Source organism: Gopherus flavomarginatus, chromosome 3 (genome assembly GCF_025201925.1).
Source record: "Gopherus flavomarginatus isolate rGopFla2 chromosome 3, rGopFla2.mat.asm, whole genome shotgun sequence".
Lineage (NCBI taxonomy): Eukaryota > Metazoa > Chordata > Testudines > Testudinidae > Gopherus > Gopherus flavomarginatus.
In genome coordinates this window covers 88,716,262-88,785,567 of record NC_066619.1, presented here as the reverse complement: position 1 = coordinate 88,785,567, position 69,306 = coordinate 88,716,262, and the positions used below count along the sequence as shown (strand labels likewise).

Sequence of the window (69,306 nt, the reverse complement as noted above, 5' to 3'; positions counted from 1 at the left end):
CATTAAGAGTAAGCAATTCAATTCCATGTAATAATATTTTATTGGCACGAGAACCAATACAAGTGTTGCCAAAGCATAAGGAAGAGACAAATCCCCAGGTAGCTGTCAGAGGAAGGTATACTTTTCCCAGGATAAGGCTTCACACTGTATGTATGATATATTTTCCTGTCTCCGTTTGTCATTTCTGTCCACTCTCAATCCAGAGACAGGCTGCTATGTACTGTGATGCCATCTCTGCTGTCTCTCTCCATTCTCCTAAGTTTAGACAGTTTTCTCTCATTGCTTTTACATAAAAACCTTTAATCATTTTTAGTGTTTTGAAGAAATATCTTTTTTGCATCTTATTGTATTTTGGACATTGAAGTAGAGTGTCCCTCCATCTCAGTTTCCTCTTCATCAGACTAGTTGTGCTGCATCTCTCTGGGTTTGAAGTCTGTTTTGTGTCTCCCTATTTCCACCTCTAGTTTATGATTAATGATTTTGTATTTAATAAAGCCTGCCTAAAGTTTGCACATTTTAGTATGCTGAGATAGTCAGCTGGTGTGATAGTTCTGTGCAGTGACCCCAGTCTACCATAAAAGAAACCCCTACATAGCTGTGGTCCAGGCAAACAGATGGTTGACCAAGAAGATAGGACAGGAAGCCAAGCCTAAAAGTAGGGTGACCAGATGTCCCAATTTTATAGGGACAGTCCTGATATTTGGGGCTTTTTCTTATATGGGCACCTATTACCTCCCACACTTTGTCCTGATTTTTCATATTTGCTGTCTGGTCACCCTACCTAAAAGCAAAAATACTCAGGATCTCACAGACTGCCAGAGAGAGCGAACTAGAAATGCAACACACACTTTGCCTCCAGTTCCTAAGGCCCTATCTATACTGGGTATTAATATAAGCATACTTGGTAGGCAATCAACACAGGTGTAGCTCAGCTGTAATGGTATTAACATTTTAAGATGTAGTATAGAGAGCATAGGCATTTTTAGTACTTTCAGCTGACTCAGAAGATCAGAACAATGACCAATAAAACAACTCTCTCAGGTAGCAGTTTTCCAGGGAATGTTTGCTTATTATCTTCCCTTGTCTTCAACAGCATTTTCTGTTTGCTCTCCATATCTTGCTGCTGTGGGTTTAGGCAGGGACACTCACTATATTATATACATCGTATATTTTCTAATTCCCTTCAGGCAATAATTCTTATAACAACTGGTAGAAGGAGTTAGTTCACTATCAGAACTTTTATAAAAAGAATACTGGATCTTCCAGTCTAACTGCAGTCCCTGATGAGTTTGGTCCATTATGTGTAATGGCATGTCTACCTTAAAAGATTATGGTAATATCATGGGAGGGTTGAACTAGCAGGTTTATGAGCTCATTTAAAGTTGCTAGCAAAGCCATAGCCAGATCCTGATTTATGGGCCTGATCGTACAAACACTTACACACATGATTTGACTGCAGTGGGATGACTCAGGTATAGGGGCCTTATTCTGCTGTTCTTATTCTTTGAATAATACCACTAGTTTTAATGAGCCTACCTTCAGCATAAGGTACTACTCAGTGTAAGCAAGGGAGTCAGAGGTGAGCTTGACAAGGGTTGAGGATACTCAGCATCAAGTGAAGTAAGCTTCCTGTGTGATTCTTGCAGCATGCAGCTGAGAGTAAAGGCCACACTTTGTTCATCAGGAGTTGTAGCTATCTTCTGCCTACTACCTCATCATTAAGTGACCCTCTTTCTAAAAAGAGAGACTTTCAAATAGGTCTCTGTTTTCAAAAAAAATTGTTTAAAAATTATGGTTTTAAAATAAAAATTTTGAAAACCAGGACTCCACATAGTTGAAAATAGTTATTTTCCTATGCATGCTTCTTGCCCTCTGTGGTACTTTGAAATAAATCTGTCACTTAAAATGGCTAAAAAAATAAAACAGAAGTGCAGTGTAACACAGTAGTTGCCAAATAAGCACTCTCTGGTGGCCAGAGGTGTCTCTGCAGTGTCCAGACTCTTTTTTCCCCTTTCTTCAGGGCTCCTTAAACAAACTCCACACTGTCTTTGTAATCCAATCACAACCCATCTTGGGGTCTGGTTTTTATTAACAAAAAGTTCCAGAAAAGCAAACACAAAAACCAAAATCTTATACCCATCCTTAAACTGGGCTCCATCCAGCCTTAAGATGGGCACAACCCCTCCTCCCTGAGGTACTGTCCCTTCCTACTGTTTGAACCCCAGCAGAGAACACAGGGCCTGAGTGCCTTCTTTGCCTTTTCTCAAAGGAAAAGCAAAACTTACAGCTGGATCTTCTTACCTAGTCCCAACTCCCTCCTTTAGGGAGCATGGGAGGAGACCCTCTCTCCCTACAACCTCAATGCAATCCTTCCTCCTTACAGAGCCATGATTAGACCCTTTATAGCACAGGTGTTGCCTCACCCCCTTAATTGGCTCAACTAGGAGCACCTCCTCTGGCACAGGGGCAATGGACTGCTTTAATCACAGGTGCTTGCCACCCTGTAACATATGGTTAGACAATTTAAGTGCAGTTTTTGAAAAGCAGAGCCTTTTCCCCCCTCCTATCTGATGGACTATGGAACCTTTTTCTGAGTGTATTCTGCCATCTGCTGAGTATAAGGTGACTGTCTCCTGCTGGTTTTTTTCACTATTCACTCACTGTGTGAGTTTTTTAAATTAATGTTGAACTAGTACAAGACATAAAATTATGATCAGATTTTGTACATTTCACATTACTTTTAACATGGGCCCCAGTCTTGCCATTCATTGGTCACTACAATAAGAGAATTTTGCTTTGAGTGTTCTGAAATACCTTGCAGCTTCTTAATAGAGGCTTACAGAAAAGCCTCGAAAGGGAGGTGAAAATGCCGTAAAATTTACTTCTCCCAATTGATACAATTAAGGTGGTGATAGTATTAGGACACTTTGGTTTGCATAAAACAGTAATTAATTTTAAGATTAAGGCTCTAATTAAGTAGAAATTGGTAGTTAAATTTAGAAAATACAACATGGCTGGCCAAAATGGCGGAGACAAGGATAATAGTTTAAATCTAGTTAGTGGAAAGTTCTAGCAAACAAGATAGCATCAGAGGGAGGTGCTTAAAAACATCTACAATCCAAGATGGCATCAGAGGGAGGAGCTTTCCTACCTAAGAATAGGTATGACATCATGCAGAGGAGCTGGAAAAAGCTAGCAGCTGATTGGCTGAGAGGAGCTGACCTTGAGAGAGCAACCAGTATATAAGACTGACAGCACGCAGGCTGAGTTTATAGTGGATTAGGTGTAGCAGACTTTCAACTAACAAGTTGAAAAGAAGTTGGTTTGAGGCTTTGCATAAGAATGGAAGCTGCCTGAAGAGAAGGACTGAACATCCTTTAAGGCAGCTACTTGAAAAAGCATCAGCAGAATTCTAAGGTTGCCGTGGCAATGAACAACTGCCTGCTAGTAGCTACCTTGCCAGCAGCAACAGAAGAGCAGCAACTGTCACTGCATTTGTGGCCTGACAGAGCGACAGCACAGCTGTGGAGCACATACTTCAGGAAATCAGACACAGCAGAAGGACCAATTAGATGAGTCAGAGGGAAACTTTTGAGTAAGAAGTGTAACAAGAGTGTATGGCTGTGTCTGTAAATAAAGCTGGACACCTGCATCTTTAGTGAGATTTCCCCTACCCATCTTGTAACCACTTGGCCAGCATTTACAGAATGTTAAGAATCAATGTTGATGTTAAATGTTTTATTTTTAATTTGTGAATATGGTAATAGTTTTTCTTATGGGTATACAGAATTTGTGTATACCACATTGTATTAAATATGGGGCTAAATTGTATCACTACAACTAAAAGCCTTTGTGTATACGGGAATATCTATGTGCATGTTACATTGAAGCTACTTTATTCTTTGTGTGGGGTGACAAATATTGTAAGCAGTCTGTGTCTTTACTTCCCTGTGCTGCTTTAATTATAAGATGTTTTAAATGTAATTTTATTGCATTTTTACTAAGTTCTATAGAATCTGCTTTGCTTCATTCAATACATTGTAACCACATATTTCCTTTAAATAAATAATTATTTTGTTTTTGAAGAATTACTGCTTGTGTGTTCATCCTTGAGCGGAAGACTGTCTCTTTTCAGAGGTTAGCAAGACTAGCTTGCTCTAGGGAGCCCTCTGTGGGCTGGAAACAAGCCCATTGGTAATACTCAGGCATTTCCTTTAGGGCAGGCCACAATCTTGTTACCCTATGGTTAAATTAAAAGTGCCATTGTAGGCTAACACCATTGGCATCTAAAATTTTAGGAGAACAGCATAGGCAGATTGCTGTGCCTGTACAGAGCTCCAGTGAAGTCAATGAGACTCTGTGTGGATGCAACTGGTAACTCACACATACACACACAAAAAATGCAGAATTGAAGCTTTAATTAGTTCTTTCAGTCGTACTCTTATTGTCCTTTTTTCATACTATTTTAGAATTTCTGTACTATTTAGTTTTTAAATATCACATGTTTGAATTAATAAGTCTTTTGGTTATGCTTTGCTCTACCATGTAAGGGTTTGATTTCTGACTCAAGTTCCTTACCCTCCAGGCCAGCAAGAGGTAGAAGTACTTTGCATCCCTCTGTAAGGGTGAAACTAGCTGGTTTAAGAGCAAGGATTATGGGTTCCAAACGTAAAATTGTCACCTTTTCAAACTAAATTTTAGCCCCACTATTGCATGTCCCACCAACTCACAGCTGGTAGCTCTCTGGCTTCTCATGTCAGTTCCAACTTCTCACATCATTTCTTCCGTCTGCAATCTCTTTCCTTCATTCTCATCCCATCACTCCTGCATTCCTCCAAGCAAGCAGGATATCAATCAAAAGACACAGAGGCACAGCTGAAACAGACTAGCAATGGGAGGGAAGTGTGGTAGCACTCCTGTACTTTTGGGAGAATTGGAAGGTGGTGTCTAGTGGATGAAGTTTATAATTTGGGGAAATGGGACAGAGACTGGGAGACCAGGTAACCCATTTAAAAACCAGGGAGGTGACAACCTTATTCAAAGGCAGTCTCATTCAGCTTTCTGCACTCGTATGAAATAATGTTTAAGCACAAATGAAGAATTTAGACTTGGTGGGTGAGGTAATTTATGGGATTAATTTCTGTCGGTGAGAAAGACAAGCTTTTGTGCTGCACAGAGCTCTTCTACAGGTCTGGGAAAGGACTAAGACCATGTCTTCACTAGCACTTATGTTGGCAAAACTTTTGCTGCTCAGGGGTGTGACATAAGTTTTGTCAGCATAAGCACTCGTGTGCACAGTGCTATGTGGGCGGGAGATGCTCTTCTGCTGACATAGCCACTGCCACTCACTGAGCTGGTTTTATTATGTTGATGGAGCTCTCTCTCCCATCAGCCTAATGCGGCTACATGAGCACTCTTATAGTGATACAGCTGTGCAACTGTAAGGTTGTAAGTGTAGGCAGAGTGTCACAGCTAAATACAAGATAGAACTGATACTGTAGTTTAGCATAAGCAGTTAGCACATATAGTAATGTACCATTCAAGGTAAAATGGCCTGTCAACACCCCTGTAGTCACAGAACTACAGCTCAGTGAGTGGCAGTGGCTATGCCAGCAGGAGAGCATCTCCTGCCCACGTAGCACTGTGCACACGAGTGCTTATGCTGACAAAACTTATGTCACACCCCTGAGCAGTTGGGACTGGACCACAGGGGATGGATCACTAGATAATTGTTCTGTTCTGTTAATTCCCATTGAAGCATCTGGCATTGGCCACTGTTGGAAGACTGGATACTGGGCTAGATGGACCACTGGCATAACCCAGTATAGCCATTCTTATGTTCTTTTGACAAAAAGGGGCTTAGTGGGTTACAGAGTGTTGTAATAAGCCATAAATCCAGTGTCTTTATTAAGCCATGACTTTTAGTATCTAGCAAAATTATGAATTTAAGCTCTCAGGCTCATCCTTTTAAAGTGTTGTGCAGATTTCCTGTGAGGATGAGGACTGAGAGGTCAGATAGAGTGATCACATTGTTAAAAGTGTTCACCCACAGGTGACATGGTGCTTTGTCTTTTATCATTTTCCTGTGTGAGTTCATTATAGAGTGTACTGATTGTCTGGTTTCACCCACACAGTTGTTGTTGGGACATTTAGTGCACTGGATGAGGTACACCACATGTTGTGATAGGTACATGTAGGACCCATGGATCTTGAAAGGTGTGTTGTGGGGGATGTTGATCATAGTAACAGTGGAAAAATATTTGCAGGTTTTGCATCTGTTGTTCTGGCAGGGTCTGGTGCTGCTTTGAGTTGTTGTGTCCTGGTCTGTTGGGAGCTTGCTTCTGATGATGAGCTTGGAGAGGTTTGGGGGTTGTTAACAGAGGTGTTAAAGGGCCACTTCACCTTAAATGATCCCTTAAAATATGCACTATTTATCCTAAACTATCTGTTCAATCTTGTATTTAGCTTTGACACTCTTCATACCTTTCCCAGACCTGAAGAAGAGCTCTGTTTAGCTCGAAAGTTTCTCTCTCTGACCGACAGAAGATACCATGATCATGAGGTGGTTTTCCCAGGGTGAGGCTCATCCATTGCAGTCCAGATGTGCTGACCTCTGAGATTTCCCCAATTGTAGGAAACTCAACTGCATAACTTGTAGAAGCAGGAGACTGCATTTGCGCTTTCCCCTGAGAAAATAATAAACAGAACTTGGTTCAATAAGAGATACAGAACTCCTCACTTAAAGTTGTCCTGGTTAAAGCTGTTTTGTTGTTACGCCGCTGCTGATCAATTAGGGAACATGCTCATTTAAAGTTGTGCAATGCTCCCTGTGGACGAGGGGGTGCCGGGGCTCAACCTTCCCTGGGGAGGAGGGGAGCCACACCAGCCTCGTCTCGTCGTCCGAGGGCCTCTATCTTCGGGACCTCAGTCCTCTCCGGTGGTTCGGGCCCTGTACGCGGGGCCGAACAGCGACACAGTTCAATAAAAGGGGGGCCAGCCCTTGGGTCGGGCGGGCCCCAACAAACCTAGTAGTCGATTATCGGCTCTGGCCCTTTGGGGCAAGGCAGAGCAGAGGCAAAGTCAACATGGGCCCAGCCCTTGGTTAGGGCTGGGCACCAAACACAGCTATCAGCTCTGGCCCTTTGGAGCAGGGCAGAGCAGTGGCCAGGAGGGAGTCTGCCACCCAGTTATGAGTGGCAGGGGGAACGCAGGCCCACCCACTCCTCTGTGTTCCAGCCCGGGGCCCTGATAGCGGCTGACACCGCTAGTGGTGGTCAGTGGGGAAGGGGGTCCTGACCGAAACACACTGACATAGGTGCAGGGCCTTCTGCAGCCTGACTACAGTCAGCTGCCCCCAGGCTACTTCCAGCCTCCCCCCTGGTCCGCTGGGGTGTCCAGTACCATGGGCTCCTCCCAGTCCGGGCAGGGCGGTAGGTCGGGGAATACCTCTGGGACGGCGGACCAGGTCTGGTCTGGCGGCTCCTCGGGGCCGTAGTGGGGATGGGGTAGCTCTGGCAGCTCCTCGTCGTAGCAACTGCGGGGCAGCTCTGGCAGCTCTTCGTTGTAGCGACTGTAGGGCTCTGCGGCTTCCCGGTGAGGAGAGTCAGTGGGCACGTCTGCTCCTGCTGGTGACCAAGCCCTGACTGAGGGCTGAGGCCCAGCTTTTATCCTTCCGGGTCGCTGCCTGACCCTTTGAGGGGCAGGACTTCCTCCCAGTGGTTCCGCCCTGGGGGGTGATTGACGGGGCTCAACCCTCCCTGAGGGGGGGGGGGAGCCACACCGCCTCGCTACACTCCCTTATAATGTTGTTGGCAGCCGCCTGCTTTGTCTACTGCTTGCAGGAAGAGCAGCCTGTTGGAGTTAGCTGGTGGGGGCTTGGAACCAGGGTGGACTGCCAGCCCCCCTATCAGCTCCCCACTCTCCTAAGTTCACTGTGCGGCAGCCATCCAACAGGCTATCAATTGCCGGCAGTTCAGCTGTCCCTCCCCACACTGCCATGTGCTGCTCCTGCCCTCTGCCTTGGAGCTGCTTTCTGGAGCGTCCTGCCTGAGGGCTCAGCTGACTGCTAGTTCATCGTCTAGCAGTAAGGCATTCCCTGGGAAATATCCCACTCTCTGACTTCACCGCCTCAACCAAGCTTCACAATCATCATCACTGTGTACCAGAATAAAATTGTTTGTTTAACACTTATAATGTGTATGTGTACATATATGAGTGATGATGCCAAAAGAAAAGAGAAGGCATAAATGGTGACAAGGAAATTGGATATTTAACATTCCTTCTCTTTTAATAATCTAAAGTATCATTCAAAGATAGGCAGAAGTGTGTTTGATTAGCAAATACGGGATCTAATTCCTGTGTCTGCAACAGATACTTTTTGCTGTTCTGGGACTGTGAAGCAACTGGAAACCCAGTAGTAGAATCCCTGGGTGGCACATAACCAAAGAAACACCGTCTCCTGGCTGAGTGTAGGGAACATTGCCAGGGACAAGGGAGTTTGAGTGTAGCATTCTTACTGTCTGGTGATCCCCTTGTTGCCAGGATGGCTCCTGGGACTGTGGGGACATTTTACACTGAGTGCCCAGTAGGGCCCTGGAGAGCTCTAGGATCAAAGGAGCTCAAAGTTATTGCATAACCACCCTTGCTTCTCCTGTAGCAAATTCAGCTTGGCTAGCAGAGTGATTCAAGGACAAGATTTTCAACTTGACAGTATCTCTTTAAACATTTGAACCAGTTACTATAAACAATGGTAATTGAAAACGAACAAACAAAAACCCTCACATCCTAGGAGATGAAATCCTATTGTGGCTATTGGGTTGCTCATTAATCATTAATTTTTTAATGTAAACTTTGCATTTTCAGTCACTGAACATTTTGTTTAATTTCAAACATATTTTAATGGGCAGAACTCTGAAGAGTTTATTCTGTGACTGATAACAACCTTAATGGATGCAGGAGCAGGCCATGCTTTGTACAATTGCATTTTGTTTTGGAGTCTTAAACCTACAGAGAGATTTTGCATGTGACATGTAAGATATGCACGAACAGGAGCAATTTACAGCAAAGAACAAGGTTCAGAAATTGCAGGGGAGAATGAGCACATGCTCGTCAATAAATAATTTACAGTTTCATTAACAAATAGGTAAATTGTGGTTCATAGATGAAAAAGTATACGATCTATATGAATGAAAGTAATGGATTCTGAAAATAAGCAGACATTGTAGGAAGATTCTAAATAGCCATCTGATAAATGCTATTTTGCTATTACCTCTGCTGCTTTGATTAAAATAACCAGCAATATTTTTGCAAGGACCTCCTGCTGCACGTACTAATGGAGATTTTGCCCTCTTAAAGGGAATGGTGTCATACAGTACAAATTGTGTACGTTTTTACATTACTCAGTTTAGACCGTAAATTTAACCCATTTTAAAACTGACAATCTGGTTAGGTATACATTTAAAACTCATCACTGCCTTATTTTTAAAAAGCTACCATTTAGATGTGGCAAACCAGAAAAAAAAGTAATTGCAAACAATGGATCTTGTAATTCAAACATTTATTTAGAACTATAGAAACATGTTTTGGTGTGCCTCTTTAAAGCCAGACACAGGAAAAGGCATAATCTTGTGTCAGCTTCCTGTTGTTCACACTTGCTTTTTTGATAGTTTATTTTATGAAGTTCACATAATGCTGAAAGTTTCAAGCCACCAGTGAAGAAAATATATGACCTACTGAATGGCAAAAACTCCAAGCTTTTCCTTCTGAACAAAGTGATATATTAGAGTTTTGTTTTCAAGTAGCTTAATGCTTCACATTGAATCAAGATTTTTAAATTGCATTAGTAAGAATTTTTTGAGACAGAAAAGAGCAAATAGGAATTATTTTTGGAAAGGCAGGTCATATCTTAATTATTGCTTTCTTCTATATGTTGCAAGTGTGAATTCATCTGCATCTTCAGCATAATGCAATTTACTTGGTGCTCTGAGATCCAGTATGTATTATCAGCTGTTATATAAGAACATAAAACATGACATCCAGGGCAATTCCCTGGAGAATTTTTTGTCTTCTTGTATCAAGTTAAATGTGTAATCTGTTTTTTCTGGCAAGTCAAATGTCAATAATTTGATGTTTGTTTGTGAAATTTACCATTTTAACTCCTGCAAGCAGCAAAACTGTGCTAATGGGAGCATGATCCAACCTATTTTTATCAAGGTGCACAAAATGGACTTTGCTACCTGGAACAGAATGAGAATAAAAATGGTAATAGTTGAATAAAATACTGCTTTATTATAACAGTTAATTGGATTAAGGAAGCATCCTGATTTTCCAGCAATTTGTCTAATACTGTGCACTAACTACATGAATTTATATAAACATTCTGTTTTTTAATCACAGCATGTATATTTTTATCATTTTAAAAAAATATTAAAGCAACAAGGAATGACAAGGTAAGTGGTCGAATTAGACCTGTACTTTTCTGCTTCCTAGTACCTCAAGAGAATGATTTTATCATGATAACCACCGTTCATGTTTTGTTGCTTTCTTAAAAACACATCAAATAAAATACCTAGAATCCAATGTAATGGCAGAGTATAGACTGGTGCCAAGATGTCAACAAGCAAAACTTAGGCCCAATCCTTTTCCTACTGAAGTCAAAGGCAAAACTCTGATTGGCTTCAACAGGAACAATTCAGGTCTTTGTAGAAGGGGGAACTATGCAATGACAGGCACAGACTTTGTTTACATAGCAGAACCATAAACAAGCACAGACTATATTTCTCTTTGGGAATCCTCAGGGCTCTACCAGAGATGAAGAGGACTCTCAGAAGTGTAATAAGAAACAGCTGGGGGAGGGGAAGATTATTTTAAAATAAAACAAATATGCTCACCTGGGCCTAAAATCAAAGTCCCCCCCTGCTGAGCTGGATCTCCCTGAAAATCAAAAGCAGGGCCAGTCATTGCTCTCCACATACTTCTGATACTTCCTGACAGCAAATTTGATTTCACATGTGGGCTCTGCACTAAAACATTAGAGGATATCTTACAACAAAATACATTTTATCTAAAATAGATTAAAATACTACTAGATAATTTCATCAGTGTCATAACAGAAATATAGATAACAAAATATTATTACACAGATATATACATTACTTTACAGCTGTTAAAACAGACACACATACAAAGAGCAGAAGATGGCCATACTGGGTCAGACCAGTGGTTCATCTAGCCCAGTATTCTGTCTTCTGGTAATGGCTAATGCCAGATGCTTCAAAGGGAATGAAAAAAACAGGGCAATTATCAAGCGATCCATCCCCTATCATCCAGTCCCAGCAACTGGCAGTCAGAGACTAGTCTATTGTATAAAGGAAGTCAACTTCATTATAATAAAGTCCTGATTCAGATCTTCTTTGCACCTATGTAAACCAGGCGTAACCACCAAAGTCAATGAAGTTACACCCGTGCAAAAATAGGATGAGATCAAAATCAGGCAGTAAGAGTCTGTATTTCCCCATTATTGGATATATTACTAAGAATAGACATATTAATGGATTTAACAGGCTCATTTCTCTTCAGTCTTAAAACTAATAATATATAGCAGGGATCAGCAACCTTTGGCACGTGGCCCATCAGGGAAATCCACTGGCAGGCCGGGCCGGTTTTTTTACTGCAGCATCCGCAGGTTTGGCTGATCGCAGCTCCCACTGGCCACGGTTCGCCGTTCCAGGCCAACGGGGACTGCGGGAAGTGGCGGCCAGCACATCCCTCGGCCCATGCCACTTCCTGCAGCCCCCATTGGCCTGGAACAGCCAACCACAGCCAGTGGGAGCTGCAATCAGCTGAACCTGCAGACGCTGCAGTAAACAAACCATCCCGGCCCGCCACCAGATTTCCTTGATAGGCAACATGCCAAAGGTTGCCGATCCCTGATCTATAGACTGCTCTATTGATGTTGGACCTCGTGTTTCTTGCAGGCTTCCAGCCTTCTCTGTTTTATGTGAACTCCTGGCATTTTAAATGTAATGCACTAGATTAATGAGATCTTAAACTAGGGCTGCATCCTGCACCACTGAACTCAATGAGAGCAGGATCAAGCCCATAGTGAGCCTCTCCCAAAGACTAGAAAGCTCCTTTAGAATAATGCAGTAAAACGTTCAGCATTGTTGTTGCAGAGTAGCACACTAGCATGTACATTAATTTATTATTGTTATGCCAACATTATTGTTATGTTAAATGATGTTTTCTGTGAAAGAAATCAAGGGAAGAACATGGTTCCTACCTGATGTTGTGGCTGCTTCACCTTTTTTCATGCCAAGTATTTTATAAATCTCCCTCTCTGGATCGACATAGATTTCATGGGGATACCCCGTCAAACTACAAAACGGCTACAAGATACGTACGTATATAAAATAATTATATTAAATTTGAATGTTTAGTAAACAAATATGAAAAATACTGATTTTGAAACCCTCTGAATTCTTCATATTAAGCCCAACCAACACTAAGGGCCAAATCGTGAAGTTCTGACTCAGACAAAACTTCCACTGAAATCAGTGGAAGTTTTGCCTGAATAAAATTTGCAGGATTTGAATGTAAGATTTCCCCCACTACACTCCAGTTAGAATTGCTTCATGAAGAGTAATAAGGGCCTGGTTTTAAAGGCTGGTAAACAACCACAGCTCCACTTGAGGTCAATTAAAATCACTGACTTGGAAATCCAACCCCTAATTAACTAGATGAACTTGTTATTAGCATAATACAATATATCATTTACCTCACTGAGTATTTTATTTACCTTAATGTGATGGTGAGATGACTGTCCAATAACTATCAGTCTCACTTTTGCCTCCTAGAAAAAAATACAGAATATAGATATAAAAACTATTAATAAGGACTGAATTTTTATGCATATCAGCAAAACAATAATAGAAATATCTGTATTTTAGCTTAATGATCTCAAGGCACAGGATACAAAAGGTATTAGTTATTCTAGATGTAAAATTTGACTATTGCTCAATATCAAAAACCTATATTAATCAACAGACCTACATTTCCATTAATTTTTTTAAAAGTAATGTTGGTAGGCAGCTTTTTTTTAACCTGCAGATGAATATCTGTTTTATTTTCTGTTGCCTCTATAGGATTAAATTTTCATCTGGCTTCAAAACTGCTTACAATTTTTTACTTGCAAAACTTCACACTCACGTGTCTGCATCTGAAAAATTGTATTTGCACCTGTATTATTTGCATATTAGAGCGTTTAACCGATTTGCATGCACAAATACACATTTCTGTATGCAAAATACATTCACATTCACTGTTAGGTACTTTTTTTTCAAGGTGCAGCATCAGGAATTGTGTCTAAAACCTTGGTTCATAATGTTAATTAATTTAGACTCCTTTCACTCAGTAATGCATTTAAACAAATCGTTCATGGAACTAAGAGTTATTAATATCCTCTAGCACTGTACTCCTTCCATAAACAATTTGAATAATTTAACTGGTTGACAAAACAAGTCATCCCATAGATGATGACGTGATTATTCCTGAAAATACAGAAGAATATAATTCTATTATTCTTATCTGAGCAGCTAGTTTTTTTAAAATTTCCTATTAAATATGATTAATTCAGGGCTTTATCAAAAACCTGCTTATGTCGAAAGGGAAAGTGCACCCCCTCTCACTTTAAAAGTCCTCAAGGTCCTGCTCCATCTGGATTTCGTTTTCCTGAGGATCTCAGCCTTTCTCACCAGCCATATGCTGATGCTGGGAGCAAAATGTGGCATAGCTTCAATCAGCAGAATAGAAAGAGGCAGACTGAGCTTTTTAATTTAGCAGGCGAATCGCCAACGTATGCCCTAATCACCAACAGGAGCTGGGTACTTAGTTCTTTAGAAAAGCAGAAAAACTCCAAACAACAAGATGTAATGCTGTATGGTACAACAACAAATTCATTCTAAATTCTCACAGGCAGGTATAACAGAGCAATTGTTGCAGCAATGTGTGAAGACTCCAACTCCCTTCCCCATGGGCTTCCGGTCATCAAACGTCATGTAAGGAACCCTACTACTCCTGTCTCCCCAAACACACGCGAACACAGACAGGTTAAGGGCATCTGACTTACCTGCAACAAATTCTTAGGAATTTTTGCCAGATCTTCTACATATTCTTTGCAGGTGTAACATAAGAAATGCTGAAAAGGTAACATAGCCAGGAGGAGATATCAGAAACCAACACAATCGCGCGGCAACGAAGCAACAAGGGACTTCAGACAGAACCCAGAGACCTCAGTTGGGACGGTGGGAGGCAGAAAGGAGTAGCGCTAGCTGCCGAATTCGGATGGCAATCCAAGTTTTATCAACGTTTGAGGGCGCTGGGATCTTGGTGTGGGCTTTCGCTAATAGGCTTGGGGTCACTAGGGCAATCAGAGAGGGCCAGCGCTTCTCAGCTGGGGAATGGGAGAACTACGGTCTTATTTCAACAAGCACTTGAAATCAAAGTTCTCTCCCCCTCCCTCAACCTGGAGTGCAAAGCGCGTGTCTCTTTCACAAACAGCTCGGGGGGACCCGTGAAAACAGGGTGCTTGTTGCGCAATGGGTTCGCTTGTCTCGCCACCCGTCCCAGCCCATGTTAAGGACCCTTTCGGGTGAGAGAGCAAGTTATTAAACAGCGGTGTCCCGCTACGCACGAGTCGTTTGCACAAGCCGGTGGGACGACACGAAAAGCGGCTCCCCTCTCACCCGCACGAACACCACGATGGCTCTGTGATCCCGGAACAGGGCCCCGAACGGGATCCTCCGCCCATCTCCGTCCACCACCAGGCGTCGGGCGGCGTCTCGCAGCTCCCCGGCCTCCTGGTCGCTGAGCTGCGCGCGATCGCGGCTGCCGATTTGCCGTGTGATCGCGGCTGCTGGGAGATTCGCCATGGTAGCGGCCGGGCCCCGGAAAGAAGCGGCTGAAGGGCAGGCAGCGGCAGAGGAGGCTGTGAGATGAAGTGCCAGCGCCTGTGGGAGGGCATCATCTCGCTTTCCTTTCTGGCGAAGATCCACTTCCAAGCGCAGCTGCTGAACACTCCACACCAGCAGCCGCTTCACTTCATTTGAGGAGGAGCTGAAGAGGCTGGTGTCTAAAAGATGCTTCCCAGGAATCTCTCCACCTAAAAGACATTAGAACTGCTTTGTTGCCCTTACAATGAAAAAAACACGACAGGCTTCTCCAGCAGCGTCCGCCAAATGCTGCACTCCTGCTATTATTTTAAACTGCAGGGCTTGGGAGCCTTACTACAGGATTTAAAAGTTTATTAGAGAATGTTTAAATAAAAATGATACAAGGAGTTCAAAGCATCAGTTGTTGGTCATTGGGGGCAACATACAGAGTATAAGGGGACGCTGGTATGTGGGAATTGGTTAGCACATAACATATACAGTTTGCAAGGTCCCCCAATGCGGGGTGTATGGTGGGTGGGATCAAGAAGCAGTAGGGAAGCAGTGAGGGTACATCGCTCATACAGTGAGTTACACGCAGTCATGGGTATAAGTAAGTGGGCTGGGTAACGGGGACGGGATGACCCTTGCATGGTGGAATCTAGGTCGGTGGCTTTAGGGCTTAGGGGATATGATTCAGTAGGGGGGGTTTATAGGCCTCCTCCCCCCGTGGGTGCACAGAGCCATGCCGGCTCACTCTTGGTATTGGCGGTGGCCGGTGATGTGCTCTATGTAAATGTCCCTAGACCACCGGATAGTGTCCGAGACCATCAAACGTCTCATGAGCCGTGCATAGTGACGGCCCACCCCACAGGCCCTAAGTACACATTCATTACAGGGATCCCAGGCACACAGGGCCCCGACAATCAGGGCATCGGTGTAAACCTAGTAGCCCTTTGCCCGCAGGGTGTCCGCCAAGGGGGCATATTTTTCGAGTTTACGGGCTCGGGCTTCACGGAAGGCTGGGGTCCTGTTCTCAAACGGGATCGTCACGTGGACGAGGATGATCTTTTTCCGCTCCTCGTCCGTGATGACGATATCCGGGAGTAGCAGGCTGTCGGTGTCAGGGATGGTGTGGTTGACTGCGACCTCCCCAGGTGTGGGGCAATGGCCTTCACCAGCTGGTCCTGGACGGCGTTGTGGCGCAGCTGCCAGGCTCTGGCATGGGGCTTGCAGCTGTACAGGACGTGGGGGAAGGTCTCCAGGGCGTACCCACACTTCCTGCAGCGCTTGTCTCGGTTCCCGTGGCGGATGGCTCCATTGAGTGGGACGCAGTTCAGGCGAGCGCGGTGTATGAACCGCCAGTCGGCGAAACGGGTGAAACTGCCCGCGGGGAGAAAGTGGTTGCTGGAGTCCCACTTGCTGGTCACCTCAAAGGCCTTGCCCTGGTCGGGTTTTTTCCTCAGGGTGTCCACGTAGAGCGCGTGAACAGCGGCCTTCAGTGACTTCTCCAGCATGCCTCTGGCTTCGGGGCTGATGATGGTGTTGCCCTCTGTTTCGATCCGTGGCACCAAGACTCCCAGCTCCTGTCATTCCTCGCTCCATATCCAGCGGCAGCCCAGTCGTTTTCCCAGCCGGCGCGTGGCGTTGCGGGCAACTACAGAATTTTTCAAAGGGAAGTGAGCAAACTTGACAACTTCAGTTTTATCGTACATTCAGACCTGTACAAAAATCCAGTCAACTACCTTCAAAGTCATCTCACTCTTTTTACAGAGCAGATATATTTATCCATGATGAGCTGGCTCAGTTTGACTCTCCGTTTGGAATATCAATCCAATTCTGTTAAAACTTTACCAAAAAGACTTTAGAGCCCACACAAGGTACATTAGCGTCTCCTGTTGTTTTGGCATTTATTATACATCATTTGCCAAAAGGTGCATTTTTAGAAATTATGTTACAATCCAAAATACTTTCTGAATTATTTTTATTTATATGGCCTGTAATCTCAAATCTATAGAGGATTTCTGAATATTGTGAAAAATGATGTTCTATTATGATTGGGAAAGGTCTTGTGTCATATGATGCCCCCCAAAACTGTTCTCAGAACTATGTCTGAATTTTTCTGTTCACTTAGCAGTTTGTATATATTAGATCCTAAATGCTTAGATTTAACAAAATAATACTAATAGAAAGCAGTTTTCAAAGCGCTTTACAAAGGAAGGTAATTGTACAGCACTTAGCACGAGGCCCTGACCCTTGGTTGAGGCTCCGATATGCTATTGTAATATAAATAATAATCATCTCAGGTTTTACAGAGAGGGAAACTGAAGTAGAGAAAGTTTAATGTTGATGTTCTCACAAAATAGCAGACACTTTAGAAAATGTAGCTTCAGGCCCTGATCCAGAAAACCATCCAACTATGTGCTTAACTTTAAACATTGGTTTAAGTGCCATTGGCTTCCGTGGCAAAACTGAAAAAAGAATCCAGGTCTATTGACCTCAGGTCAGTTCCTGGTCTACTCGAACAATGGTTACCTAAGAGCACTGGTTCACTAAATGCAATAGAGCATTCCAATATGGATTTGATTAGAGTCATTCTCCCTTCCCCCTTCTCTCCCTGCCCCTGTTTTTCCCCTTTCTTCTCACCTTCCACCTTCTACATGCAGAAATGTTAATAACATTAAAAGATACAACTTGCCATATTGATGTATGCTTTGTTGTCCTAAATTTGAAACACATTTTAAAATCTAAGCAGAATGGATAATTACACATTGACATCTGTGCTTCTGTTTTTATCCCAAAATATAATTCAAAAGATATGCCAATCCCCCACATTTCTATACAAATGATACAAGTTTTTACACATATTAATTAAAGGAAAAGAGATCATTGATGTCCAATGAGGAACACTTTTTCAGTGACTTATGAAAAATACTGAATTAACAGTCAGGGGCGGCTCTAGGTATTTTGCCGCCCCAAGCACGGCAGGCAGGCTGCCTTTGGCAGCTTGCCTGTGGGAGGTCCCCGGTCCCACGGATTCGGCGGCATGCCTGCGGGAGGTCCGCCGAAGCCATGGACCAGCGGCCCCTCCGCAGGCATGCCGCTGAAGGCAACCTGCCTGCCACCCTCGCGGTGACCGGCAGAGCTCCCCCTGTGGCTTGCTGCCCCACACACATGCTTGGCGTGCTGGTGCCTGGAGCCGCCCCTGTTAACAGTTGAATTGTGTTGCACCTTGGATAGGAGATTCAGATTCCTGAATTCATGAGAAAAGAGAATAACTAACATCACACAGATGTAGAACAACATATCTATTCTAGAGTGACTAATGAAACAATGTAAATATGTAACCTGAATATTTCATTTGTATCAGCTGAATAGTGTGTTAAGAGAGATCACCACTCCCTATAATAGTAACAAAGTGCATCCACTTTATGTTATATATGCTTGTTTGCAAGGCAACATTATTTCCACTTTAGACCAACATATGTTATCTGGGACTTCACCTAGACCATGTCTATACTACAAAATTATGTTGACCTAAATTACGCCGGCATACAGCCGCTGCAGTTATTATATCACTTGTGCATGTCCACATTGCTTCTTGTGTCAGCGGTGCGTGTGCTCACCAGAAGTGCTTGTATTGATGCAGAGTACAGTGCACCCTGGGTAGCTATCCCACTGTGCAACTCACCACCATCCAGCACAGGGTGCTTAGGGAAGTTTTTGCAATGCTTCATAGGGTAAAAACAAGTCCTGCAGGGGTAGCTGGGAGCATCGGTTCAACTTCCCATAATGCAGTGTTCTCCATCCCATAATTTCATCCACATTCCATAATATTTCATGCCTCTTTTAAAAATCCCCACAAGCCTCCTTGCTGCTCGCCATCTGTGACATAAGCATGGATCATGCACAGCTCTGCACTCCTGTGATGAGCATTGTGATCATGAGGTACCTGATCCTGCAGTATTTGCAGAGCAGCAAAAAGAGCCATGGGAAACATGATGATTTATAGGGGGCTAGCATGCTGTGGGACACAGAAAGAAACAATTCAAGGTTGTTGGTGGCATTCATGGAGCTGCTGAAGATGGTGGAGTGCCAGTTCTGGGCCTCAGAAACAAGCACTGACTTGTGGGATTTCATTGTCGTGAAGTTTTGGATGATGAGCGGTGGCTGCAGAACTTTTGGATGTGTAAGACCACATTTCTGGATCTGTGTGCCGAACTCACCCCATTCCAGTCCCAACACAGGGATGCCAAAATGAGATTCACACTGACAGCTGAGTGGCGGAAACTTGCAATGCCAGATTGCTACTGGTCAGTTGATCGCCATATTTGGGGTCGGGAAGGAATTTTCCTCCAGGGCAGATTGGTAGAGGCCCTGGAGGTTTTTCGCCTTCCTCTGCAGCGTGGGGCATGGGTCACTTGCCGGTGGATTCTCTGCAGCTTGAGGTCTTCAAACCACAATTTGAAGACTTCAATAACTCAGACATAGGTTAGGGGTTTGTTATAGAAGTGGATGGGTAGGATTCTGTGGCCTGCTTTGTGCAGGAGGTCAGACTAGATGATCATATTGGTCCCTTCTGACCCTAAAGTCTATGAGTCTATGAGTTGAGAATCAATTTGGAGTTGGGAAATCCACCATGGGGGCTGTTGTGATGCAAGTTTGCAGGGCCATTTATCGCCTCCTGCGATGCAACACAGTGACTCTGGGCAATGTGCAGGACATAGTGGATGGTTTTGTAGCAATGGGCTTCCCAAACTGTGGAGGGACAATAGATGGCATACATATTCCTATTGTAGCACCAGACTACCTTGCCGCAGAATACATCAATAGAAAGGCTACTTTTCTATGGTAATGCAAGCACTAGTGTATCACCAGGGATGCTTTACCAACAGCAATATTGGCTGGTCAAGGAGGGTGCATCTTTAGGAACACAAGACTGTTCAGAAAGCTGCAAGCAGGGACTTTCTTTCCAGACTGGTGGATCACCATTGGGAGCAGTGCTTGAAATGCCTGCCCCGTGCTCCGATGGCTGATGAAGCCATACACCGGCTACCTTGACAGCACCAAGGTATGTACCTTTGTTCATTGAAGGCTCACTGGCACTACATGAAACTGGATGTCAATGAAAAAAATATCCCAGTGGTTATAGCTGCCTGCTGTGTCCTGCAATAATATCTGTGAAGCAACGAGGGAAACATTTCTACTGGGATGGAGGGTGGAGGTGGAGTGGCTCTCTGCTGAATTTGAACTGCCAGATACTATGGCTATTAGAAGAGCTCAGCTCAGAGAAGCTTTGAAAGAATATTTTAATAGTGAGCCATAGTAATGTATGTTACTGTAGTATGTTTTGTGATGCTGTATGGAATCTGAGAGACACTTTATGATATTGGTGATACTGATATTATAAAATTGCAAGGCATCCGACCAGATATGCTGTGTGAGGTATCTGCAAAAATGTTATAATTTTCCAAGTATAATCTTGCTTATATGTTTGTATCACCTTTGTATTATGAAATATAGGTATATCTGTTGTGACAGATCCAGGCCAGTGGGGTGCAGGAGTCTGGTAGAGGGCAAATGTACTGGTCACTGGGTGAGTAGTTTTCTGTTCCCTGAGTGACCAAAGCAGGGGCTGCACTAGAGTAATCGGAACTTGCTAGAACCAATTAAGGCAGACAGGCTGATTAGAACACCTGCAGCCAATCAAGGCAGGCTAATCAGGGCACCTCGGTTTTAAAAGGAGCTCTCTCCAGTCAGATGGGGAGGAACCAGAGGAGAGGAAGTGTGTGTGAGGAGCTGGGAGCAAGAGACACAAGGAGCTGAGACTGAGAGGGTGTGCTGCTGGAGGACTAAGGAGTACAAGCATTATCAGACACTAGGAGGAACGTCCTGTGGTGAGGATAAAGAAAGTGTTTGGAGGAGGCCTTGGGGAAGTAGCCCAGGGAGGTGTAGCTATCACACAGCTTTACAAGAGGCACTATAGACAGTTGCAAATCCATAGGGCCCTGGGCTGGAACCCAGAGTAGAGGGCAGGCCCGGGTTCCCCCCAAACCTCCCAGCTCCTGATCAGACACAGGAGGAGTTGATTCAGACTGTGGGGGAGATCACTGAGGTGAGCAAATCTGCCATTAAGTGCAGGACCCACCAAGGTAGAGGAGGAACTTTGTCACACTGTATTTCCAACCTTGTGTTGTGTTTCTGGGTGACGTCCCCAGACAGATTGGCATCCGCAGTGCCTAGCCTGTTTGACGGCCCATCCGGGTCATCAGCTATGCAATGAACTCATTGAAAGGAACCAGGGAAGACACCATATGAGTCAGCAAGGCATGTGGTCTGGCTGTGGACAGACAACTCTAAGGCTTCCATGCCATGTGCTGTCAGCTTGAGTTTGGGACAAAGGAAGTATTAGCCATATGGCAAAAGAATGTAAAAGGCAACTATATCTCCATTTTATCTTCAATCCTGCTTCTTGCTTCTGGAATAACTTTTCTACAAACTGAAGCTCTGAACAAAGGACTGAATGACCCATCCAAGCTGTGAGTGTATTCCAGAGGGACTTTCAAGCCAGAAAACTCACCAGTACTGCTAAGACTCTGATATATAAACTTTGAAGTCTCTGTATGTATCTGAATGCTTTATCATTTAACAACTCTCTTCTTGTTCTTTCTTTTTTCTTCATAATAAATCTTTAGTTTTATACACTAAAGGATTGGCTGACAGCATGGTATTTTGGGTAAGATACAAACCTATATCAACCTGGTAATGTGGCTGACCTTTGGGGTTCAGAAGAACATTTTACATATGTAAATAACTCTCATTGAACTGAATCCTAGGTGCTGATCTGGAGCCAGAGAACTGGAATGCAATAAAGGGGGTTCTGTGATTTCTTTTCTTTTTTTCTTTTTTTGCTTCTTGATAACCAGTGTTGGGGATCAGAAGCACAGGTTGGTGAGTGTAGTTCAATGTTTACCACCAGTATTTGGGAGAATCTTCTCTCCTTTTTGCAGCCTGCCCTGCCCTTGGCATTTTCAGCTAGGGCTGCCACAGGCACCCTGGATCACATGCTTTACCTGGCCTTCTCTTTTGTGGTTCAGAATGAATCTTGTAGTGATTGCTGTGCATGTACGAACATAACATTGTCAGTGTACCTATTAATATTGTTTTATGCGTTCTGTGACACAGTGCAGCAACAGGAAATTGATCGCTAAGAGATCAGATCATTACCAGTCAGCATACGTTGTGAACTAATAAGGATGAATTATATGCCAAAATATAGAATTTTATTATGTAATATGAACCAGGATCATAAAAAGAACATGTAGAACTTAATAAATTAAGGGAACAGAACTTATGAAGGGGAAAGAACAGTCATTTTCATTTCAGGAAAACATACACCAACTGTGTCTTTCACAGGTCAGTGTATGTGAAGCTGTTATTTTCTTTAATGTCCCTGTGGGTGGAGTGGTAGGGGTAGTGCACCGACCTCTGATGCCACAAGGAATGTTGAGAGAGTGTATAGGGAGGTCCCGATATAGAGTTCTCTATGGGCTGCAGGCGGAGGCGAGCATAGGTTTGTTGAACTTTCAGGTCCACTGGAGTCTGCAGCATCTCTGTTTGCTGTCTGAGAAGCACAACCATCTCCTGCCGGATGTCCCTATCCTTTTCCTGTGCCTTTCTACTCTCCACCTTATCCTTCTCCATGCTATCTGCAAGGGTGATCGTCCAGGCCCTGTGCTCCTTCTCTGATGCAGCACTGGCTTGCAGGATCTCCTGGAACATGTCATCCCAAGTACTTTTTGTTCTCCTCCTTATCTGGCTCAGGCATTCTGCATGTATGGAAGGGGAGACCTTCAAGGCCACAATACCAGCCTCTGAAGACACAACACACAGAGGTACCATTGCCAGTGTATTCATGACAGAAATCAAAATGTAGGATATTGAACTCACTCCCCTTGATCCCCACAAGCTGTAAGCACTTCATTCTCACTTCTCCTGGGGATCAATGCAGCACAGTGCCAGCCACAGCACCAGCGATGGTGAGTATGGCCCGGTGGAGGGGGAGCTGGGGAAATGACGGATTGTTGGGAATAGTTCACAGGCATGAACAGGTGGGGATGATTTTAGCTGATATGTAACTCCTGAGAGTAACAGAGGCAGAGAAAGCACAGTTGCTGCTGGCATCTTGATACTCCCTGGGGCCATATGCTGCTAGCCTGTGTGCTGCAATGGTGCCTACTAAGATAATTGCTCAGTGCTGTGAGAAAGCATCCTACCATGGCAGAAGAAATAAGGCAGCCCTTCCCAGAAAACTTTGTCAGAGGATTGCAGATTACCTCCATGAAAGTTTCATCAAGATGTCTACAGAGGATTCAGGGAACATCTGGTGCACATTAACAAACTGCTCCGTGTGGCCCCCTCTGCTTTACTCTGGAGGAGAATGAAAAGCAGATAACAACTTTACCTGTCTTGGTTGTTTCACTATCTCTTCCAGAACAAGTAAAAAAGAGTAAATCAACAGATGTGTCCTGCTACTTTGGGGGCTCCATCCTTGTAATTTCAAAGCAAACTTCATGCTTCCAGAGGTTCCTTTCCCCGCATCAGGCTCAGCCATGCTCAACTGTGGGGACTGGTTGGACTGCGATAGAGTCAAAAACATGTCCTGGCTTGTTTTGTAGCTGGATCCTCTGGTTGCCTGTCCCTCGTACTACTCCTCCTTGTTGTTCATGGCAGGAGCTTGTGACTTGGGCTCCTCCGAAGTATCCACACAGCTCTTGGGGGCGTGGTGGGGTCTCCACCAAGGATGGCATGCAGCTCTTTGTAAAAGCAGCACTTCTGCAACTCTGCACCAAATTGATTGTTGGCCACCCTTGCCTTCTGATACACAGCTCCTTGACTCCTTGCTGCAGCTCCTTGGCTTTCAACTGGCACTGTTGCTGCTCCTTCTAGTAGCCTTTCTCCTTGGTGCACTAAGCAATCTGCTCATAGATGTCAAAATTTCTATGGCTGGATCAGAGCTGTGCTTGCACAGCTTCTCCCCACAGATCCAAGAGATCCAACACCTCCTTTGTACTTCAGGCAGGAGCGCATCTGCAGTGTGTAGCTGGCATAGTCAGCTGGGCAGTTGCACACAATGGAGAGTTGCTAGTTGTACTTGTGCTAGGAAAAGGAGTTTCAAAAATTCATGGGGCTTTAAAGGAGAAGGGCAGCTTCCTATCCTCCCTGTCCCTGAGCAATGGAGTTCACAATGGTGACCAGAGCAGTTAGGGTGGGGCATTGTGGGACACCTCCTAGAGACCATTAACAGTCGATGTAAGTAACACAGTGTCTACACTGACATTGTGTTGATCTAAATACATTGATTGTGACTCTACGCCACTCAGGGAGGTAGTGTTAAGTCACCATAGCAGGGCAGTTACGTCAGCGGGACTGAAATGTAAGCATAGATTCATCTACAGCTAGGTTGATGTAAGCTGCCTTGTGTCAACTTAACCATGTAGTATAGACCAGGCCCTAGAAATAGTTGATAATACATTTATTACTATTACGTATGGGAGAAGAGAGATAAGAGTGATGGTGTCCACAAAAGGACTTAGGCGTTGCAACAGTGCACATCACGGTCTCTAACTTTTTGGCACATAGAAAAACACAGGAACACCTTCCAATCCGCAAAACTGAGTTAGGCACCTAGGCTTCCTGGGCAGCAAACAGGGAGACAAATGCCTTAGAATATGATCCACAAAAGCCAGCATGCTTAGTGAGGAGCTACCTCAGGTAGCCAATGGGAGATACCAACAAGATGGATGTGTCCTAAACCCTGCCACTCTCTCAGACATAGGCATCTAACTCCAGGCTGCAGAAGGAACCGATCTCTGTTTAGCAATCCATGAATATGAACCTCTCACCTGGAGTCAGGTGGCTTAGAAGCCTAAGGTGTTTCTTGCAGGAATGAGTGAGACATCTGTCCTGCACCACATAGGAGGGTCAGTGGTGGTAGTGCCCACCTTATAACTTTTAGCCTACTGGTTAAGACACTTACCTACAATGTGGGAACCCTACTTATGTGGTGTGGGAGACCCTGATTAAATCCTTTCTCCCACACTGGCAGAGAGGGGGAACTGAATCTGGGTTTTCCACATCACAGGCAAGTGCTCTAATTGCTGAGTTAAAAGTTACAAGGTGGATGGCAACACTGCTTTCTCCTCTTGTGGTAGCTGAAATCTGACTGGGATAGGACCTGCTCCGGTAGGTGGTCTCTGAGCATGCCTACCAGACAGGGCCCTGCATGTGATTTAGATGGACAAATGCCCGTCTTCCCTTGGTATGTGAATGGCTCTGGGGTTTAGGCAGGGAGATAGGTGATCAGACAGCTAGAAGGAGGCAGTAGTGCACATGCCCAGAGGCAGATAAATAGGCACCTAGGAAACTTTTACCCTGAAAACTTAGGCACCAAGTGAGTTTAGGTCCTTAAAGGGTTCAGTGGGAGTTTTGTGGATCACAGTGGAGTCGAAACTGGAACTTAGGTACATAAACCCAAAACTAAAGCACCTAAGTCTGGGGTTTAGGTGCCTAAGTAACTTTGTGGATCTGCCCTAGGAGTCCTAGATTTAAAATATCATCTCATACTAAATACGAAAGTAATTCTCTAAATAAAGTTAAGTGACTTCTGTTAACAGTGTCTTTAATAAAAATCAGGAAGAGCAATTAAGTAAATGAAAAACCTACATTTGCTGTAGCTGTAAATTTTGATGTGACATTACTGATACAACAGATATATGTGCTTCTTAAGTATTTAAAAGTACACTTGGAATGATAATTCCTTAAATCATGGTAATGAAATACTTTCTCCTATGGTACAAAAATGATGTGCAGCTACAGTCACTTTTCCAAGTGGTTCTCCTCTTATGATTATCTGTTCCTTATTAACTCTCCCTTGTTGTCCTATTATAGAAGCTTCTTGCCAGCATGCTGTTCTGGGAACTGGCCCTTTAAAACTGGCAGAGGGAGTCAGCTGTAGCCTTCAAAAGGTCACTTAGCAGCTAGCTGCTTCATCTCTCTCTCCCAAATAGAAAGTATTCTTATCTCCTAATATAGTTTTCCGTTTATTATCCTCTAGGAGATGCTACATTTTCAGTCCCTACCCAACAATTTTCAGATAAGCTATTTGAATTTGCAACCTTTATTTTGATGAGTTTCACTCTTACTTCATTGATTTATTTGGGACGGTTCATGAGAATAAGGGCTACATGACTGGGATCATAGTGAGAGTGTTTATATATAAAAAGAATTAGTCATCTCCTCCTTTGAACCAATAATTTTAACACTATCAAAATATCTTTTTCTTAAAGGGTAACAACCATAGGTATATTTTTTCCCCATGGATCTTGTTTGTATTTGGTTTCACAACATTAACACTGGTGGCAGTTACTCTAGGGGAACTACAGACTTCACAGCAAAACTAAACATAGCAATATCAAACAAAATGTGCACCATGTAGATATTACCTAGTGGTATAAAGCAGAGCCTTCAATGCACTTAATCAGAGCTCACAATTTTCACTTCCTTTCCGTTATGGAGCTATCCAACCCATAGTATCTAAATGAGAAACAGAGGTGATCAGCTAGACGTAAAGGGAAAGATGCTGCTGAATCAAGAAAAACAGTAAATTACACGATGAGAAACCATTTAACTGTTTTTTATCTAGTGCCCCTTGTATGTATGGTGTCCAAAAGAATGATAAGAAATCAAGTTTCCCTCCCCAAAGAAATTATTTAAATAGGCTAGAGACAATGCATGAGGAAAGGGATACAATATAAATACAAAGTGACTCAATAGTTTGTCATGTGTCTTGTTAGCATTAGGGGATTTAGACAGTAAGCTAAATATCCTGAACATTTAAATTGTAATGTAAGTTACATTAAAGGATTATGAGGTGAAGCAGGAGAGTAGAAGGGGATTGGTTATGACATACTTACTTTGGCTTGAATTGAGCCCTGTTATTTAATGTTCCTATTTTGGTGTCTGATTATCCAAACACATAATACATTTCTAAAAAGGTTAAGCATTGTAATTATTTTCAATAGAGAGAAAGTATTTTGCTCACAGCAAAGTAATCTGAAGCCAGCTTTCCCTCAATACTATGTTGCCTGTGGCTACACTGGAAAAGTAATTTCTCTATTTTTCTTTGTATTTACATTTTCTGTGTATAAAGGAGAGATGCGTGTAATGGATTCAGTCAGGGTGGCTCCACTAGTTATAGCAGCTATGATACTTGGCTGCGGTTTAGGAATTAGCTTCCTGGGGCCAGTGAATGGTTTAATACAGTAGTTGGAGGTCATAATCTCTTGCTAACTTTAGCACAGATCAATGCTTTGAAAAAGACCGTTTAAAATTTAATTTTATGTGCAAGGGAAACATCAGTTTAATATAAGAGATGTCTCCTGTCCTGTCTTTGCTGGGGGATTAATTTAGGATCCAATTCCACTCCTACTGTAGTTGGTGGAATTTTTGCCAGGGCCCAGTCTAGCAGGGATTTTTTTCTACCTTTAATGACTACAGACTTGTAAGACTATACACATGTATATTCTCTAATGAAAATGAATAAAATGTTGCCCCATTAACCTTCTTGATTACATGTTTGCATGGGATAATGTATGTGCCTACCCCCGGACTATAAACTGTATAGTTTTCACTTTTGTGCCCTTACTGATGAACAATAGAAGTGGTGGCCTACAGGTGAAAGATTTTCTCTTCTATTACCAGTCACTTGAATTATCTAGTCATGAACTATATGAAATAAAAATGAGGGCCTATAGGGGATGGTATCCCTATCCCAGAATTGTTGTGGCAGCCTGAACCATTAGCCCAGAGACTGGGGGGTGATGCAGGGATATATATTGGAGAATCCCTATAGATGACTCTGCCTCCATTTCCTACCTGGCACTAGAGGGATTCCCATCTCAGAGCAGCAACAGAGTCTGCAGCCACTCAAGAGAAGCTATGTGAGTATGAGTTGGATTAGTGGAAAGTAGTGATTGCTGGAGATGTGGCAAGGTATGTTCAAATTCTGTGTGGATCTCCAACTGATTTCAATGGGATTCCATATAGTTTGAATTACCACAGATAACTTATTACTTCTTGTCAGAATTTTACTTGGCAGAATTAAAGGGTAGCCAGCATTAGCACAGATAATTTTGTTATAAAACTACTAAAGGCCCCAATCCTGCAAATTATGTATAAGCAGAACCTTATAGAAGTCAATGGCGCTCACTGTGGGTGTCTATGAGGCATTCATTGCAGAACCAAGGCATAAGTGCCGAAAGTTCCAACAAGAATTTTTAAACAGTGGATATCAGTTTTTCTTTCTTGTGCCAACAGAGTAATTCTACTAAGAGGGAGAAATTATATGATCCCAGTGTCAAAGGCTGATATGGAAAAATGGCAGAGAGTGCTTTGTATAAAATTTTGATATGACACAATTTAAAGGCAACAAAATGTAAATCTTTATGGAAATAAGTTTATAAAGGCATAGCAGGAAAAATGCAAGTGGATTCTAACAGGGCTTTTTGCAGTATGGAAGTGATATGATACAGGTTGGATCAGCCTGGTGGTTCTCTTGTAATTTTCTTTTCTTGTTTTAGTTTTAGTTTTCTATTCTTCTTCATGTGTGAAACCATTGCATGTAGGCATGGAAGGTTGTTGTATGAGTTGATTCTATATAAAGAACCATGGCATAATAAAACAACAATATGTGAGTTAGGATAGCTAACATAAATGACTTTTTTATCAATTTGCAAACATAACATTGGATCACTCACAGACACTTCAATTATGGAGGAGTGTGTTACCATTGATATGTTAATACATTTTTATTCATGATTCCCGGTACTTAGAAATGTACATTTTACTTGCATTTACTGCATTTCCTCCTTTTATCTGTTAGCATTGTGTGTGTACATAAAACTACAAATTCTAATAGAAATATATGTATCAAGAAGAAAGATTAATGAAAGTACTGAGAAATAGGGCAAAATGTGGAACTATATAAATAATTCATCTTTATTAAGAAGTTAAATAGTATCTTTTGATGCAGATTAACAACTTTGTTGAAGCAAATAATGCAATTGTGAAAGAAGTGGAAGAACGGAAGGAAGATTTCTTATTTAAACATAGACATACGATAAATATAGTGTATGAGGCCAGATCCTCCAGCCTTTGTGAATTAAAAGCTAAAGTGAACTAAGACGATTTTACTTCTGAATGAGAGAGATCATCCATACAGGGGTTTACAATAGTTCACTGTGTTTTAAATTCACACCTTTATTTCATTTGTTTTTACTTTCCTAGTGTCTCTGGGTAGACATGCCTAAGTATAAGTTAAATCACTGTAGCCATCTAGTTTCTAACTTGGTAATTAAGGGCTTGTCTACAGTCTGAAAGCTAGGGCGTAAATTTAAAGTGCAGTAACTATTCCAGAATAACTCTATGTGTGGACACTTTTATTTGAATCCCACTTATATAAATTTACTTTCCAAGTGGATTAAGCTAAACTGGAACAGGACACTCTTATTCCAGAAAAAGAGTGTCCACACATGAAGTTATTCAGGAACAGTTTTTTGGAATAGTTACCCTACATCCAGCTTTTCATAGCAATTTTGCAGGTTGCTTAAACAAATCTCTCTTTTGTTTCAGCATGTTTTTATCCTATGTACTTTTACGGCAAATATAGATTTTTTGTTTTATCTAACCTGGGCTGAAGTAGGCTGTTCTTTCTGGGAAGATTCTGACTGTTATTATCTTATAGATGGAGTTATTTAACTGACTCCAGTTCCAGAAGAAGAGAATGGGGGAAAGGGAGATTTATATTTGGGTTGCTGAGCCAGTATTATGGAATACCCCCTGCAACAAAGAAAGATTCCCCAGTTCAGAGGGGAAAACCTGTCGGAAGGATTCCAGTGATTTTCCCTACAGATTCTGGGATAAGAAGAACCTTCTACCCACACCTCAGGTTTTGAGGAGCTGGTATCCCATGGCATCCCCCTAGAGAGGTTTTGTACAGTCAGAATGAAGGGGACTACATGTTGCAGGAGTGAAATCCCCCATTTTCTGTGCACATGTTCCTGTTAGTGTGTATTAACTGCCTCTTCGACATTCATGGGATGTAGATGGGAGCATGCTGTAAAATACAGCCACTCCTTGACTCCACTAACATCTGCTCTGAAATTTTCATGGAACATTGACAATATGAAACTCACATGGAGAGGCTTCTATAGAATGGAGGGGATGGAGAGGAAGCTATGGACACAGCAGTCACCATGTTGCTAGTTCTCATGATTTCATTGTGAGGTTTGTGATCTGGTGTTTCACTTAAAGCCCCAGCTCCTGGAGACATCACCTGAGAATCACAATATCCATTAAATGAGAAAATATGTTGCTAGCCTTCCTGGTTATGGAAAAATATCTTGAAAATGTGACCCAAGTACAAGTTCAAGACTCAAAAACAGAAGGCAAATAAAGAACCCAACATATATTCTTTTTTAAAATATCACAGGGGATGGGGGGACTGACTCATGATGTTTGAGTGTTTGGTGCTGGCAATGCTGCAGTCCCTCTCTTTGAAATACCTCCAGTTATTTCTGCCACATTTGGCTTCTCTCCACTCATGCTTAATGAATGGGTCCCATAGTCTCAGGACTACCTACTCAAGGTTGAATAAATGCAAAGGTTGAATAAGGCCCTTTTACTACTACAACTGCTATATTTACATTATGCTTTCCCTCCCATAGCATTTTACAAACCACTCGCTGCTGAAGCCACCTCTGGGATGGCATGTCAGCTGTTTAATAGTGCACACAAATTTTACACCGAAGTGTACGATGGGAACTGGGAGGTAAAGGAGAATACAGTATTCATTTAGGATGATGGAATGCAACTGCAAAGAAGTAATTTAGCCAAAACTTCGGGGCTAACTTTGCTGCCCTCTTCTAAAGTGCCTGGGGATCTTTGATTGGCACAAGTGCTCAGGATCTCAGGTTGTTTTAAATCTCACCTGAGAGACAGGAGTTCCAGTGATTGCATTCACCCTGACACTGTGGGATATTAGTTTAATACTGACTCAGAGTATTAATTTAACGCTGACTCTGCTTTTGATATGTGGTGCTAGATGACAGTGATGTTTGCTGCCTATGAAGGAAGGAAGAGACTTCACCAGGTAAGTTACCTAACATATAGTTTACATTCTTCTGGAGGATTACAACATGTAGTAACATTGCTGAGCAAATAATAGTTTATGAAACTTTTAGGCCTAGAGTGAGACTGGCCTCCTGTCGGGGAGTATACTGGGGTGTATGGAGCCTCCCCAAATGCCAGTTTCAGTCCCTGTGCTTTGGGGAGTGCAGTCTACTGATTGTGTACCTGGGTCTGCATCTTGCCTCAGAGGGAGTTGATAGGGGCAGGTTTGAGGTGGGACCATGACTCCCCTCTCCCCAGCTTGCTGAAGGAAACAGGTGCAATCTCCCTACACACCAGGCTGTTTGAAGAATGATTGTGCCTCACTGAAGCACAAACTCTCACTTGAGTGATGCTGGTCCACATGACACCCAGTATTAGCCAATGCCTAACTGGCTAACTTGCCCTTTGCTATATTTCAGTTTGTTTCACTTAGAGTCACATTTACATTTCACGTTCTAGGAAACACTTATAACTGAAAAATCTCAGGCAGGGCAATTGCATTTCTTATTTGGTAACAACAAAATCTTATCCGTTTGAAATCACTGCCTGCTAGAGATGAGCAACTTGACAGACAGCAGCCACAATTGATGCAGACAGGCATACTGGTGAGAAGAGAAATGCTTCAAGGATCCATCCATGAGGCTGACCTCCATTGAAGGTATCTATCCTCTGCCTGCCTAAGGAAGAGCAGTCTTACTTGACTTTTCACAAATCCAGGGCACTGAGCTAAACATTTGGAGTCAGAAATGTTTCTTTCAGATCCAGCTTGCTAGGTAATCATACCTATATCTTTAGGATGAAAATTTGATCACTGTGATCTATGTTCGTTATATCAACACAGGAGTACAGTAACTCATTACATCTGGGGTTAATGGTGGACACAGAAACCACCAGTATACAATACTATAGTTCACTTCCTTAGCAGAAAAAACAGCGAACACATCACCCAAGTCCTCCATGACTTCTGTTTCACTTCCATGGCCAGTTCAAGGCCCTGGACTTAATCTTTCCCTTTCCATTTGTGGCCCACTGTGAGAAACTGTCATTTTGGTTTAAAGCTTTTAATTTTAAACAGATTTTAAATAAAATCTCTTGTTTTGTGAGCTATTTTAAAAAACAACTGGATGGGGTGTTTATTGTAGCCACAGACTGCTTCTGTGAGTCCTAAGAGATTGTTCCTTTTTAATCTACTGATTTTGCTCTCCAAAGTGAACACTCTCTTGAGTACAAATAAGTGAACACCCCTTTGAAGGGTGAAAGGAAGTGAATAAGCATAAGAACCACAATTGTTGTTTGGTGGCAGTCTATTGGAAGAGAGAACTTTGGTCCCAGCTATCTGGGGAGACAGACAGGGGCAGCTACGAGGCTGGGGAAGCAGTATTGCCTAGAGGCTAGAACACTGGGCTGGGATTCACAAGACCTCGGCTCTATGCCGAGCTGTGTCATTGGCCTACAGGGTGACCTTGGCTAACTCACTTCCCCACTCTATGCCTTAGTTTCCCAACCTGTAAAAAATGGGGCAAATGATGTTTCTCTCCTTTGTAAAGCACGTTGAGATCTGTTGCTGTAAAGTACTCTGTAAGGACAAGGTATTATTCTAATATTAATCTCAGATTTTATAGAAATCATTTTCAACACATTCTTAATGTGCAGGAGCACAGAATAATAACTGGCATGCAAGTTTGCAAGTTAACCACTTGGTGTCATAGAAGCACAGCACACTGTTGCCTATATGTTCTTAAGTCTCTTTTCCCAGAATCAGTCAACCTGTCAGTTGAAGCTAACAGCATTCAGGTTTATTTTTAAGATGGTCCTTCAACAAAAGACCATCTCTGCTTTTTCTTATTCCAATTTCTGTTTTCTATGACAATTTCCATGTGCATCATTAACTTCCATTTCTATCTCACCTTTCTTTTTTATTTGCAATATGGTATCATAGTAGAAAGGCTGCTGCAAGATTTCTGACAAGAGCTGTTCATAAGAGATTCGCTCTTTTCCCCTTGGGATGTTTTGCATGCTTACAATTTCCCAGAAAGGTATTATGAGTATTAGGTAAACGAATGTATCTTTTCAAATGAGTTTTAGAGTCGTAAAATTACTCATACAGGCAAATTTATTAGCATAAATATGCATCTATAAAAAGAATTAATATTAATAACCCCCTATAATTTCAGGATAAATATGAAATTAAAGAATTAGAATTAGCTTTGGTTAGAATTGGTTAAGGAAATATATATGTGTTTGTGTTGTAAAGAAAGGCCCTGACTAGCAAGTAGAAGGGAAGGCCTTGAAAATAAGGCCAGGAGGAATAAAGTAGAGAGGATTTCTGCTTTAAAGAATAACTAATGGGATAATGAAAAGTTTCTAAAAATAAGGCCTCTGACCATCTGACTGCAGATGGTTTTAAATAAGGCAAAAATAATCTGTCTTAAAATGAGCCAATATAGCTCTTCCCAACTCACATGCTAATGTTAAAGCTTATGTCAACCCAGCTGCAATGGAAAAACTGTTGGTCAGCAAGAAGGAGGGGAGGAAACAGGGAGAAATGGTCTTGGGAAGAAAGTAAATCTTGTAAATCTTATCTGGATGAAGACTGGAAATAAGGATTTATTAATTGATTTTTAACTGAAGTCAGTAAGTGGCAGTGACATCACTTGTTTGTTAAAGGGTATAAAAAAGTAAATTCTTAAAGGGTGTGTTCCTAACACCTGCTTGACCTCATTGGAGCTGACCAATATGGCTCCAATCACCGCTGGCATTTAGGCCTTTTGTAAATATCTTGATCAAATGCTTATAAATGTTTTGTTACTGTTTGGATGTAGTAAATTGGTTATTATTTAGCCTTTTTAGGCATGTTTACAGAACTATATAAAATACCACTTGGCCTTTGAACTTAAAGGAATTTATGGTTAATTTAGTGTTGTGATAATACTCTGCATAAATAATAATAATTCCAAACCCTCCCGGCCCTCACTGTCCTCATTTGGAAAAAGGGAGCTATAAACCCAATGAAGAAGAACATCAAGGATAATTAACTGGCAACCTTATGTTCCGTTTAAGAAACCATGTTGACCCATCATCTCTTGGGAATAGGAAGTCCCCTGGCCCTTGAATGAGAACTCAGGGCAAGGAGGAATTCAGTGGATCTCTTTCACACACACACACACGCGCACATGCACACGCACACACATGCACAGTCTTTGCACTTGTGAGAGCACAGGGATATTCTCTCGTAGTGCTCCCAGGGAAACATATCACCCCAAAGGAGATGGGGAGGAGATAGGGCTATGACTTGGCTTCCCCTCTGCACTGGTTGGTGGACTGGGTGCAGCATACTATGGGGGAGAGGAGGGTGCGGAGGAGGCTACATCATCCCAATGGACAAAGTACTACACTCTGTTAGAAGTCTGCAGAAATCTAGAAGTTCATTCTAGAAAGCAGCTTTACTTCTTCTTGCAAATAGCTCATAACCAATAACTTAGAGATGAGTCCAAATTGAGCCCCTGGATTTGGATACCCTCAAGTGTTCAAAATCTGAGTCTACCTCCAACTGTTGGAGTGTCAGTCCATCACTCGGACAATTGCAGCTTTGCAAAGGTACACTGGCTTTCTTCAAGCTAGAGAAGAATTTGAACTGATAAGGAATAAATTGTGCTGAATACTCCATTGTTGTCTACCTGTATGGTCTTGTGCAGTTGGGAGATCCTAAATCCTGGCATCCTTAGAGTGTTAAAATGTTTGCTGTTCCAGAGTCTACTTTTGATCTCTCAGTGTAGTGGCATTTACCTTTCAGGCAAGCATTCCTAAGTTATTCTTCAGTGCGACAGAAATAAAATACATTTTATGGTTACTTATTCAAGCAAATATTCACTGAAAAGTGACATTTAGAAATGGATATTTAACAAGGGTTTAAATTTACATTGAGACTCATTGAAATGATGGTCCATGGCATATGCCTTCAGGAGCACACGCCACAGTGATATAAGCCAACATCTCTAACCAAAAACAGACTATATAGTATTAGTTTTAATTTGCTACCATCTAAGATAGAGGTGGGCAAGCTTTTTGGCCCGAAGACTACATCTGGAAATTGTATGGCAGGCCATGAATACTCTCAAAATTGGGGTTGGAATGTAGGAGGAGGTGAGGGCTGTGGGGTAGGGCCAGAAATTACTTCAGGGTGCAGGAAGGGGCTGTGGGCTGGGGCAGGGGTTGTGGTGAGGGTTCTGGCTGGGTGTGCAGGCTCTGGGGTGGGGCTGGGATGAGGGGTTTGGGGTGCAGAAGGGTGCTCCAGGCTGAGACTGAGGGGTTTGGAGGGTGGAAGGGGGATCGGGGCTGGGGCAGGGGGTTGAGGTGCCAGGGGGGTGGCTCAGGGGTGCAGGCTTCATGCGGCGCTTACCTCAAATGGCTCCCGGAAGCAGCAGAATGTCCCCTCTCCGGCTCCTGTGCAGAGGCGCAGCCAGGCCCCTCTGCTGCACACTGTCCCATCCACAGACAGCTGCAGGGGCAGTGCTTGGGGCAGCGTGCGGAGTAGAGGCCTCTGGCTGCCCCTACGTGTAGGAGCTGGGAGGGGGACATGCCACTGCTTCCGGGAGCCGCATGGAGCATCGGAGTGTGGCAAGCCTCAGACCCCACTCCCCGGCGGGAGCACGAGGACTGGATTAAAATGACTGCCAGGTCAGATGCAGCCCACTGGCCGTAGTTTGCTGACCCCGATCTAAGATGATTGCTATTAAAAAATGAGCTCTTTCAAGCAGATAAACAATCACAAACTATAGTTAAATTTTATCATTGTTGCAAAATGATAAATTGGAATCTGTGGTGAATTCTTGAGAAATGGAGTCCTCCCATATCTCTTAGTCTATTATAAAGTATTAGATATGATATATTTCAGGAAGACCTAAGTAAAAAATTAGATTAATTAGTGGATGAGTGGTAGGGCTGTAGGGAATTGTACACACTTTTTAATCATTCAAACAGTCCTTTGTCACATCACCACAGTACTCTCTTACCACTAACCTGCTATCTAAACATTTACTCTAAAACATCATTTTATCCCTTCCTGCCTCGAAATCCAACTGTGAAGACATTCACAACACATTTGTGAGGTCACTAGAAAACTGTGGCCACCAGGGGAGCTGTAGATCCTATACTTTTCATGCAATGCCATGCATATATTGTCTTCCTGACCATTTGGCTGACCCATTCTTTTAAGAGGGTAGTGGGACAGCAAGCAGCCTTTCCCCAAAAGGAAAAATAGACCTGAGGGAACTGCACAGTTTGGCATTCAGAATCCTTCTCCAAAACCTCTAATGCTGATAAAAATTGATCAATTTAGATAAAAGATGTGGTCTGTTGGAAAAAATTATTTTAACTTCCCAAACCAAAAAAAGAAAGGTATATATAAATTGATGGAAGAGTCTTTTACCCATTAGATACCATAGCTTGTCACTGCTCCCTGAACCTTTACCTGGCTGTTCTATGTTAGAATTTAACTTGTCATTAGAATTCTGAAGAATGCTGCATGTAACAGAGAACATAGTGCTGTTGGCAGCAATGGCAGGGGGCTGTTTAATATTCATGGTGCATGCTTTCAAAAATACAGAGCATGTTTTTCAAACTTCAGTGCACATCTGTGCATCACGGCATGTTTATTTTAGACCCTGGCGGCCACTGAACAAGTTGGGCCAAATCTGCTGTCAGTTACACTGGTAGAAATTTGGAGGAATTCCACTATTTTTCAAGGGGGTTACTCTGGATTTATACCAGTGTAGCTGAAGGCAGATTAGGTCCACTCTCTGTTTCTGGCTGCCATGCTCTGGTGATGGTTTGTGCTTACTGTTATTACAGGCCTATAGGGGTGCTTGTACAACAATCTCAGTTCAATTTGCTGATTTTAAATAAACACACTTCACTGAGATGCTTGTTAGGAAGCCATGGAAAAAGGAGTGGGGCTGAGCGCCAACCTCCTCTGATTTCCAGACAGAATCCTTTCAATATTTACTGGAGTCAGAGAGACCTGATCTAAATGTAACCACCCCCCATCCACTTTTTTTCTCTCTCTCACTCACAGTTGGCTTACTCATTATATTGTTAGACCCCTCGGTAACAGTGTTGAGATGCTAGTATAATCTATGTTCATACAGTGCTCTCAACTCATACTAGTCCAGAAAGTGAGAAACTGTCTCTCGCTATGTTTCATAGCACAATGGAGCTCCCAATCTTGGTTTGGGATCCTGTGCACTACAGTTATAAATAATAATAACCAGAACCTGGAATCAAACACAGAGCTCTTGTGTGGTAGCACAGGACACTGGCTCCAGGACATTTAAACTCATTTCATTGCAAAGTAATATTTTAGCTTGCACAATATAGCTACAGTAAAATACAACTCTGTATGTCAGGTAGCTTAATAAATTAGTTTTGCTTATTACTTTTTCTGAGTATGTGAAACTTTTCCAGCGTTCTTACTGTGTTCTGACTTGTTCAGTTTTATATCCTACTTATATAATTGCCTCTTGCAGCTGTGACTTTCAAGGTTAAATTGAAGCTGAGTTGTATACTGAGGAAATTAATATGTACAAATGTGATTAGGACATGTGATTTTTACTCTTTGTATATTTGTTGCCAGAATAAGTGATAATTATTTAGCTGTGCAAGAGCCAAGAATCTTTATATTTTGTGGCATCTACAATTCAAGGGCACAAAACAGTCCTGGAATTGGCTGTACATAGGAAGAAAACTTGAATGCCAGTTGTTCTCAATTACAGAGACAAGGTGGGTGAGGTAATATCTTTTATTGGACCAACTTCTGTTGCTGAGAGAGACAAGCTTTTGAGTGGACCAACTTGTCTCTCTCAGCAACATAAGTTGGTCCAATAAAAGATATTACCTCACCCACCTTGTCTCTCTAATATCCTGGGACCAACACAGCTACAATAACACTGCATACAATTGTTGTCAATGACTAATCTAATCTATCAACATGACCTACGATGGTCATAAGAAAAAGCTCTGTGAACAATGCAAAGAGGTTAGTATTTTTAGACATAGCTTTTTGGAATCAGAGAACTATGTTGTCTCATGTATACTGTAGTTAGATTACATAAATAATTATCTTTTCTATTTTTCTAGCTCCTATCACTACAGTATTTCCAATACTTGACTCTGTACCACTGACATTATAGGGCACCATATTTGTTCTTTTAGTGAAATCCCTGTGTGCTAAATTTCAGTAATTTTTTCTAACTTCCAGTTTTGCAAATTCTAACAGGGATCTGAAACTCAAGCTGTGTTATCTCTGTCTTATATATCATGACCAGTAAAGATTCTGAAATTAGAGTGGCTGTGATGATTTTGATGATTATGTCTGACTGTGATGAGGTATTCACTCTACATTACCCCTAAAGGGGTTAAGGTGACTCAGAAGGGGCTGCTTTATCTAGTAGGCTGCACCTGGGGGGAAATTTAGGCTTGACTGACAAGCAGTAATTGAAAATGTAGCCCACATGGGCAGGAGTAGGCAGTGGCTTCTATATGGCAAGAAGTGAGAGAAAAAGTGTGGAGGGGTATAGTCACTTTTTGGGTCTGGTGAAGCAGAAGTCCCCTGATCCTGATGGAAGGGGTTTACTCAGAGGGGTGGGGAAGCAAGAATGCTGTAGAGGTTGGAGCTGGAAGAAGAACAAGGAAATGGCAGCAAGCGTTGAGATGGTGCAGGCCTTGGCTGATGATTGCAGGATCTCTGGGTTGGAACCTGGAGTAACTGGCCAGCCTGGGTTTTCTGACTACCAGCCACTGAGAAAGTGGCACAGGCTTGAGTTGGAGGACTGCCTGGGATGGCACCTGAACAGCTGGTCCAGTGAGACTCTGTTATGACCCTGGAATAGTGACCTGGCTGGAGGGTGAAGCCATGAAGAGGTGCCCCTGAGACTCCTGGAGAGCAAGAGGGGCTGTGGCACTGGTGAGCAAAGGAAGGCACCTGACAGGGCAGAACTAATCTCCAGATGCAGCCACAAGGTGGTTCCCCAGTGGTGAGTAAACTCTGTGAAAAGGAGACAAAGCAGAAATTAGCTCCTTCCCCCAAAGTGATATTGTCTTTGCAGAGCAAGCTTTAATGAAAATACATTAGTCAAACCTTGTTTTAGAGAGGGAAAACTCACACTCCCATACACCCTTTCCCATAAAGTAAGAAAAAGGGGAAATCTGAACAAATTGAAAGTTGGCAAATTTTAAAATGATAAAAGGAGATACTTTTGTTTCAAAGGCAATATAATAGCCACTGGATGTCTGTTTAGGACAGGAATTTGGTCTAATTCAATAACAAAGGATTGGACATGCTTTCCATCTGCGACTGGTTAGCAGTTGCATATTCTCTCAGAAATCCATGTCATGGTGCTCAACAGTCCAAATCCCTTTCATGAGATCATCAGACCAGCACTGAGTAAATGCTCACTCTGGTGCTATTGGCAACATGCAAGTTCTCCTTCACCACCATTTCCTGCTGCTGTGTCCCATTCTTTAGTGTTGCCACTTGTCGTCATTTTCTGTGGCGCTGCTGCTGCTCAACCACCCTTGTTGCTGCTACTGTTCATCATCCCCATCCTGCTACTGCTTCTTGCCACTTCTTGGTACAACTATTGTTTCTTACCACCTCTGATGCCATCACCTTGCAGATCAAATGGCTGTCTGTGCCCAGTGCATGGCTGATTGTGGCTTGTAAAGAAACATCACATCATACATTTCTGAATGCCATTTTCCCACATAGCAGGTCTGAGGCATCAGCCTTCTCTTCTCCTGCTGGTGTGGCCACAGGTTCAGCACTCAGCCAGAGGAGCACTTCCATCCCTGGTCCTGAAATGTCACCAGTTTAGAGACCCTGGAGGTGGTGGTTGATCATCATTCCCACCAATTTAGCTTCTCACTACTACTGCCTGTCAACTTAATCTTCTCCATGTTCAGCTTTAGCTAGTTCTTAATCCAGATATTGATTTTTTGGCTAAGCACTGTGAAAGCTGGGAGATTATGCCTTTTAACTCTGACATTAAAGAGCTGTAGAGCTGGGTGTCATCACTGTATTGCTGTCATTTCAGCTCCTGTTGACTCCTAGCTTTCTAAATTGCACAGAAAGCTGCTAAATAATGTGGAGGAGAGGACTGCGGGTCTATAACACTCTTTGGGTTAGATAGAAGGGAAGGAGGAGGGCTCTGAGCCATTTCATGGCATTTCCATTCATCCCTACAGATTCTTGGAGCAGGATGAATACCTGCCTTGTCTATTGATCTTCTCTATAGAAAATTGAATATCTTAAATTAAATGGCAATAGACTGAAATTTCTCTGAAAGAACAGTGCAAAGAATAAGAAACATTACAGATGCCAATTTTTTTTCTGATGTTATGATTGCTGCTGGTATTAATGCTAATTTACAAGGCATTGGTAAGATTTCATTTGGAATACTGTGTACAATTCTGGTCAAGAAAAAAGATGAATTCAAACTAGAACAGGTGTAGAGAAGAGCTGCTAAGATGATCAGGGGAATGGTTGGCCTATCTTATGAGAGCAGACTAGAAGAGCTTGCTTTGTTCAGCCTAACAAAAGGAGGGCTGAGAGGTGATGTGATATTGCTGTTTGTAAATACAAAGGAATGTGCAGAGCTATTTAAGATAAAGCACACTGTTGGCACAAGAACAAATGGGTAAAAACTAGCCATGAATAAATTCATGCTGGAATTAGAAGGTTGCCAACCATCAGGGGAGGGAGGGAAGTTCTGGAATCAGCCTCCCAATAGGATTTGTGAGGGCAAGCAACTTAGTTTTGAGAGAGCTGGATGCATTTATGAATGGAATTATATGGTGGGGTTGCTTGTAAAGGTAGGGGGGCAGGCTCAATAGCCCTGGAGCTCACTTCAAGTTTATATTTTATGTTCCTAAAAGCTCACGCTTCAGGATTTCAGCTGACCACTTACAGGGGTCAGGAACGGTAACACATTCTGCTTAGGTTTTTTATCATTGGCCATGGCCATCCCTGATGCTTCATAAGTCAGAGATAGAACATTGGATGGGGAGGGCCAGGGCTTTGAGATGGCACTGAGCATTCTTTCTCTAAAGTACTTGGCTGGCTGGTTCTTGTTCATTTGCACAGGGTCTAGCTCATTGCCATTATGTGGGGTCGGTAAGGAATTGGCCTTTGCAGTATGTGGGTGCAGGTCACTTGCCAGGATTATTTGGGTATTTCTCACTTAATCATTTCCCTGCCAGTGCAGAAACCTCAGGTATTGGTGCACCTTGGTCCGTCCTATTCTCTGCCTGTGGCACATTGTAGTGCAGTCTCCTGAGGGCTGTAATACTTCGACCTAACTTGGTTGTTGGGTTTAGTGTGTGGATTCTGGGTGATTCTGGTGGCCTGTGCTATACAGGAGGTCAGGCTAGATGATCTGCTTGCCTTAAACTCCATGATTGTATGGCTCTTCCCTCAAGTACTCATTGATCTCAAGAAAAACAGCTCCATAGTTCTTAGTACTAAAATTCTTACAAGTAATTTTGGCACTGGGGAAAGCTGTTGGATTGACAGGGTTGTAAAACGAAGCCCTCAGTCTGTATCTGGGCAGCTGATCTAGCATAAGCAGCAGCACTTCAGGCTTTCCCCTTCCTGACCCACCAATTTCATTCAACCATAATCTGAAGGGGACATCTCTGGCGACTGAACTACTGCTAAGCATACAGTCAATGTTAGACAGTTAGTGCCACTTGTTGTGGATTTATGATGTGAAACCCAGTCAACTAGGAACTGGATCCATTTCACTTATGCCACTGAATAACCTGGAATATTTTTATTTGTGATTCAAAACTATGGTGTATAGATTTTGTATCTTAATCTCCTGAGCTATCCAGGCCTAGACCCAACTGAGCTAAGTACTAAAATTCTCAACTAGTTGTGCAATCCATATTCAAGACATTATGTTGCACATGTGTCCCAGAAGATCATTTGTACTTAATTTTGTTAAGGCTACTAAATATTAACAGGACAATAAAATATCTTTTAAGTATCGGCTATAACAGGTTTGTTCCTAAATAATCACTCCTTGACGTCATTGCAGTATACTAGCTAGAAAAGGACTCCACTAGATGGTGCTGTTTGTTAAGATTAGGTTTCCATCTGATTTAATTGGATAAATGTATAGATGCACTTTAAAGTTTGTATGTAGAATAGAATATAAAGATGTTCTATGTGCCAAAGCTGTGAATTCACTAAATCTTGATATGTAGTTTAATGCTACAATGTTTTAATATTGCCAAATTAATGTGTAAAATTAATTGTAATCTTTTTTTATCACTATAATACCTTTTTGTTCATACAAGTATCAAGTTATTGACACAGATAAGCCTGCGTCTCAAAGACAAGTGATTGTCTGTCTGTCTTTTATTTGTAATTCAGTTGATCATTACTTTCAGTGAAGGGAAGGAATAAAGGTTCCAAGTGAATCTTGTCTGTTAGATCATACTCTCCTCCAATTCAGTTCCACCTTCAGTTCAAAGCAGAACTTGAACATGCCCACACATGCAAGAGCTGCACATCAGGCCAGTCCCCTGGGGCTTGGGGAGGTCTCTGGGGTTTTGGGCTGGGCAGAAGGGAAGCTCTGTTATCAGGAAGGACAGAACGGGAAGGCTTTCCCCAACACAGCAATCTGACCCACTTTTTCACAAGTAGGAACTCTCTATTTTCTATAACCCAGAACGGCAAGCACCCTCTTGAGTATGGCGTCAAAGAAGCAAGGTAGATCAGTAGGTGGGCAGGAGAAAGAAGGGGCAATGCAGGAAGGGAGTGTGAGCTGGGAAATGGAGGAGGCAGAGAAGAAACTCAGCTTCTATTCCTTCCCTTGAAATCACAAGGACACTTGTTAAGGATGCCAGGGCTAATGTGTCTTCTGGGCATTTGTCATGTCTAATATTTTAACATAGATGCAAAATATTGTGGATGCTGTATACTCATCTCAAGTGTATTCTTCAGCACTCTTAAAAATGGCCTTGCTCCTGTATTCCTGTGGGTCAACTGCCTCCCCTTCTTCCTCCTGAGTCCACATCCTAGATTTCAGTTTATACCTTTAGAGGCATTTTAGCAGCTGATGTGAATTATTACTAGTACTTTAACTATTCTACAGACAGCTTGGCCCATAGAAATAGGTAGTAAGTACAGAATTGGATATTCTTAAATTCTAATCCTGACTCTGCAACTGATAGGCTGTGTAGCTTTGGCAAGTCACATCACTTCTCTTCCCATTTCCTCCTCTGTGAAATTGGGACATCTAAGTTTACTTCCCAACCTCAATATTAGGAGTATTTAGCTAATGCCTTAAGGTGCTTTCTAGATACAAAGTAGTATCATTGTTTGTTCAGTGATGACCCTAACCTCCAGATGCCTAAAGCTGCTCAGGAACTGTCCACACATCTGTAAAGACTTCATCTGTGCACCTGTCATGTAGTTGAGCTCACGCTACCCATTTTGGCAAGGTAAGGAACAAGTCACATTATGCTCTTGCTCTGCTTGATTGTACTCTGCACATAATGAGTTTATACAATGCATGAGAGTTTGACAATGCATCAAAGCATCTACCTTTCAGTTTTTGACTTGTGAAAGGCACTCAACATACCCACAGAAGGTATTTCAAATATCCACTTTTCATTGTAAGTTAAACTGTATCTTGATGAGTTTTCTAATCAAGAATGCATGTTTATACTTGTTTGTTTGGTGACTTGATAAGCATAAAACTATGAAGCTGTTATAATTAGTATTATTATGGTACACCTAGAGCAGTATTTTTCAAACTGTGGGTCATGATCCACTACTAGGTTGTGGCATGCAAGGTGCTGGGTCACCTGCCGCTGGTCAGCACCGCCGACTGAGATGTTAAAAGTCCCGTCAGTGGTGCTGCCCAGCTAAGGCAAGCTAGTGTCTACCGTTTCAGACATCACGCTCCTGGGCGAGGGGCACAGGGCTCCGTCCACTGCCCCCACCCTGAGCTCCTGGGGGCAGGGCATGGGGCTCAGTGCACTGCCCCCACCCCGAGCACTGGCTCTGGCCAATGGGAACTGGAGAGGGTGGTGCCTGTGGGCGAGAGTCATGCAGAATCACTTGCGTACCTCTGTCTAGGGGCCAAACCTGCTGCTGGCCACTTCCAGGGAGCAGTGCAGTCTACGGTGCTAGGACAGGCAGGAAGCCTGCCTCTGCACTGCTGACTGGGAGCTGCTACGTAAGTCTGAGGCCCCCCCTCCAAACCTGGAACCCCTTCCTGCACCCCAAGCCCCTCATCCCTGGCCCCACCCCAGAATCTGCACTGCCAGCCCACAGCCCTGCCCTCCTCCTGTATCACAACCCACTGCCCCAGCCCAGTGCCTCCCCTCACCCTGAACCTCTCATTCCTGGCTGCACCCTGCAGCCCTCACCTCTATACCACAGCCCTCTGCTCCAGCCCCGAGCGCCTCCAAAGCCCCTTGTCCCCAGCTTCATTGGATTATGAGCATCAACAATTTTCTTCAACTGAGTCCCCAGGAAAAAAGTTTGAAAACCACTGATCTAGAGAACCCCATTTAAATGGAACCTGGTTTTTATTTATATATATACACGTATTAAATTTCCCAAAGAGCTTACAAACCAGGTAAGACAGATGAGAGAAAAGCCATTATTTTCTCCATTTTACAGATGGGGAAACTGAGGGACAGAACTTGAGGACCAAATTTGTAAAGGCATTTAGGTACCTAAAGATGCAGATAGGCACCTAACTGCCTAACTCCGACTGAAGGGGATTTTAGCACTTAAAGATGCTGATAGGCATCTACAGGGATTTCCAAAATACTTTTAGAAATCTGGCCCAAAATGAGATGCCCCCCAGAAGTGCATAACAGAGCCCAGTCCTGCTGTACTACCTTTCCTGACCATTCTCCTTCTGTCTAGATGTGTGGGATATAGGGTGACCAGACAGCAAATGTGAAAAATTGGGACAGGGTGTGGGGTAATAGGAGCCTATATTAGAAAAAAACCCAAAAAACAGGACCGTCTCTATAAAATTGGGACATCTGGTCACCCTAGTGGGATATGCATGTGTTGTGGTGTGTGTTGGACTGGCTGACTTGCATAAAATGTAAGGCATATGTAATTATTTCAGAACTCTAATGTTACATAAACTTGTGTGCATGCATGTCCACACTTGTGAATCATCTTATTCAACTAAGAACCTTTTGGCCTGATTCTTATTGACAAAAACTATTTTATACCACTCTTGCAGCATAGAGTAGCCTTACAATGGATGTTAACGTAACCTGCAATTGATAGATCTTATGAGAATCATCTGTGCTACCTAATGTGTTCCCCACCTCCAAAGGGTATGTCTTCTATAATGTTAAGAGGCCCATGCAACACTGAAAGCCAGAAATCACAGAGACTCTCATACCTGTCTTGCACAATGAAAAATTGAAAACAGGCAGCATGCCAAAACATCAATCAGAAACTGAAACACTTATTTGCTGTAGACCACAGTATAAGCAACATATGTTGCACAGCATATGAATAAATCAAACCCATCCCTGGCTAATGAAAGGCTTTTCAATATGCTTAACGCCAGATTACTTTTGATTAAAAAGCTTACTGGGGAGACAAATGTAAACTATTGCTAGGTGTGCTCGCTTCAGACAGTTATGTGCTGAACCTAATTTGAAATTGATAAGAGGTAACACATTTCATTTCCTGCATACTCAATGATGCAATGTGTGTTTTATTTTTAAACAGCAATTTCAAGTGTCTTTCAAAATGCTGCAGTCAGCAGCACAGCTAGTATGTTTAGCAGAATGATCATGCAAATGAAGTTCAAGTGATCTTAATATGCCCGCCATCTCAGGTAGATAATTTGATCTATAGTGTACGTATACTCAGCTTGTTCCATCACAACATCAGTGGAGTATATCAAGCAGTTTGTATTGATAGCAAATAATGTTTAAGGCAGACTTATTTTTAGCAAGGAAAACTTCCCCTGGAAATGTGATTAAACAGTAAAATTATAAAAGCAACAAAAACATTACTAGAGTCATTGTAATTTACCTGGTTACATTAGTACAGAGTAGAGAACCAACTGTTTAGGTCATACTATTATTCTAGATGTTAATAAGACTTCGTAGGCCAAATTATGTTTTTATTTAACCTGTGTAAACCTTTAAAATCCCTTATGGGTGTAAAGAGATCAGAATCTCTTTTGTCTCTCAACTGGAATATTGTATGCTGTACCAATCACCATGCCACTAAAAAGCTATTTATTACCTTGAACAGGGTGCAGCATAGGGCAATAAAGATGATACCCAGTATACAGAAATGTAATAATAGAGCATATGTCTCAAGAGTCTATGAAAAAAACATAAGAGTTGGGGCTCATTGGAATTGGGTGCTGCTGGAAGTGGTGCAGCCCGACAGACATACTGGCCGTGGCTTCCAGCAGCTCCCAGTGGCCTGGAACTGCGGCCACTGGGAGCCGCGATTGGCTCAACCCGCGGATGCAGCAGGTACAGAAACTGGCCTGGTCTGCCAGGGGCTTTCCCCTCACAGGCGGCAGAACAAGTTTGGGAACCACTGCTTTAATGTCTACATGGTAACTGGATCTCATTGATATGAAGTCTGAAAAAGGATTAACCAGTTAACTTATCAGTATCAATGGGGAAAAAATGTCACTGCTGATCAGAGGTTCAAAACAAGTAAGATACACTTCCATGCCTTGATGTAGGAATCCACCTTACAGGATGGAACACTTGTGTTCAAGTCTGATTGGACATTAACACCCAGCCAGTTTGACTATTTAACCAAACCCATCTGTAAAGGAGGGATGGCAGGCTGTTATTTCTGTTCAGTGATGGATATGTGCATTTTATCAGCCATTTACCTAATTACCTTGAAATATTTTACTTTTTTCAAGTACAGCAGAGGGGAGATAAGCCTTCTTCCAGGCACACATCATGCTTTCTATTGCTAATCCTTCAGTCCAAGTACCAGCTGCAGTATAGTCTTTCTTTTGCCATAACCACTTCAAATTCAAAAATCCCTGCCTTTCACACCAAAATCAATTACTTGAAAGCTCTCTTGCTGAGCCAGACCCATCATGCTGCTCAATTACCTATCCCAGAATGATGCCATTTCCCCTGACTTTTTTAAAAACTGTTTGGTATTCTAACTGCACTTAGGATATTTACTCTTGCTGTGTTTTTAATTGTGTACAGGGTCAAGTGTCCAGATGACACTATTACATTTAAATATAGATGTGTTTATCATTATTCAGTACTATTGCTCTGTTTATTAACTACTGTGTCTACTGCCTGTATTAAGTATCAGAGGTGTAGCCGTGTTAGTCTGGATCTGTAAAAGCAGCAAAGAGTCCTGTAGCACCTTATACGTCTGTTAGTCTATAACAGTGGTCCCCAAACTTTTTGGCTGGCGGGTGCCAGCTAAAGGACCACTGCGGTGGTGGAACACCCGCCAAAATGCTGCCAAATTTCAGTGGCATTTCTGCGGGGACGCCTCTCGATGACGTCGCTTGCCATCGACAAGCGGCGTCAGCGAGAGGTGTCCCTGCCCAAATGCCGCTGAAATTCAGAGGCATTTTGGCGGGTGCTCTCCCGGGGGCCAGGATGCAGTGGCATTAAGATGCCCCTGTGGGCGCCATGGTGCCGGCGGGCATCGCATTAGGGACCCCTGGTCTATAAGGTGCCACAGGACTCTTTGCTGCTTTTACTGCCTGTATTGTAGTTCTTCTTAAAGATTATTGCCAGTTTCGGCTCAAACTTTAGCTTGTGTTTTTAATACAAGCCTAAAAATATGTTTTTTATTTTCTTTAAAAATGTTTTAAATGAAGATATATAAACTTTAAACTGTCTCTTGTAGTGTTTGCAACTCAGACAGAAACCTCTGTGTCTGTTGGTGCATGGAAGAAGGAGAGGGATGCCAACCGATTAGAAAAGTTCTAAATATAACTGGCGAGTTTCACTTCGGTGGTTAACACAAGTGAAAGGCAAATAGTAAATAGCGTATGTAGCAAAGAGGAAATAAGCATATAGCAATGTATTGACGTAATGAATATAAACTCATTTGGTTATTTAAATTATTCAAAAGCAAATGCCTTAAACATGCCAGGTATTAAATGGAATGAATATGATACATACCAAGATTCATCACAGTTCCACCTTTTTAACTGGATAGCTTTAGAGATGAAGTTGAAGTATCTGGGACGTGTTAAGAGTGAAGCCCCAGAGTTTGTCCTGGCAGCTGTGCCATTGGGCAGCTGGAGGAAACCACAACAGGGGCCAATTGAAAGAATCTCTCCATCAAACACTACTCAGAGATGGAAAACTTATGGGACATAACCACATAGAGGACATGCAAAGAGTGGTCCAGAATAGACAGATGGCAGAGCCTTGTTTATGCTACAAGTGACATTTGACAGCACAAGAAGGATTCGGATGGCCTGCATTGTGATAATAACTAGACTATTTATAGTTTGTTTGTTTTTCTAAAAGGACACTGTCAGGTTAATACTTGTTTTGTACAATATATAATTTTCTATAACTACTGATTTTTATAATAGCTACAAAATGGACTAACTAGTGTTGCTTTCTGGTATGTATGTTTGATTCACAGGCTGTGATCAGAAAAAAGCTGCCAGCACAAAACAAACCTTATGAAACACAAGAAGTCTATTCAGGAAGCATAGTCCTGTTATCAAAGTAGTCTTCTAGTTTCTTCTGCAGTATACACCCATTCTTGACCATCTCTATGGCAATGCTCCTATTGACTTAATTAGAAACAAGATCAGGCCCAGTGTAAATTAATTTCTTCATCTACCTGGTCTCCACTTTTCCCAGTTCTACAATAGCCAGTACATACGCATATGCACATCCCTCTGTCTTCAGATTTTTCCAGTATAAGACAGTTTTAAGAGTTTTAAATCAGTGTGAGTTTTAAATCTAACTAGCAAAAATACCATAAGTATATATGTATATGTAAAGTTTTCTCTGCAAAGAGAACTGAGTGGTCATATTCTAGAATTTTCCCTGTTCATCTGGGATAGGTCTTCCAGTAACTTTTCCCCAAAGAGGCTATAGAATTTCTTTCTCAGAACTTTGGTGTTCTACCAAAGCAATTGACATTAACATTACTCCCTCAGTTCTTTCCTACTTCAGGAATGCTGTTTCAAAAGATGTTAACTACTTCTTACCCACTTACCATTTTCTTTACCCATTATACAATAAGATAACTTCAGATTCTATGTTTGCTGTTATAGCATTTTAATCTATTCTACTGGTAATATTGTTCCCTTCTTTATTTGTAAAGAAAGGGGAATAAAGTGAATATTTGTGCTTGTGAAAAGTTCAAGACTTTACAGCTTAAGTGTCTAGCACTGCCACTAGAACTCAGCAAATTATGGATTTTTTTTCCAGTTGGCACTGGCAATTTTCAAATGTCAGAAAATTCATTGCCAGTTAGACAAAAACAATTTTTTTCCATTTTTGATCAAAATTTTTAAATTCATTTTGGGTCAAACAACTTTATTTAACCTGAAATGAAATGTTGTCTTTAGATTTTGAGAAATTTTTTTAAACATTTTGAGGTTTTAAAAAAAGCCTAAAGGAATTTTCAAAATAAAGTCACCTTGAACCAAACAATGAAACTGTGTGGTTCTAAATATCAAAACAAAACATTTCAAGGTTTTTCAGAATTTTAGCTTTTTTTCTCCCAAAATAAACAATTTTGGAAAACTGCTACGCATTTTCAAAACACTTTAGTGTTGCCAAATGTGCATTTTTTGCCTAATTAAATACAATAACTAAAAAATCTTGGCTGAAAAATTTTGCCCAGCTCTAGATGTCACCCATATTACAGCTACAGGATGTACAGTACTAGTGCAAACTTCTGGCTTTGACTTGTCAATATCTCATCCCTTGTTTGCAGTTCCTACAAAGGAGAAGCTAGCTCACTCTCCAAGGTTGTTTAGTCCTTGGCCTGTCACTGAGACCACCACCAAATGTGTCAGTTGGAGCCATCTGTGGTAATGGTTTTGTGATAGACATCCTAATTCTATGAATTGGCTTGAGATGGTCAACTCATCAACTACCAAATAGTTTTCAAATGATAGCAATTTTTGGTCATTAGTGACATGGGCCAGATTCAAACTGGCAGCTAAGATGTGAAAGACTCCATATGCCAATATCTCCTCTGAGTCATTAGGTGACATATGGTTTCATTCTTAGTAATATGACTCTAAGCTGATAGATTTGAAATTCTTTACCCAAAGATTAAAGATGGCTGGTGTCATAGTTAGCGAGAGCTTTCCCAGTTGACATAAATATGTGTAGAAAGATTCAGAAAGTGGAAACTTGAAATCTGTGCATTAATTTGGTCCACGTATTCCAGTCAGGTTATAGAATCAGTCAGAACCTAGCATGATTTTAAAAGGCTTCAGGTCTTAGGGTTTTTTTTAATCCAAATTTTTTTTTTTTTAGTGGAAGAACTTTAATTATAGTTTGTTCAATGTCCTTCCAACATTACTGTAGTCCTTTTTATTTCTCTGTCCTCAAGGCTCTTATCTAGGCTGGCTAGTAAGAATAAGTCCTCTAGAACTGCCAAAGCTGCTTTTAATTTCTAGTTGACAAGAATAATAGAAGATATACAGATTGTTACATTTTAAAATGTTGTCTGACACTTCTGAGGGTTCTTGAGTGAACTTTCTCAAAGGGATATAAATAAGCTACTTATTTCTGAAGATCACTTTGATACTTGTATTCCCCCTAGACTGCAATATGGATAAAAATTAAAAAGTTCAGATTCTACTTTTTCCATCTGAGCAAACATCTGCCATCTAAATGACCTGCAGTCTGAAGGAAAAAAGAACAACTTCAGATTGACTTTCACATGTAGGGTTCAGATCTCCCACAGACTAATCCCATATCAAATGCCTGTTAACAGAGGAGTCTACGCCATCAAGCAGGAAGTAAATGAATACCAATGAAAATAATAAATACTTTGGACCTTCAGTTACCAATTACCCATTCAAAATGCTTAGTAAGCATGTCTATTAAATGGGAAGTGTGGCATTTGAACTGGGGTGGGTAGAGGGAACCTGTTGACTTTACTGGGTTTCTGTTCAGATTAACTTCTATTTAGTAACCCATGGAGGATATTTAGATATTGCCAAAAGGCATGGTAAATCATATCTGCATTCTCAAGACCCAGAACATACTACCCACTGTTGCTCCAAAGCAATGTTACTCTTGGTTCTCCAGATCATCTGTTTGTAAATTTATCCCAGGTAGAAGGAAATAGACTTGTATTTTCCCCACCTTTACTTCTGAGTTTATGCCACAAGAGAAGACAGGGAATGATGATGGTTTCCAAAGAAAAGCATAAGGGGGAAAAGTCTTTTACAACCAGAGAAGCCTGAAGCATGCTATCTGGGGGAAGAGAGAAAAAGTAGAGAACAAAAAATGTGCAGTGATATGCTTTAGCAGAAGGAGGGGGTGGTGGCAGTGGCACATGAGAAGAATGGAATTACAATATGGCTACTTGCTTGAAGGGAAGGAGATTGCAAACTGGGGACAGAACAAGACACTATTATTATCAGGATCACTTTCTTAATCACTTCATGAGCAATATGAATGAAAAGGGATTTCAGTTCATGCTCATGTTAGGGAGAAAGAGTATATTTTAGTAAACCTTAGTCACATTTCAATGGATCTATTCTTTGTGGAAAAATAATACTGTGGAATACTAGAAAAGCCAATGAATTCAAGACAGGAATTTTAGAATCCAGAAGCTGTAACTCAAGTTATCCTACAGGCTGACGACAGGAGTAAATCTGAGGATTAAAATTTTAAAAATACTTGACAAGCATCCTACTTTTATTTTTATCCCAGGTGTGAAATATTTCAAGTTAATCTAATGCAGATGTTTCTTCAATAAGCTATTTTTCTTGGTAAGGCACTTCTTTTCTATAGCACACTAGGGAATACCAGCAAATGCAACTGTATGTTCTTCAGCATGTCTTATGTGAACTATATGGCAAAATTAATGGTCTCTTACAGCTGCTTTGGTGAGGTTGTGGAGAGGTGGCCAGTCCTTGTTAAGCAGGGAGACTTGGGAGGGGAATAGAGAGAGACCACTTCTGAGAATTTCAGAATTGGGCAGTTTTGAGAGGTCTCCTGAAATGAATGAGTAGCCAATGGAATTATTTGAACATGGGAACAAGACAGTTGCATGTTTTAGTGTGAGAAGGAATCAGAAAATAGAATGCTGCACTTTATTTATTTTTTATTTATACATGCAGTTGTAGGAGCTGGGTCTTGGGAAGGCCACAGAGGAGGAAGCTGCAATTGTCAAGACAAGAGATAAAGATATGCCTGAGGACTTCAGCAGAGGCAGTGATGTTAACAGGGTGCTCTAAAGGTGGTGAGAAGACTAGCAGATATGCAGTAGAAGATGAGAGGAGGTAGAGAGATGATGTCACAGTTACAGACCACCAGATTATACCCTGATTTAAAATGTATAACCCAGTTAAAATCAAAGTGTCAATTGGGGCAGAATTTGACTCAAAGGAGGTTGGAGATAGTTATATTGAGTTGCTTCTTCTCCCTTCGGGTCATCTTCCTTGCTCTTCTTTACTCTTGTAGGTTTCTCTGATCTTCTCCTGCTCCCAACCAACCAACCGACTTTTGCTTACCTGCTCTCTGCCTGATTGCCTTATTTTTCAATCCTATCATCAGCATACCTATCCTCCAATCACCTTCAGACCCTCGCTGATTGGTCCATACTTGTAGACCAATCATAACTGCTAAATCTGTGGTGACCTGCACATGCTTTTGGACTGAGTAGGCCTAGCTGACCCCCTCCTTACAGTTTTGGAGTGACCTTTAACTAACCTCAGTCCATATTTGCCCAGCAACACACTAGCCGTAGGTTAAACTGCTTAAACTGCCATCTCACTGCCCTTGGCTGTGTGTCAACATTGATCTCATACTTAAATTACCAGACTTTTGAACTATAAACCATCACTTTTAATATATACTTATGCATCTTAATGGTATGGTCTACTGCTGCCACCTTATTTCTTATCAATTTAATTTTAATTTTGGTTTTTCCCCTATTATCAGTTAATAATGGCAAACCGGTATTTTTCTGTGCTGTGCTTGGAAATAAAATAGAACAGCTCAAAATCCTTTGTGTCAATTTGGATCTGCTTTGTACTGAAGCTTAACATTTTTTGTTCAGATCTAACAGTAGCATAAATCAGCATAGTTCTACAGCGTTACGTTCAAATCACCATCAATTTCCAGTATTTGCACATTAGGGTGACTCATTTGTAAGTTAACATATTATCTAAAATTCTACATATACAATTTTAATGTATGATTATTGTTTATTAAACATTTTGACTTGATTTATAATTAAAACAAACACTAGGAAATAATAATTTTAACTCATAAGTGACCAAGATTCTCTTTCAGTTCTACATATATTTCCAATAAGTGGTGCAATAGCAGTTTCTGAAAGCAGGATGGTATTTGGGTCCTCTTGCAAAAAGTGAGTTGGCTGGGCAAATCATGAAATGTTGACTTGTATTTTAGACATCACCCGCAATAGGTGTCTATCGGGGTGAAAATAGCACAAACGACTTACTGGTACGGAGGCCAGCTCTGGGCCTCCAAAAGGGATGGGGCCTCAGGCAGAAGGGGCAGGGCTGGGGTCAGCCTACCTCAGCCAGCCCATCTGTGCTGCCTGGCCAGTGCCACCTGGGGCTCCGGTGGCGATTTAAAAGGGCCCAGGGCTCCAGCTGCTGCTGCAGTGGTGGTGGCCAGGAGCCCTGGGACCTTTTAAATTGCTGGGCCCTGGGACAGCTGGCCCTTTTCCCTTCCACCCACCCTCCCACTGTCTGGCAGGGCCACCAAGGGGTAGGGGGAGTAAAAGGGGCAGTGATCTTAAACGACTGCGTACTTCTTACTGGTACGCCGTACCAGCCTAATTTCATCTTGGTGTCTATTACTGAATTATATGCTCAGATCTATCAACTGGGGAAAGAATAAAAAAAGAAATGTTGAATCATTTTCACAATATTTTATAAATAAATTTATCACATTCATGATTTCAGTATAACTTCACCAGCCCCTGAAAAAAGCCTGGTTTTCTGACAGGAGTTTTGGGATTCCTGATGTGTGGGATGCAATCTTCTCTTCACAGAGAACGTTAGTGTCCTCTGAGGTATGGACAGGTATTTCTCTGGACTTCAAGGGAGGTGTTGAGCCACCTTTGGCCAACAAGAAGGAATTGGTAGACGGCGGAAGCAGACAGTGGGAGGAAGAGGGAATAGAGTAGAAAGAGAACAGAGTGGGGGAAGAGGGAACTGTGGCACTTGTCTACCTTCTCTCATAATGAGAGATTCTGAGTTGGTTGCAATTCTCTAGCCTGAACCTTTACGGAACCTAAAACCATGTCATTCCTTATGTGGTATTCTTAATCACTAAGGGTAAAATCCTGGCTCCACTGAAGTCTATGGCAAAACTTCCCATTTTCTTCATGGGGGCTGGGTATTCATCTCATGGTGCTCCATCCCTACCCATGCTCTCATATGAAAAGTAGCTAATGTGTGGAAAATAGCTGGACTTTCCTGTGCACTCTGTGGCCCCAGTCCTGCGAAGACTTACAGTGCATGAAATGAATTACATATGTAAGTAGTCTAACTTAAGTCAATGAGTCTACTGCCAACCAGGGAGGGACCACCAAGTGCAGCCTGTCAGCCAGTGGCAGCATGGCTATGAACCAGTTATGCTGCCATTATCACAGGGGTGGTCCTGGAAGGTGCCTGGTGAAATGGTTCAGTTCCTCTGTTTACCTGCTTAGCAGCTGCAGACTTGAGATCAGCATTTCCTATGAATCATTGGTCTTCACAGCTTCTTATGGTCTCACTCTCATTAGTTCTGTAGAGGGTGAGTACAGGATGGAGAGCAGTTGGTAGATTAGCATGATCTAATTCGGTGGTTTCACATCAAAATCCACATAGGTTTGTGATTCTCCCCACCTTTTCCCCACTGTATCTTTACATTGGAGGAAAACACATGACCCTATATAACTTTGACAATAGTACTGTTTGCAATCTCCCTAAGTGGAACTTTTGCTGATAGCTAAATAGCTATTTTTTCTATCTCTAAACTTGTGAGATATTAGGCTGAACTATGATCTCTGGAAATATTGCCTCAAAAATGTTAGGAGAAATCTGTTCTGGAGGAAACTTTCTTTAAAAGGAAATATGCACAATATGGAAAGCATTAGCAAAACTCTAGATGGTTTCATTTCTTAATAGGCACAGTCTGGAATGGTTTATGGATATGACCATCTAGATTACTGAAGGATAAAAATGTATTTTCAGATGAATATATTGTAGGCTGGTAAGCCAAATGCAGAAGTTGTTAATTTAATTTTTTGGAATTGTGTAGATTAACTTAATTTTTTTACAAGAATGGTCATGGGATTTGTCTCTACTGCAGTTTTGCTTTGATCATGGAGAATTATATCCCTTATTGAAGTTATTTTTAACATAGATGATAGGGTAAGTGAGCACGGATATGTGGAAACAATACATCACCATGCAGCACCTCACTTGTGGAAAGCAGTTTACAGGCACATAATGGGGAACTTTGTGGAACATTAACCACATTGTTGAAAGACTGCCCTTTTGACAGCTGTTCAGATTGCTTCTTTGCCATGCCCTTCACATCATCTGTTTGGTCAAAATGCCTCACAATTTTTAGAGTTGTTTATATTTGGGTTGATGAATCTGTTACACCAAGTTAAATGACACGATAGCAGGACAGTGTATAATACACTTTATTTTTAGGACTCTAGTAAAAGATTTCTCCCCTTTCCACTCCCCTCCCCCAGTCAGGTCTATGGGAAGGCATCATTGCTGAGGAATTCCAAACCTAAATTAAACCACACAATTTTCCCCACTCCCAAATTAGTAGTGTTATGAAAACATTAGGGAGATTCAATTTCAAAAGCGGTGGCAGTATTCCTTGTCTTCCAGCTTGTTTTGTCCTTGATTCATCTTTAGTATATGGGAAAGACTCTGAAATGTACTGTGAAGCAGATTCCATGGGCATGTGTGCACTGCTCAATCCTATATTAGTTTTAAAAGTTCATCAGTTCCTAGTGTTAAATACACTGAGTATTTGAGCAGGTGAATGTAGAACATTCGTTAATGAACAATTGCCACGCAGTGGGCTTTATTCGTTACTGTGCCTTCCTAGTGATGGTTAAGAGGCTTTAACGCTTTAGGCCTTACTTTTCCACATTTCCCCTTGCCTCCCATTTCTAGTTAGCTATTTCCAAGGCTATGATTTAGTCCTGGAGGTCATGAATTCTGTGACTTTACTGGACCTGCACGACCTCTTCCACTTCAGCAGTCAGCAGCCTGTCAGTCATTCTTTCCTCTTTCCACTCCCCCCCACATCCATGGGACTCTATCCCTCTTCCCTACTTAGCCCTGCCCCCAGTTATTTTTAGCAAAAGTCATGGACTCCATGAATTTTTGTTTATTGCTCGTGACCGGTCCGTGACTTTTACTAAAAATAACCATGACAAAATCTTAGCCTTATTTATTTCTAATAATGCTAACTGGCTCCTTGGCCATTCACTGTGTATTAATAAGTCTGCCAGTCTATCTGCTGAGAAGAGTTGTTGGTGCTGGATATGCCAAACAAACTTCCCTCTTTTTTGCTAGGCATTGCTTCAATGGACTGACTGGCTCTCTAACAGCTGGGGAATGGGATTTAGTACACCAGTAATTAAACTTCTCTTGCATTGCACAAACAGGTCAGTTTTAATTCTGAACAGCAGCAGCAGCAATTAGTTTATTATACAAGTATACAAAAATATGAGATCTCAGAGTACTTTTAAAGAACACTTTACATCAGGGCAGCGATTGGAATCTGTATTTTATAAGTGGATAAAGTGAAGCACAGAGACGGTAAAGCCAACATTCTCAGACATGGGTCCTGGAGGTAGGCACCCAAACAGTGATTTCCCAACACCCCCGCTCCAGTTTTGTGAACTAGTTACATGCTAAACTTGGTGGCTGAACTTTGCGACTTTGTCCTCACCCACAACTATTTCACATTTGGGAACAATATATACCTTCAAGTCAGCAGCACTGCTATGGGTACCTGCATGGCCCACAGTATGCCAACATTTTTTATGGCTGACTTAGAACAACGTTTCCTTAGCTCTCGTCCCCTAATGCTCCTACTCTACACTGATGACATCTTCTTTCCTCTGGACCCATGGAAAAGAAACCCTTGAGGAATTCCACCATGATTTCAACAATTTCCATTGTACCATCAACCTCCGCCTAGACCAATCCACACAAGCAATCCATTTCCTTGACACTACTGTGCTGATAAGTGGTGGTCACATAAACACCACCATATATCAGAAACCCACTGACGGCTATGCTTACCTACATGCCTCCAGCTTTCATCCAGACCAGATCACACTATCCGTTGTCTACAGTCAAGCTCTAAGATACTACCGCATTTGCTCCAATCTCTCAGACAGAGACAAACACCTACAAGATCTCTATCAAGCATTCTTAAAACTACAATACCCACCTGCTGAAGTGAAAAAACAGATTGACAGAGCCAGAAGAGTACCCAGAAGTCACTTACTACAAGACAGGCCCAACATAGAAAATAGCAGAATGCCACTAACCATTATCTTCAGCCCCTCAACTAAAACCTCTCCAGCGCATCATCAAAGATCTACAACCTATCCTGAAAGATGACCCCTCAGTCTCACAGAACTTGGGAGACAGACTTGTCCTCACTTACAGACAGCCCTCCCAACCTGAAGCAAATACTCACCAGCAACCACACACCACAGAACAAAAACACTAACCCAGAAACCTATCCTTGCAACAATGCCTGATGACAGCTCTGCCCACATATCTATTCAAGGGACTCCATCATAAGACCTAATCACATCAGCCGCACCATCAGGGGCTCGTTCACCTGCACATCTACCAATGTGATATGTGCCAGCATTGCCCCTCTGCCATGTACATTGGCCAAACAGGACAGTCTGTATGCAAAAGAATAAATGGGATGCAAATCAGACGTCAAGAATTATAACATTCAAACACCAGTAGGAGAACACTTCAACCTCTCTAGCCATTCAGTAACAGATTTAAAAGTGGCAATTTTGCAACAGAAAAGCTTCAAAAACAGACTCCATAGAGAAACTGCTGAACTTGAATTAATATGCAAACTAGATACAATCAATTTAGGCTTAAATAAAGACTGGGAATGGCTGAGCTATTACACCAATTGAATCTATTTCCCCATGTTAAGTATCCTCACATCTTCTTGTCAAACTATCTTAAATGGGTCATCTTGATTATCACTAAAGTTTTTTTTTTCTCCTGCTGAGAAAAGCTCATCTTAATTAATTAGCCTCTTAGAGTTGGTTGGGCAACTCCCCCCTTTTCATGTTCTCTGTATATGTGTGTATATATATGTGTAGCCCACAAAAGCTTATGCTCAAATAAATGTTAGGGCTTGTCTACACTTACAGTTTTGCAGCGCTGGTAGTTACAGCTGTGTCAGTACAGCTGTGTAGGGCCAGTGCTGCAGAGTGGCCACACTTACAGCAACCAGCGCTGCAGTGTGGCCACATTTACAGCACTTGCAGCGCTGTTGGAAGTGGTGCATTGTGGGCAGCTATCCCACAGATCACCTCTTCCCATTTCGACTCTGTGGCTTGTGGGAAGGGGAAGGAAGTGTGAGGGTCTTTCCGCTTCCTGTTCCAACGCCCCGTGGTGCTTTGCTACACATTTCGAGCAGTTTGGCGGCATTGTGATTCTGCAGCGCGATTTCTGCGGTTTTTGTTATAAATGGAGCCTGAGCTGCTGACGATCTTGCTGCTGAATGTTGCCAGCACATCACGCATGGCAGTGGAGCTATTCCTTCAGCTGCAAAATGAGAGTGACAGTGACAGTGAGGAGTCAGATGAGGATATTGAATTGCCTCACGGTGAAGACAGTAAATTGCTTGTGGCACTAACAGACGTGCTCAGCTCCGTGGAATGGAGCGTTTGGGCTCGGGAAACCAGCAGTCAGTGGTGGGATCACATCGTCCTGCAATCCTGGGACGATGAGCAGTGGCTGCAGAACTTTCGGATGAGAAAAGCCACTTTCATGGCACTGTGTGCTGAGCTCGCCCCTACCCTGCGGCGCAGGGACACGAGACTGAGAGCTGCCCTGCCAGTGGAGAAGTGGGTGGCTATTGCAATCTGGAAGCTGGCAACTCCAGACTGCTTCAGATCGGTAGCGAACCAGTTTGGAGTGGGAAAGTCTACCGTTGGAATGGTGCTGATGCAAGTTTGCACAGCCATTAATCGCACCCTGCTAAGAAGAACCGTGACTCTTGGGAACGTGCAGGACATTGTGGATGGCTTTGCACAAATGGGTTTCCCTAACTGTGGAGGGGCAATAGATGGGACGCATATTCCTATTCTGTCACCACCCCCACACCTGGCATCAGAGTACGTTAATCACAAGGGGTATTTCTCCGTGGTTCTGCAAGCGCTTGTGGATCACCGTGGGCGTTTCACTGACATTTACTCAGGATGGCCTGGAAAGGTGCACGATGCACCCATCTTTAGGAACAGTGCCCTGTTCAGGAGGCTGAGGGCCGGGACTTTTTTCCCAGACCGCAAGATCACAGTAGGGGACATTGAAATGCCCACTGTGATCCTTGGAGACCCTGCTTACCCCTTAATGCCCTGGCTCATGAAACCATATACAGGGAAGCTTGACAGGAGCAAGGACCGGTTCAACTACAGGCTGAGCCGGTGCAGAATGACTGTGGCGTGTGCTTTTGGCCATTTGAAAGCCCGCTGGCGCTGTCTTTATGGGAAGCTAGATTTGGGGGAAACCAGCATCACCGCTGTTATATCCGCGTGCTGTACCCTCCATCATAATTGTGAAGGGAAGGGTGAAAGATTCAGTGAGGAATGGACCTCCGAGGTTCGACGCCTAGAGGATGAGTTTGCTCAGCCAGAGAGCAGGGCTACTAGGGAGGCCCAGGAAAGGGCTTCAAGGATTAGGGATGCTTTAAGGGAGCAATTTGATGCTGAGAGCCAACAGTAATGTTTGATGCATTTGATGTGCTTTGCTTTACCTTGGTGTACAATATTTACCACTTCCAGCAATAATATAACGTAGTGAAAAAGAAAAAAAATCCTTTATTCAACATACAGTACATAAAAGGCAAGGGGTTGGGGTGGTGGACTGTACATTCACAGGTTTGAATATGTCCTATTTTGATCACTATTCAATGTCTGCTGCACTTCAGGATTACTATGCTGCAGGATAATGGGGGTGGAGTGAACAGGGTAAGAATTATAGTTATCAGGGCTGGTAGGTGATTGTACAGGTGTTGGGGGCAGCTGGGGATAATAAGGAACTGGCTGCTGGAGAAAGTTATTTTGTGGAAATACTGGGGAACAAGAAAGAGGGCTTTGGGAGGGCTGTGGGTTACAACGGTACATATTTGTCTGCATGGCTACGAGAGACTCGAAAGAGTCAGTTTGGCGAGCCAGGAGGCTTATCTGCTTTGTGGTTTTTTTTGGCAGACAATTCCTTTCTCCTGCTTTCTGTTTGCCTCCATGCATGTACACTCTGTCTCCATTCATACGTTTTCTCTCTCCATTTCTGTGTCTTCCTACTTTCTCTGTAGTGACTCATAACAGATTTGATCAATTCCTCTTTTGATTTTCTGGGATTCCTTCTCAAGTTCTGCAACCTACGTGAGGCCGGTGATCCGGCTGCAGTAGTCAAGGTCACTAGAAAAAAGAGAGATAAAACCATGTAATACACAGAGGCTACATTGTTTGTTTATTATCACACAGTGAAGGAATTTTTAGACTTTTGGTAGCATCCTTCTCACATACCTCACATAACACAGAGAGGGCAGGGAAGCTAAAAGTCATGGCGAGCAATGGGGTGAGTGGTTTTCCCCCGATTTCCCCTTGGGAGTGGGAATTGACCAATGGGTCACTGGGGTTTATCTGCGATGGGTACAGGAGCTAGCTGGTGCCCTGAAGAGGGGACAGTAGTGAACAGGAAGGTGGTGAGCTGCTTGGGGGGGGGGGGGGGTGGTGTTGGGCTTTGGTCCGCGTTCACGCCATCCTGCTGGTGAGGGGGGGGGAGAAGCACCGCGGTGCTGGATGCCTGCTTGGAGGAGGGGTGGGGAACACCGGAGCACACCGCATGGCTGGCTACGTGCTGGGAGGGGGGGGGTTAACAACAGAGCACAATGGGCTGGGGAAACGCGAACCTGGCACCCTGCACTCAAGTATCCCTAAATTCTCAACAGGGTTTCCTACTGCCAGACATATCACTGCTGCGTGTTACTTGGGAAGAGAGAGAGGGTCTTCTACAGGAATGTGGATACCGCCCTGGCCCCTATGCAGCTTACCTGTGTGCAGCCATGGTCCCCCCCACCCCTCGCTGCACAGTGGATCGGACGAGTTAGCCTGACCGGGACAGGGACCACGGTGGCTCTCCCGATCAACTTGAGAAAGCAAATTGCAAACGCTCTTGCTGCAACTTTTCAAGAGATTACCGAGGCAGATTACAGAGACGTGATAGAGCAAATCAATGGGCTATTCCACGTTTAGGCATGCATGCAGGCAGCCATAACCACAACCCTCCTCTCCCAAAACATAAAAATCTACTTACCCCGAGCACGATCCTCAGTTTCTTCCTCACCATCAACTTCCTGCTGCTGCGACTGGCTAGCCTCCTCCTGGCTTGAGAAGAGCTCCTGGCTGCATGTGTACTGGGACTCCGGGGTGTCTCCCTCCATGCCAGTAGCCTCACTGTCGCCGTCCTCTACAACCTCCCCCACTTCTCCCTGCTCTGAACTCTCCATCGTGCTCCTAGGATTGGCAGTGGGGTCACACCCAAGTATGGCATCCAGCTCCTGGTAAAAACGGCAGGTCGTGGGGGCAGCTCCTGAGCGGCAATTTCCCTCCCGAGCTTTGCAGTAAGCGCTCCTCAGCTCTTTAATTTTGACCCTGCCCTGAAACGTGTCCCGTTCATGGCCCCTTCTCATCAAGGACTGCGATATCTGCCCATAGGTATCATAATTTCTCCTTCTGGAGCGCAGCTGTGCTTGCACAGCCTCCTCTCCCCAAACACTTATGAGGTCCTGCAGCTCTGCATTGGTCCATGCTGGGGCTCGTCTGGTGCATGGAGGCATGGTCGCTGAGTGATTGATTGCTTAATTGCACTCCACACCTGGCTGAGCAAACAGGAAGGGGATTTTTAAAATTCCCGGGGCATTTAAAGGAGGGGTCAGGTGAGCCCAGGGCAGCGGAGTTTGCATGATTACCAGAGAGGCTTCTAAGGTATGCTGGGATACCTGCTTATGCCACGGAGGTCAATAAAAACGCTGGTGGGTGTCTATACTTGCTGACCAGCGCTGGATCACCAGTGCTGGATCCTCTACACCCGAGGCTCGACCGGGTATACAGCCAGCGCTGCAACCAGGGAGTTGCAGCGCTGCCCGTGCTGTGCAAGTGTGTACACATCCTAAGTTGCAGCGCTGTAACCCCCTCACCAGTGCTGCAACTCTGTAGTGTAGACAAGGCCTTAGTCTCTAAGGTGCCACAAGTATGCCTGTTCTTTTTGTGGATACAGACTATCGTGGCTGCTACTCTGAAACATGCCAATTTAGTGACTGTTTGGAAATTTGAATTGAAATTGAAACATTTAATACACACTTTAAAAGCATATACAGTGTATGATAAAATACATATATCTGAAAAAGTATAATAGATTTCAAAAGTATAAACATAGACTAGCTTCCTTTATATAGCTGTTGTTTTTTTTTTTGACAATGTCAGTGCATTCATTTCAGTGATGTTGGCCAACCTAATAATTTCAAATGATGATTTGTAAGCAAAGTCTAAATGAGCTCTCCCTGACAGCTACTGATGAGCTGGAGGCTGGGGGAAAGGCTTCAGGACCAGATTGTATTTACATACACATCTAATCTACCTAGGTATCCAGCAAACAGAGCTGTGTTCTCAAGTGATATGTACTTAGCCTGTGCTGATTGACGTCTATCATTTTAGTGGTCTCTTTTTTCTAAGCTGAAGATTCCCAGTCATTTTAATTTCTCCTCCTGTTTCATACCCCTAATCTTTTTAGTTGTCCATCTCTGTACCTTTTCCATTTCCAATGCATCTCTTTTGGGATGGGGTGATCAGATCTGCACACAGTATTCAAGGTGTACACTTACCATGGATTTATATAGAGGCAATATGATATTTTCTGTCTTCTTATCTATCTATCTCTTAATTATTCCCAACATTCTGTTTGCTCTTTTGGCTGCCGCTGCACATTGAGTGGATGTTTTCAGAGAACTATCCACGACTCCAAAATCTTTCTTGAGAGATAACAGCTAATTCAGACTCCTTCATTTTGTATGTATAGTTGAGATTGTTTTCCATGTGCATTACTTGCATTTATCAACATTGAATTTCACCTGCCATTTTGTTGCCCAGTTACTCAGTTTTGTGAGATCCCTTTGTAGCTCTTCACAGTCTGCCTGGGACTTAACTATCTTGAGTAGTTTTGTATCATCTGAAAATTTTGTCACCTCACTGTTTATCCATTTTTTCAGATAATTTATGAGTATGTTGAATAGGACTGGTCCCAGTACTGACCCCTCTGGGATACCACTATTTATCTCTCTCCATTCTGAAAATGGATAATTTATTCCTACCCTATGTTTCCCATATTTTAACCAGTTACTGATCCAAGAGAGGATTTCCCTCTTATCCCATGATGGCTTACTTTTCAAAAGTCAATTTAAATTAAATACATTTTTTAAAAAATTGTATATATTTTTTAGAAATCTAGACCTGTTATGTGTAACTTGCATTATCCTTATGTTAAATTTGCATTATCCTAACAAAACATTTACTTTATTCACATATTTTATATATCTCATTGGCCCTGACACCCCCCCCCTGTAAATTCGAACACCTCCCTCTAATTTCAATTCCTGGGGAAACTACTGCACCCAAATAAAGAGACCTGATCTCTGAAGGTGGAGAGTACTCTCACCTCCTGTTTTGTTTTTGTTTTTGTTCTTCCATGGGAGCTGTGGGTACTAAATCCCTTTGAAAACCTTGTCTAAATATTAAGCTAAAAATGGGCCATATAGTGAATGGCTCTTATATTACTGTGGCAAGATTGGGGTGGAGTACAGAAAGGAGGAAGAGCACACAAGGAGTCTCTTTTCATTGTGTTGCCTTCACAAGGGCTGGTCACAACTGCAGTTTGTGTTCAAAGTGGGACTCTGGGGAATAGCTTGCACCATCCTCACTCAGGCCAGTTCCCAAATGGCATAGCTTGGCTTTATGGATTTAGATACCTAACTTCAGTCATGTTTAAAAACTTTGGCCTAAGTGACAGTTGAAAAGGGGAAGGAGGCTGGAATATGTTTGTTTGACTCTTGGGGTGCAGAGGAAGAATTTATGAAAAATTTGATGGGGATTAAAAATTTTCATCTCACTTTTTAAATTCCCACCTTTTTACAAGGATTGAATGGGACAAGTGGAGAAGGGGAGTAAAAAGTACATTTCATTTTTGTAATTTTTTTTTATAAAACCCATGAAGAACAAGAAAACTCCTGGTAACAAATATGCCCTGTGCTGTGCTATAGTAAACAACTTAGTTTATTTTTCCTACAGAAAAGATCTTACAAACACTTTTTTGAATTTTTTTTACATGTTTGGTTTTTTTGTTTTGAAAATTTTTACTAGAGTATTTTACTGCCCTTTATGAGAGGGTATTAATATGTGCGCCTCCTAGGGTTTATAGCCAATCATAGCCAGCACCTATCTGAGGGGGTTTTTTGTGTATTAAATTCCTGATCAGGAATGGTGACATCCTGTGTGATGGAAGCAAAACCTTGAGTCAGGCAGAAGGTAAATTAACTCTGACACATTCTCCAGAAGTTAGAATTGTTTGGGCGAAAGAAGCATTTAAAACTTAATCTAAAAATGAATTGTGCCAAATTGGAGTATTGGCTTAACCATAACTAACTAACAAAACAAAGTTCAACTCTAATAGAGCCAGAGGAAAGCCTTGTGGCAGAGGGAGTAGAGGAACTGTAACAGATCACATGGCCACAGGGACTCGCTAGAGGATGGCCTTGGCCTGAAGTTCATCACCCTGTTTAGGGAAGGACCTAGGGAACACAATAGAGAGAAGTGGCATTGGAGCTGGACCACAGCTGTTTGCAATTCTCCCTTCCCCTGCAAATAACCATGTAAGTGGGAGGGGTTTACTTGTTTATGACCAATGTATTTGTTATGGAGTATATTGTGTGCTAGGGTGTGGCCTTTGATTCAGTTGAGGGCAGAAACCATGCTACTTCTGCTGGCCTCTCTTTCTCCCCTCCTCCCATGTGTGATCCAAGATAGATTCCAAGTGGGAGAAAGGAAAGAAACATGAAACTAGTGATTTATTCTTGCTAGGATTTAACTGATTGGTGCTAACTAATTTATTCAAAAATGGGATTACAAGTTTAGCAAGCATACATGCAAATATATATGCTGCACTTTGCTTATAACTTTCATACTGGTATTATCATTAAAACATTGTCTGAGGCAGCCTGGATATGTGTAAACTCTGATCTGAAGACATGACCTTAGAGACAAAGGGATGTTAAATGTTTGCCCCAGCTTTTTTTGAATCTTGTACTTGAGGTCTTTTTGAACAACTCAATTCTTTCTGCTTTTCTCCTTACCTTGATGCAAATTTTATTGAAAACTCACTCTGTGTAAATTGGATTTTAACACATCTTTGGAATTTTGTCAAAGGGGCCATAAAGCTACCAAGAATGTCTATCCATATTTGGTTCTTTTCATGCTATCTAAATAGATCAGTGGACAGTGGTTTGAGCATTGGCCTGCTAAACCCAAGGTTGTAAATTCAGTCCTTGAGGGGGCCATTTAGGGATCTGGGGCAAAAATCAGTCTGGGGATTGATCCCCCTTTGAGCAGGGGGTTGGGCTAGATGATCTCCTGAGGTTCCTTCCAACCCTGATATTCTATTCTATTATTTTACTAATTTCTGTAGCGCTGTTGCTCTGCCAATTGAATAAAATAGTCATGTCCTGCTTTGTAGTCTGAAGCCTACTACATTTGGGCTCTGATAGACTATCACGGGGGAGAGAATTGCAAAGATAAAGGCCTTCAGCTGAAAAAGTCCTGCCACTAGACATGGAAGGCCTGATTCTTCTTTCACATAAAAGTGTAAATCTGGAGTCACTCTGCAGAATGCACAGGCTTTTTCACTGGTGTAAACAAGATTAGAACTAGTGACAAAGTATTCAAACATAGGTTCTGGCAACAAATTTTTCCCAGCCAATCTTAAGAGGTAGAGGGGTAACTGCACCCCAAATCATTTGGGGCTTAAAAATCATCACATTACACTGGCTCAGTTTCAGATAAATGCTAGATGTTCATGTTTGCAACCACCAGCTTGTTCTTAGCAATCTGTGTTCTGCGCTAATTGGATCTCCCAGGTGGACTTCAGCACTAGCTCTACAGTCCGTAATGGTAGTCATGGATAAAGGTAACAAAGGTGTGGATGACGGTTGCCTGGATAGTCGGAGATGGTGAAAGGCGTCATGTCCAAATGGCTAGTGCATTTAATAAAAATTGTAATCTGCCTTACCCGTGAGGTAGGTAAGTATTGTAACTGCAAGCTTGGTGCTAATATGTGCCTCATTTGAAGGTGTCCCAAGAGTGCTGTTAGAACAGTTTGGCTTTGGGTCAGAGAAAAGTAACAACTAGTATTTTCAATGGAACAGTTCCATATGGGTATGATGCTCTCAGTTGGTGTTGCAAGGTCTGGGAACTGTATCATGACTCTTGTGGTATTTGGTGCTTTTGTTTCCCTCCTTAATTACCCAGCTCTGAAGTCTAGTGATTTTATGAGAATCTCATCTTTCATTTAAAAATAACACAAGTGTGAGGCTCTGGAACCTGGGTCTGCTGCTGGCTGCCATGTCCACACTGCAACCTGACCAGTTAGGCTGCTGCTGCCCACTTTGCCCATGAGCCCAACGGATTCAAGCACCACTGGATGTTCCACCCAGCGAGATTTTGACTACTGGAGATATTTCCCAGATTGGCCCAGGCATACTATTTAAGGCCTAGGGAAAATACCTGCAGGGTGTCTGTACATCTAGGTGGATGCCTGATTGTTTACTGCAAACAGACCTTGGGCTTTCTCCTGACCCTTGGTCTCCTGCTTATCTCCTGATGCTTCCCTGCCTTGGTTCCTGAACCCTTGCTCCATTCCTGCCTCAGTTCCACTAACCCTAGTTTGGCTGGCTTACTTGGCTTTGAACTAGTACCATTCATCAACCTCAATTCTGACCTTATCTGATAGTGTGTGACACTGGTACAGACTGTCGCTTCTGGTCTTGACCCTCTAGACTGGATTCAAACCATGTTCTTGAGTCCCCTCCAACCCAGGACCCATACTTAACTTGTGCCCGTGTAGCTAGGGTCATGACAATAAGGGCCAGATAAGTACCCTGAGACTTTCAACGTGCCTAGTAAAAATCTGGCCCTCAGCTTCTAGCCTTTATGGTTGCAGGAAAAGCCTGAAAATGTGACCCAAAGGCACCTTAAAAGCTCAAAAACCAGAAAGCTAATATAAAGCTTCCAATGTTTTAAATCTTTTTGGCTTTAAAAAGCAACAACCAGACCAATAAAACCCAAACCACTCATCTCATGATTTTCTGGGGGGCCTGGCTCCTGACTTTGAATGCTTAGAGGTGGGCAATACTGCACAGTGGTTTGGGGGTTAATTCCTTATCTCTGTTTGAAATTTTGTATAACTCAAGCAAAAGAGAACTGGAGACCACTTTTAACATGAAATACATGGCACAAATCAGAGCATTTTTAAACCTTTAGTCACTCATCTCAGTAGCCCCTTTTTTTGCACAGAGAAGGGTATAAAATAATGGTTCAAAACTTATTTCTTTTTTGGAACTCCTTTTTGGATAGATGGCCATGTGTCTCATCCTGTGCCTCCAAGTGTTATGCCCTGCCACAGTCATTTGTGCTCTCCTCTCTCTCTTTTGTTTTTGTTTCAGGCAGTTTGATTTTTATTATGCCTCACCTGCATATTCCCACTCTCGTAATAAGACTGCATGCTGCAAGGACACACCCAGCAGGGCTGCCCAGGACTGAGCTGAATGCCATGAGAAGAGCAGAGAAACTTGGGCTGATGTGCCATTGGTCTCTGCCAGCTCTACATTTTTATGATTCCATACCACTCCCTCCAGGAAGCAGTTTCTCTCAACACAAAAGATTTGCTCTAAAATAAGCCCCTGCGCCCCCATTTATATTCTAGCTAAAAGCACACTGTACATCTCCCCACTCTCCCGCCCTCGACTAAATTTTACCAATCCACTTTTTGCCTTGGTCTTTTGGATATTACATTCCAAACAAGTTACCTGTGGAAATACCTCCGAACTTACACTTTCTTTGTCCTGGTACATCTTGCGTTTAATAGGTTTCCTCTTTTCCAGTGCCAAAGTCAGTTATTCCCCATTTTATAGTTGTGCATTTGATTTTCCCCCTCTCCTCAGTGTAGTACTTTGCCCTTGTTTGCTGAATTTCATCTTGCTGATTTGAGATCATTTCTCTAACTTGTTAAGGTTGTCTTGAATTCTAATCATATCCTTCAAAGTGCTTGCAACCCCTCCAAGCTTGGAATCATCTGTAAATTTTATAAAGATACTCTCCACTCCATTCTTTGAGTCTTTAATGAAAAATATTGACTAGTTCTGGACCCAGCACTGATCCACCTTATAGACATTTCATCAAGACCACATTTCCCTTGTATGCATACCTCCTTTTTCTACTACGCTCCTTTCATTTAAGACAGTAAATGGGCTAAACTTGGGTATTTGGCCTCTTGAACATTTTTAATATTGAACCACAAGTGTAATCAAAATCAGTTGGGTAGGCTTTTAGGTGCCACAG

General features: G+C 42.5%; 1 protein-coding gene and 1 non-coding gene across 2 annotated transcripts; one reads left to right on the top strand and one right to left on the bottom strand.

The window, feature by feature from the left end:
- The first annotated feature begins 6,529 nt into the window (after nucleotides 1-6,529).
- LOC127048557 (U1 spliceosomal RNA) lies at nucleotides 6,530-6,689 on the top strand. Its single transcript, XR_007773732.1, has one exon. It is a non-coding gene; the product is annotated as a U1 spliceosomal RNA (small nuclear RNA).
- Nucleotides 6,690-9,539: 2,850 nt separating this feature from the next.
- On the bottom strand, nucleotides 9,540-48,449 carry PRXL2C (peroxiredoxin like 2C). The gene is made up of 7 exons (XM_050945951.1): nucleotides 48,342-48,449; nucleotides 14,742-15,157; nucleotides 14,126-14,194; nucleotides 12,797-12,850; nucleotides 12,281-12,386; nucleotides 10,890-11,021; nucleotides 9,540-10,235 (listed from the first exon to the last, which is right to left on the bottom strand). The coding sequence occupies exons 1-7, from the start codon at nucleotides 48,349-48,351 to the stop codon at nucleotides 10,108-10,110; spliced, it is 915 nt and encodes a 304-aa protein (XP_050801908.1). The 5' UTR covers nucleotides 48,352-48,449; the 3' UTR covers nucleotides 9,540-10,107.
- Nucleotides 48,450-69,306: the final 20,857 nt, after the last annotated feature.

Excerpts from the sequence above, each read along its gene's own strand:
- PRXL2C (XM_050945951.1), bottom strand. Across the intron at positions 11,022-12,280 it reads TGAAGCAGCCACAACATCAG|TGCAGAGCCCACATGTGAAA; the intron begins GTAGGAACCATG and ends CTAATGTTTTAG. Across the intron at positions 10,236-10,889 it reads GACTTTGATTTTAGGCCCAG|GTAGCAAAGTCCATTTTGTG; the intron begins GTGAGCATATTT and ends ATTCTGTTCCAG.